At 37.2% G+C, this 72,089-nt stretch overlaps 1 protein-coding gene across 3 annotated transcripts; it reads right to left on the reverse strand.

Moving 5' to 3' along the window:
- Positions 1 to 8,251: 8,251 nt before the first annotated feature.
- Positions 8,252 to 24,315, reverse strand: LOC131036186 (la-related protein 1A). Of its 3 annotated transcripts, none has more exons than XM_057968022.2 (15): positions 23,961 to 24,315; positions 23,179 to 23,822; positions 21,394 to 21,970; positions 21,061 to 21,214; positions 20,833 to 20,923; positions 15,903 to 15,974; positions 15,085 to 15,785; positions 14,771 to 14,843; positions 11,325 to 11,429; positions 10,839 to 11,185; positions 10,518 to 10,685; positions 10,293 to 10,356; positions 9,396 to 9,541; positions 9,192 to 9,296; positions 8,252 to 9,086 (listed from the first exon to the last, which is right to left on the reverse strand). In XM_057968022.2, exons 2-15 carry the CDS (start codon positions 23,794 to 23,796, stop codon positions 8,885 to 8,887), a joined length of 3,423 nt encoding a protein of 1,140 aa, XP_057824005.2. In that variant the 5' UTR covers positions 23,797 to 23,822; positions 23,961 to 24,315; the 3' UTR covers positions 8,252 to 8,884. The 3 variants fall into 3 exon arrangements, with proteins under 3 accessions (XP_057824005.2, XP_057824012.2, XP_057823997.2); XM_057968029.2 differs by having other exon boundaries at positions 23,179 to 23,825; positions 23,961 to 24,314; XM_057968014.2 differs by having other exon boundaries at positions 23,179 to 24,314.
- Positions 24,316 to 72,089: the final 47,774 nt, after the last annotated feature.

Consider the following 72,089-nt stretch of genomic DNA (forward strand, 5'->3'; position numbering starts at 1 on the left):
ACTTTCAAGTCTACTCATAAACCCACTTAAACTTCATTACAAACTACTACCAATCTCCTTCTCACAACTATTGGCAACAACAATGCAGGAAAACTGAGAGGGGGGAGGGGGTGAATCAGTTTTCACCAAACTTAAACAAATTAACTTCAACTTAAGATCTAATCAAGAACATCAATAACAAAGAGAAACACCACATCAGCAACACACATAACATAGATTTTTGACGTGGAAAACACAGTTAAGGGAAAAACCATGGTGAAAACCTACCTACAATATGATAATACTCTGTAGTAGTATGTGAAATATTGCAATGGGAAATGTGCATGAATTCAAGCACACTACCTAGAGCTCACTACTCAAAAACAACAAAGGGCTACAACCCTAGGAAGGCACACTGCCTTACAAAGATCAGGCAACAATCCGAATTACATGAACTAAAAGAATAGCATCTTTGCTCTTCTTCACACTTCTGAAAGATCAATTCGCTTGTTCGCACATACAACACTCTCAAAGAATGTAGAAACACATCTTACATGATTATTACACTTATTTATACAAATCATCAACCTTAATTTCAAGGTCGGCTCAACTCACAAGACGTAATTACAAAATTACATCACACGATAGATAAATCAATATGCGGACCAATACAATGTCGGCAAGGACATAGCATGGACCTAAATCAAAACCTTGAACACGCAACACCACCGAATATCTCACCAAGATCATCCGCAACACGGAAGAATCATCGAGTCAGCTAGAAGGTCGTATAACACGAAGAATACCACCAGATCAATAAAATTTTCAATAACGCGCACAAAGATCAATGTGGACCACCAAAACGCATAGAACACAGTCGAAAAACATCAACAAGCAATGTGAATTCCAAAGCAATAACCACAACAACTTGGATTACTAGAATCATCATCATCTCCCTTTCGGAGCTCAAGAACACCAACATAACTTACTGACAAACTGAAAGATGCGCTTGTGAAGTTTCAAATCATGAACCACTCGAACTGAGGACACACATGAACGTCCCAAACACTCTCCAAAATCTGCTCAACATAATGAATCAATTATGGAGCAATACAAACCAGAAATTAAAACTTTGCAATACATAACCAACAGAAAAACCAATCATCACACTTGACCGCATAACTTGATCAAATCACCTTCTGGAACGTTGAAACTCATGCTGAAACAACTGAAGATACTAATCTCTGAATCCTTCCGCATCAACATATCTGCAATATACCAACCAAACCAACTCTCTGCAACATCGAAGCACAAGAATACAGGAATATGTTGACATCAATGACAACACATTCCAACGACTCTAATATCCAACAACTGTCCTTATTCTTCATCACAAATCTTCTATAATGCTTCATCAATCTATTGCATTCTTCATCTTTTATATATGCTCTAGATCTACTAAACATATACTTTTAAGTTTTTTGTTAAGTAACTTTTAGAAATATGCTTCTTTTCATTTTGGAAATTGTGTCTTCTTCTTCTCTTAAGTCTGCTCTAAATTGGAATTTTTTTGCATTCCGTTTCATTTAAAAAAATAAAAAAAAACTCCAAACCACTTCTATTTATATGAAATCATGTGTCTTTTCACAAACTAAGTTGTCCACTTCAAAAGGGGTCAACCATGTATGAATGGTTTATAGCTTACTTGGAATACACTTGTTGAGGAATATATATAGTTTATATCTTTCTTTAGTAACTCATTGCAAAATAGTAAAATAAAGTATTCTACCATTAAGAAACATGTCTATGTTCTTATCAATGCTATTAGAATTTTTTAACCTTATCTCATGGGAGAAAAGTTTATTGCATTTGTGTCACACATATACAAGAGACATCTTGATCCAGAAAGAGTTTTCAAGGAAAAGGTGTTGATGGATGAACATGATCCAAGAATATAGCATTAAAGTGCAAACAACAAAATCAGCTAGAGGCTAAGGCTTAGCCTAGCTCATGGCTAGGATAAATTTGAAGGCAAAAAAGATACATGATGAAAGTGGTGTGGGTGTTCCTACACCTATTTTAAGTGATGAACCTTGGTATAAAAGTATTATGTATTACTATAAAACTTGTAGCAAAAAAGTGTGTTATATTACAAGGTGAATTGTTGTGGAGAAACACATAAGGAGTATTGTTTTTTTATTAAAATAAGCAGCAAAACAAGGGTATTGGCTTGTATACAACATCCCATAGGTGACATAAAAGAAAGGAAACAAAACTAGGGTGTTGGCCCTATACAAGTTCAAGTCTAACAAGTCATTAACAAGTCAAAAGATCATTGTTAAAAGGCCTACAAAACCAACAATAGCACAATAGCAGAAAGCTATTAACCCAAATCAAGAGGGGAGAATCACCCATAACTCGACATGGAAGAGTTTGGGGGGAAGACTTATCTTTCCGCCTACGACAAACAACAGTCCATTCAATACTGTTGTTAGTAATGTCATTACAATAAGGAGTATTGTTGAAGTATATTAATCTTGAGAATTCACGAGGCAATGTCACAAGGGGTGTCAGGGGCGGGGAAGGGGGGGCATTTCGTGGCTAAGACTAAATGGTAGGTTATTGGTGGCACATGATGGTAAAAAATATGATGATTTTTGAAATCTTTAGGTGTTCTCTCCCTTCTATTTTAGTTCAACATCCTTTCTATTGGTGGGATATAGATTGCGGGTGAAAATATAGAGAAATCCAATAATGGTTACAAGTGAATATTTGTCATAACAAACAACTTGACCAATTAGGGTGAGGTTGTCCCGAACAAGAATGTAACGTCAAGGTAATTATTCAATTTTTGTTATCTCATGTTATTACCAAATTTAGGTAGCAAAACATATTATAGTTGATAATGCAATGTGTTTGAGTTTATAAATTTACTAATTCGTGCATTAGATATGCTATCACCTACAAGGAAATTAACTATTTAAGTCTAATAATAAGAATCTTATGATAATCATAAAGAGGACTCTTGAGTTGAATAAAAGAATATGGGATAATAAGATCAAATTGGCTGCTTGGGTAGATAGGATCACTTACAATGAGTCACTAGGTAGAAGCGCTTTTGACTTGGTCTATAGGACAACTTCTAACTTGTCAATCAATCTAGATTTGCTAGTGTTCAAGCTTCTAAAGGGAGTAAATAGTCATTAGGTGGTTGCTTTGTCACAAATAATTGATGAGATGACTTAGCTAGAAGAAGTAAGAAGAGTTGAACATGGCAAGGGCTTGCTACAACAAGATAAATGAAACAATTGTTTGACAAGAAGGCTATGCAAGATGTTTCTAGTTGGGAAATGGTCTTCTATGGAATACAAGAGCTAAAGATGAGGAAAAGGATGCCAAGTTTGAGGCCTTGTGGCTTGGATCTTATGTAATTCATTGTTATCTATATGTGTTCAAATTCTTGTGTAAACCTTGATGTGTGATGTAATTTGTAGATCATGTCCACTTGCTTAACTTATGTTATAGGGTTTGAAGTTTGGTTTTAGGGTAGCCTTGTGTGCATGTGCTCATGTTGTGAAGGTGTGTTGCGTTTTCTTTGATAAGTTCTTCTCAAATGTATGTCTTGTATATCTCTCAATGTTGGTTAAGTGGTCATATATAGGCCCTATTACTTTTCATGTTATTTCTTGTGAATGCAAATGTATATATTTTTTTGCTCTTTACAACGTATCTTGTTTTTTATCTTTATAATGTTCCTGTGTATCAATCTATACATATTATTATCTCTGAGCCAAGCTTAACAGCCTATGTATGAACACTCAAGCCTTAACTCTTATGCCTTATAATACATTTTTAAATGATAACACACATAGCATTACTTAGTGCATATGGTTAATTATCTACCACCTTGCCTTATTGCCCCTTAAAATCAACACATGCGCATTAACTTAGAAGCAAATTATCAAACCAATTGCTTTTAGATTCTCTATTGGCCCAATCTCAACTACATCTTTCTATCTATATGTGGTCCTTACACATGGTCCTATCTCTCTTTCTTACTACTTCCCTCTACCCATGCCAAGTATCACTATCCTCTACCCATGTCAAGTATCACTATCCCATTGGTACCACACAACCATAATGCAACGAAAAGTCCCCTTAGGTGTGCATCTCCCATTCCCTGTTGTGTGCTAGCCATGGGATTTCCCTTCCCTTTGTGTGTGATGTTCGATCATTTCTAACATGATTGATGTTGACTGATCTAACTCAAATATATGGTAGTTCTTGGACCAACCAGTATGTACAACATGTTTGAGGTAGTTACATCATTGATAGGCTTGACATTTTTCTTGTGATGTTTTATTACATGACATAGTTTACATGGCACTCAAAACGCAATGGGCCTTCACGCCTTGTGGCCTTTTTTTTTCGATGGACCCAACAATCTCAACGAAAGTTGTCTTGACTATTGGCTGACTGTTGGTTAATATGTGGCCTCACCTAAGTGGTGGTTTATAGCAACACATTTTTAGCATGTAAGTTCTTGTCATGGATCATGCACAGCACCCCCATTGGATCTTGACCCCACCAATGCTTTCTGTGTGATTTTTCTAAAGGTGCACTATGGTTAATCTCCTCTTGTCTGTCAGCTTAACTTACATGCATGGATGGCTTCTCTATGCATGATAGTTTATCGTTGGTGTTATGTCTCTTCTCTGGTGGGCATTTGTCCTACTTGGTTCCTTTTTCACTATTCAATGCATTCTCTCAATGCTGTTCCTAATTTTGTGGCATCGTACAAGCCATTAATCTTAAGGTTATATTCCAACAAATTATTGACCATGAATTCGAGTGCCAATTTCAAGATTGTTAACTTCAATGCCTGCACGAAGTATGTTTTATGGCCTATGCATTATTGTTTAGAATTTTTTCCGTTTGCTCGACGAGTGGGATCAAAAGATTTTGGCAGATAGTTTGTGTCTATGACAAAGCATTTAGAGCTTGAGGTGTTATGAATTCATGTACTTAGGTTGGGTAACGAAAGCTTCTGCCACTACAATCAAATATTGTGCCTGGGCTTCCTTGTCCTAAATGAAGGATTGCTTTGAGGCTAAGGGGATGCGTGCAAATGATTCTGGATGTAACAAAGAATGTTTTGTAAATTTTCCTATAGGGTATCTATTTTTCAATTTGCATTTGTTGAATAGTGTGTTATGAATGATTCGTTGACCATCCAAAGCTTGTAAAACCCCTATGAAGCTTTTATAGCGAATATTTTCAGTCTATTATAAGGGATATATTGGTTGGTTCTTGGATTTTTAAAATATGTTCTCTTGATGCCATAATATGTTCTATTATAAGGGGTATATTGGTTGGTTCTTGGATTTTTAAAATATGTTCTCTTGATGCTATAATATGTTCTTATTTTGTGTTGCATATTCATAGAGCCTAGCTTATTCATGTGAGAACAAATTTTAGTTATTCTTAATATCATCTTTATGCGAAACTCTTGGATTGCAGATACTCTTTCCTTGGATTTAAGATTTAATTTTGTAACACATTTAAAATTAAGGCACCAATATATAGGATATCTGTAATGGATTTGGTTTATCCATGATAAACAATAGAAGATACCAATGTATGTTCATATCGATATGTTGTTTTTTATATGTCATTATATATATGTTACCGTTTCTAGCATCATCCTAAATGAGATGCATTATTGTCCATTTGGCATCTATGCAAAAATTTGAAATTAGAGATTTATACTTTGGACTTGATAAGGATGCATCCTAAGTTTCTTGCATGGTTATCTTCGAGGCCTTGAGTCTTAATTTTCATCTCTATTGTTGTCTAGATTTGGAAACCTCGGGGAGTTCTGGCCTTGGTTATATGGAGGAGTTACCTATCATTGTGACTTGGTCCGTTGTTGTCTCTATCCAATCAACTATATGTTATGATAATCATAAATTGGCGTCCCTTGTGACTTGGATATAATTGATCTTCAAAAATTTGAGAGCTCACAACTTTCTTTGAGAGCCAGCAAAATGGAGATGAATTTCATACCACTTTGTACGCTTCTTTCATTTTGTTATCTATTCCTATGTTTGAAATGGTTCACATTGTTCCCTCAATCTTTTCTGGAGCATATGTGACAACTAGCAGATATGGTCATGGCAGCAGAAATTCAAACGTCTCATATTGTAAATATAAATATTTTTTGTTATGTTGATACAAGATGTTATATTATCTGCAACGCCCAAATTTACAATGTTCAAGAATGTGATAGACGCTAACATTTAAATGTCAACAATTCCAACGTTTAAATATTAGAAGTGTACATGACCCCCCTCTTCCCTTTCCGTGCTATAACATGTGAAATCTTTTTGAATGGTACAAACCTGCAGGTCTAAAGACGAAAGTTGAAAATAATAACAGTACCCAGTCATTGTGGCACCTAAACAAACTATAATGTACGTAAAGCTTTGTAAAATGATTGCTATTATAGCATGCGAAACTATTCCAAGCTTTAGAATCTTAATCCCTTCTAACAAAATCTACTCAACACAACAAGTATCAAATAAAAGCAAACAAATGCTGCTAGTTTTGTATTTCCCAAATGCATTTATCTAAACAAATGTCTCTGAGATATATTTATAGTATTGTAAATATATAATTATAAATTTATTTTTATAAATATTAGTTATTCCTATCTCCTCACTAAGAAATCCTTCAATTAGCCTCCCAAGAGCCGCAACAAAGACATCTAAAACACTAAATTATGGTTACTATAGGTTCATCAAATTCTCTCAACAAAATTTTATCCAACAGTAACTATCAGCTCTTCCATAATATGTAAATACTAATTTTTAATTATTAAATGATTTGATACTTAAATGGCCGTTGTGCACTTATGCAATTACAATCAGATCCCCGTGTGGCCACTGTATCCATTTAAATGCATCCAAGGCATAAATGCTGTAAAGTATGAATCACTTATAGCTACCACAAAGAGTTTGACAAACTAGAACATTAATCATTAAACAACCTACAACTTTAAAAAATGTAGACTATACTCACATTGGTATCTAGGACGTAAGTTTTGTATAATGTCTGCAAAACCCTCGGTATACAAATACATCAAACTAGTTACGATTAAGGTACCATTCATTAACTGCAATTAATAACGTACAATTCCTACTCTCAATTCTACTGACCATTGCAGATAATTGTTCAATCTCGTAAACAAGTAAAAAGCTTTTACAAGTTACCATTAGAAGCTCTAAAGATAACTGTAACATGCAAAAACCAGGATAATAATAAATCCGCTCCAAGAAATTACTCACATTTTAAAACCTGAATATCAAAAGAACCAACTTCAAAACTTGGATACCAAAGACCACATGACAAAAGAGCAAATGAATAGAGTTCAACCATAGCTTAAATGGAATTTAGCCCCTATAAATTGCAATCCACATTTATCACATATTTTTAGTTTTGAATAATTTTACTTCAAACTTAATAAGCTAATGCCCATATACTAGAATCCAGAAATGGTCATTTGATGCTTAAAAATTCTTACAAGCAACAAAAGAATCTAATCATAAGATGAGACAACAATGTACTACCAAGAATGCTGTAACTTCACTGTGCCAAATGTAGCAACATTCTCTAGTGACAAATACTTATCACATCCAGAGAGCAGAAAAGCGCTTGGTCAAATATGTAACTAGAACAAACAGAATTTTAGGGCAAAAAAAAAGGTGGCACCTACTGTGCTGAGGGGGAATACACAATGACTTCATGTGAACTGCATCTATGGCGACCATTGGCCCTGGGGGATAAGGAAACAATAATGCATGTTGGCAAAAAAGTGACCCAGACCACACATTATGAAAGCATCCTAGGACAGCAATTGAAAAAAAAAATCAAGGGAATTCATTATAAGGAAGTCTTATATTCCTTGACAAAATCCTCATCCCCCGTGAAACCATAAGATAAAATTTAGACTCTTTATAGACTCTACACTGAGCCGTCTACAGACACAAGATGTTCTTCCACTGCACACCAGCACAATACAGATTAACCAATCTGTTTCTATAAATGGCATTGTATAAATACAGAATAATTGTAGTATAATACTATTCTATTTATTGTTTAAAAAGAATATGTTGGTAATGTGTAATTAGAATTTGAGACTAATCAACAAAAATAAGTAGCAATTTAAGGGGTAAAAAATTGTGTATATAATGATTCCGTTTAGAATTGTAACTCATTTAAACATATGGTGATGGCAATTATTAATGAAAGTTAACAAACATATTATTTTCCATATGTACAAGATGGAACAAATGTATCCCTCCCGACTGCAGCCAAAAATAACTGCCAGAATACAATATGTCAAATCCTTCCTGCAAAAATATGTGATTGCTGCAGCAACGAGCAACAAATTGCAACACTTGTATGAAAATCTTGCAGCAACCTTAACAAGCTATAATCGCATCAGAAAGAAAATCCAATAAATTGCCATGACAATAGGGAATGTAATAGCTTCAGAGACCAGTTGGAGTAGATCCCAACTCACATAAACATTCTGTGGCACAACAGCCAATGTTGAGGGACTAACCAGTAACAAATTATTACCTCTGGTAGTAAGTACTAGGAATCCTTCAATAGCACCGAACCCAATGCAACTTCTCTCGATAAAGTACTAACCCTGGGAAAGCCTTCCAAAAAAATCAGGGCCATGCAAAAACATTAAATATAGGATTATGATGTGAAGCCTGCATAAACCTGTGTCTGCTCTTCAAGTAACAACTCTAAAATTGAGAAGTGAATTGAAAATCAGTCAGACCACCCCATTACATAGAGATATATGGGTGTGGATAAACATGAAGGTTCAACTTCACTCAGCAGATGCAGATATTGATATTCCTAGATTCATATCCTCCCCTGACAGTGAATCATTGTATGCTTTCTCTTTGACACTTTCTTTTGGTAACTTTGCACGGAAGTCATCCAATGTTCGAAACTCCTCTGTGAGCAACCTTTCAAGTTCAGGATGCTTCTTCAGAGACTTAGAGCACTTCCCATAATGATGAAATGCCCTGCAGCCATAATTCATGATTATAAGTGTTTGATAACTTTTTCCAATGTATCATATTTCCTGTGCACAAAGTAAACACAGAAAATTAAACATGAAGAAAATGTACCAGTATTTCTCAAGGCCATAAAGATTGCCCTTTTTGTAAAATTCAAGTGTAAGCTGCTCAAAATCTTCATACAGATTTTTCTTAAAATGGTTCTCCAATCCATAGCTGCAAGCTCCAAAGGGGACCATATTCTTAAATTCTGATAATCCTCGAGGAAGATAAAAGCATATTTAAATAACATATGAATACACCACAAACCATCACCTGTAAAACCTGAAAAGGCACTCCACACCATAATTATACTTCGCCGCTGCATCCTCCAGTGCTAATCTTCTGAACTCATCATACATAGAACGATTGAAATTTGTTCTGAGGAAATAAGACCAAAAACGATAGAGAGTATTCATTTCCTGCAAAAAAAAACAGGAGGAAGCTACCATCACACCAAATTTGGAATTTCAAGCACTTCACAAGTGGCACTTGCAGCATCAAATTTAGGCACAAAACCAAGTCAGTAATCTGCAACCAATAGAAAATGCCTACATAGAATGAACATGCATCCCATATTATGAGATCTTCAAAAAACTAAGTTAAACAAATCACTGCATATATTAAGTAAATAGCTATTTAAATAGTGCAAAAGTTTTCAAAAAGCAGAAATGAAAATAAATAGCTAATTTAAATAGTTTTGCTTACTATTTTATTCAGTTAAAGCTACTTTTATTTAGTATTTGTTTTCCTACTTTACTGCTAATGCCCTGTATTTTTCAATAATGCAGTAAATAAACTGTATTTGTAACTTTCGGTTGTAGTTTTCAAAAAGTTACTGTTAATTAGTAAAAAGTTTATTTGTGTGAAGAACTTCTGTGAACAAATTCATGCCATTGCACTCTTACTCTCACTGTAGATTTCACTTCTTGACATAATTATTTTTTGGTCAGTTAAGCAGCTCATAGGCTAATCCCAAACAATCCAAATGATGTAGTGTGCTGAAACACATTGACAATCTTTAACTAGCATTTCATTCTTAAACAGAGTACAGATGAATTAGAGATTCTAGAGCTAAGTTAACTGCCACTTGTAAGCCAAACTGTAAGTCCATGAGAATCGATAGTCAGTGTCTGTCCCCTAGATTGTGATACTGTACAAAGAAATCCTTACCTCTCTGCAACCAACACCAACTCTCTTGCGCTCTGCTAAGCAACGATTGTAAAATTTCAAATATCTAAAATCCAAAACAATCAGGTATGAGGGGAAGCATAGAAAAAATAGTGAATTACTAAATAGTTTACAAACATGCCTTTATTTGCCAAACTTATTAAAATAAGAAATACAAAATGCAGAATTCATTCATAACTGTACACCATGACTAAACATGCAACTCACTTCTGTTGTTTGAAGCCATTATCTTCCAATAGCTCATGACTTGGATGCTGGAAATCAGGAAATGATTTTGGCATGGAACCAACAGGTGGACTACAACTACCAGCAAAATTGCTACTTCCAACAAATGATCCATGAGGAGAAGACGCAAGTTTTGAAGATGTTATTGTTCTGCCATTCAAAAGAAAAAATAAGTAAGCAATTTAATGTTTCTATAAGGGAAATCTCAAGACAACAATTTATTTATATTTTTAATCTCAATTTGCATAGGAAAGAAAGGTCTGTCTGATAAGAAAAACAATAACACAAGATAGTCGAACCAACCCGTCCGGAGGAGTTGAACTGAAGAAAAAACCAACAGAATTACTAGGTGGACTTTCTGATATAGAAGGATGTCGATTGCGAGGTCCAATGCTTTGAATTCGAGTGTTGCTAGGAAACAAACGTTGTTTCTGTGAAGATTGTATTCGACCTCCACTACTTTTGTTTGATCTCCTCCTAGAATTGGAATTCAAAGGTCCCTCTGAACTGTTAATTCCAACACCATTAACACTTGACTTAGAGTTTGCACCACCACCACTTCCACTCGACCCAGCATCATTTCTATTATGCCTAATTTCCCAGCCTTGCTGACTCTTCTGACCATTCTCTGACCGCCCTTTGTGTAGTTCCTACAAATTGATAAGATGGCACCAAGAATTCCACAACGCTAAGAATGGATGATATCTTAAAGAAAAAATCTCTAAATTATACATGGCCAATTACCTATTTTACCTCTTGGATGGGCACAGATACAAAATAAATTCCTACCTGTTCATAAAAATAAAGACCATCATTTATAGCTGTTGCAACTTCATTTGAGATGGCAGCTTGCTCTCTTTCATCTCTCCTGTCACCCCTGTTTATCTTTCGATTCTGCAAAAACAACACATTTGACAATCCTACATCAATATGTGCATAATTATATACCATACAAACTTCATCTATTCATATATCCATACACACAAATTTCTAAATTTATATGAGAAATGAATCCACGGTAATTTAATAAACAATGGTCACTAACAGAAATCCCAAAATGCTCTAGCAAAGGTAAGATCTTTCTGTTAAGAAAACTTACAATTATCTATTAGAGTTACCCATTTGACACAAAACTAAGAAACAAAGGAAAGAAGGAAAAAAACTAAAACTAGTGAAGTGATACAGGGTAAGAATGATACTCGTGCAGCCAGACAAACAGAGGCAAACAGATACTACTATCTCATTTGCAAGCATTTTAATTAATTTTATGCAATAAACTGTCAAAAGAGAATTTACTTCATCTTGATTGGATAGATAAGGTATGTCAATACTTTATCTAAAAGGTGGCATAACAGTAAATCCCCCTGTGAAAAGTAGCAGAGGAATGTTTATCCTTTTGCTTTGCATATATTGCAACCACAGAGAAAATAACTTGAGAAGGACATCAATATAGACAAATGCACAGCACTGTTGCTTTTGCTGGGGTAAACACATAACTCATTACAAGACAATCAAGTACCTTCTCTATCCAAAATAATATGATTTAAACTGAAAATGCAAGCCTTAAACATCAATTCTGAATTCCTTGTGCTTGCACTACAAAAAACATATGTAAAATTCTAAAAATAGAGAACACAACAGCTTCACAAAAACAGCACAGCAGCTTCACAGACACATTAATACTAAGAGAAACACAAAATTTGAACACAGCAGCTTCAAAACACATAAACCCTAACAGTAACACAGTAAAACACCAGCAAATACAACAACAAAATACAGAGGACCAAAGCTAATACAAACTCACAGGGAATCTTGACAGAATACCTCACATCAAATATTCATGAAAAACAATTGAAGTCAAATTTTTTAAAATGCAAATGAAAAGAACTATTGGATGTCAATGTCTTATATTTTTATTATAAGTCAAAAGCCTCACAATTTAACCTAAAATTAATTTTGCCAAATATCAAATTTTTACAATACAATTGAATGAACTCTGTGACATGGATATTGGGCATTTTGTCTTTTGCCTTTGCCTTGTCATTTTATCATCTGCGCCATGTTTTAAAAAACCAAAAAAATACTGACCTGACTCACAAGTACTAGAAAGTCAACCAGACTTGTCAAGAACTGGTGGGTCAACCTTGCCACTGAGTTTTTTAAAGAGCACTAGCCTGAAATGCAAGTCCAAGTCAAAAACTTGGCAACCAACAAAATAGTAGAGTCCACCCCAAAAAAAGAATCAAAAACTTATCAACTGTATTTGACAGGTATGTTAACATTTTCCCATTTTTTTTGTGCCTTCAATCTATATTTCTAGTGCTCAGGTTTTAATTATTGGCATTTTATTTCTGATTTTGAGTTAGTTTGTAGTAGCTGCTAGGATTTTTTTTCTGATTTTTTGTTCTGCTAGGGTTTCATTCCATTTTTTCAAAAATGAAAATTACATGCACATGTAGGAGAGGTGGCAGGAAGCCTACGGTCCCTACTTGGAAACATGAAACGGTAAGTCAAAGAGCCAGTGATGATAATTTGTAATTATTGTGAGTTGCATATGAGAGGGAGGCATAAATAACCTCAAATATCACCTTGCACAGATCAGTTGCTGAAATGTTGTGGTATGTAATGTATAGTCTAGAGAGCTTGTGCAAGAGGTGAAAGATCTACTTGAAATTATCACAATCAAAATTAGAGGGTAATTTTCCTTTTATAGAGAAATAACATAGCCTTTGCACCACCTAAGTGTACAACCATTCATTTTGAGTTATGAAATATATATCTTTTGTTCACCACAGAATCCATACATGGCAAAGAAAGCTTCCAGCAGCCCCAGTCAGATGTCAAATGCTCTTTAATCAAAATGAACATTGTAAGGCTGTACACCAAATATTGCCTTAACATTAATATATGTCAAGTATTGCTTTAACCTTAAATAGGCAAACAAGAACTGCAAAGGTGTTAGTTTTGGTAACCTCAATCACAACAAACATGAAGGTAACCTCAATCAATTGTACAATATAATGTACCACTCAGTTATGGCTCTCCTTTTGACTTCAACTGCAGGTTTATCCGCTTTGGTTGACCAGGAATCTTCCTTTTTTGTTCCGCATTACAGCGTGCTCAGTGAACATCTATGAGTTCAGACTGAACATTCTCGCCAGTAAAATCAGTTTACCATCTAGAATGTTGCCCCCACAGTGTAAAAGCTAGGAAAAAGTGTAGTCAACTTCCAATATGTTATTGATATAGTGAAGGCTTGCCGTTATAAATCTCTGAAGAACTCAAACTTCCCTTTGGAGTATTAATAAAAAAGAAAATTAGCAGACTTTGATATTTACAAGGGCAAGATTTAGAGCAATCCCAAAAGGGGACATTACACTGATACAAATGCCCTTCTCAGGCAAAATATTGACATAGAAATACTTAGGATAAAGTGTTAATGCGGAGCAACAAACTCAAGGAGGAGTCCACCTGTTGCATGTTTTATTAAAGTGAAATTTCTGAGCAGATTATGATGCTAAGGGGGGAGATGGAATAATTTTAGCGAGCAAGACTGTTCAGAATTGAATCTAGCTCGCTGAGTTATGTCTTTTGAATTTTTCTCTGCTTATTGGCATCAGATTTTGCTTCTCTGTTAATTGGCTTACAAGATTGGTCACACATTGGTAGGTTTTCTAGTTCATGAATACACCTTATGGCTCTGATACCTGGGTTTCAAATTTCTGCTTAATTATAGATAAGGATAATTATGGACAATTTCGGAGTTTAGTCTGGTGGGATGTATTGAATGCCTGATGAGCACTTCAAAATTTTACATTCCATTTTACTCTATTAAAATATTTCTCCACCAGCTGTGGAATAGCCATAAAGACTGCAAGAGCAACAAGCTTGTGTTGGTTCGAATACATTTATTGGTTCATGCATATGACATCCAGCTTTGATGCCTGCCTACTAAAATTTTATTTTAAGAAAAATTATAATAGGGTAATGCTGGAATAATGGAATTAAAACAATTCATCTGGATTGTTGGCAAAGAAGATATATAGCAATCCTGATGAGCACTTTGAATTCTGAGCTTTCATGTCATAATGTTTCCTAGGTTGAGGCCATGGAATAGCATAAACAAGGGGAAAAATTAAGTTAATATATGTAAATCTATTGAGCATGTCCTTTCAGTGTAAATGTTCCCATTAAGCATTATTATACAATAGAAAGGGCAAGGAGCAAGACCATGCCTGTGTCACAATAATCAGTCGCTGTACATCCTGATCATTTACATCTGGGTCATCTTCTTCGTCTTCTGTTCGACTGAAAATCCAAAAATATCGATGACATAAAAGTTAGGGCAGGCCAAAGTATAGAGTAAACTATTCAGAACATGTGAAACCAAACAGATATGTTAGCTTAGAACCATTGCACTAGAATGCTGCTTTGATTTGGAACAATTCTAAACAAAGATTAGCTGAGAGGCATTTGCATGCATATTAGTGTAGTCTCATACATTTCGATAATGATAAATCTATTCAAACAATTGTAGTTGAACCACCACCTTTTCAAGGATTGTAGTTGATCTTTTTTTGTCGTCTGATCATTTTCTAACTCTTCATCCAGAAGAAATGTATCTTCCTCATTCCTGGAGATTGAAGCTTGAGCTGCAAAAGCTTTTGAAAGCCCACCACCTCTTAACCGTGGAACTGATTTCACATTGGAAGATAAAGATGTGTTGCTACCATCAGCATCACACCTATCTAAAAAACCAGTCTGTGAACTACTTTCTTTTTCATTTCCAAGGTTGGATTCTGACGTTGTGCTACTAATTATCCTAAATATATTAGAATTATCATGTATGTCCCTATCAGATGAAATGCTCTCACCAATCCCATTGTCTATAGTTCTGCTATCAGAACTTGCATCTAAGCTAGATTCCCTGTGGACAATACTCCCCCCCTCACTCATATCCTTCCGTGGTCCTCCACAACTAGTTAACAATTGCCCATTACAACCATCTAACGAGCTCCTTGTTGAGGTATTCATATCATCATTTTTTAATGACAGTACACTACTAGATTTTTTACTACTTGAAGAATCTATAGATACGTCACTTCTGTTTCTGTGATCAAATTCTGTACTTTTTACATTATTTGCAACTTTATCATCATTACTGCTTTGTTGAGGCTGGGCATTTGGCACAGAATTGTGATGAGATGGAAGCCACTTTAACCAGTCCGTTCTCTTCCTTAGCTTATCACCCTGGCAAAAAGAGCACCAGATATTAAACATAAGCATGCATACAAGTCAGAATCTACAAATTTATATTATAATACTTATTATTTATACAAGTATTTATCAATATTAAGTACTTCAAACCTGCACTTCAACAATATTTGAGCTCCGTAGTACATCAAGAATAAAATTGATATTAGTTGTCATGCTGTGAACCTGCAAAACAGACCGAATTAGCAATCCCTTTTTAGCCATGATCTTCCTAAACAATAACATGTAAATCACCATTGCATTAGAAGACTCAAGATTCTAACAGACAATTAAAGTATGTCACAACTTACATGTTTAAACTTAAAGACTACAGATTTTAGTAGCATTTAAATAAATATATTTAATAAACTTCAATAATGTTCCAGGGAGATATGATGACAGATGAAATATAATGATGGCAGGAACAATTAAAGGTATAGAAAACATTTTACTATTACAAGAATAAGAATGATTACATAACATTAATTAAATAGATTTACTATTACAAATTTGATTGCTAATTAAATAGTATGTGACTATAGATTACTATAAATTAAATAGAGATGAATATCAACAAAGTAGGTGTAATTGTCAACAAATCAGCATAAGTGCAAAAAATAACTTTTTTAACCAAAGATTGCAAACCAAGCAAAAGCATGCCAGTTTCAAATCAAGAATCAAATCATGTTACAAACTAAAATAAAAGAAATTCTTCCTCATCCTGATGATGTATCACTGAGTATGATCCAAAACGTTCATGAAAAATAATTTACATAGTTTATTCCAAACGTGTACCAAGAAAAAAAACTTGTAAAATGAATGCTATTAGTAGAAACTTTTCTGGTGCTTTCATTTATAAGGAATTAAAATTCATATACCACATCTTCAATGGTTTCAATGTATGTTTGATAAAAAAACTTTCCATACCAGTTTAATGGCTATCACTATATCAGATTTGGTTTAAGTATAGGTTATCATACAGAAAACAGAATTTGTCATGCTTCCAATTACTCATGCTTATCTGAGTACATTATTTGTTCGGTGGCTAAATTTCGTAGAGTGACAAGTCGAGGTGCTAGGCCTTGAACTGATCTATAAATTAACACAAAAGGGCAATGGAACCATCGTTCCAACACATTGGCCATAATGTACATTGATCACTCTATGCATATGATATGCACCAGGGATATGCAGGCAATAGTCCTTCCCATAATTTATAAACATAACTGAGTTGACACTGACAGACCAGACACAACTCTGCAGGAATAATAAAGTACAACAGGTTTCACATGTAACTATAGTTAACTCAAATTTAGAAAGTAGTTTTACAAGAACTGTATCCCCTTATATCTTAGGTTTTCCTTTATGCTTTGTCATCATTGATATAGCTACATATAAATAAGTACAAGTATTTCATTCATTTACCCAGCCGCACCCAGGTGGGGTCTGCAGGTTATCGCGCGGCCCGGAGGATTAGTCTCACCTCACAAGAGTCACGGGAACACCTCTGAGATACCAAAAAAAAAAGTATTTCATTTTTCAAAATATTTATAAAATGTTCTATGTTTATACATTATAATAATCTTGACTCTTGACAAGCTTCTACAACTGCCATATAAGACAAGCTTTAAGCATGAGTGAAAGGTTACGCATGATGGTTCAAAACTTCAAATGCTTGCTAAGGTGTAAAAATGGATGTTTGAACAAACTTACGCTAGAGATGCAATGTTGTTTTGCAGGATAGATTGAGCATAGAAGAAACCAATCAAATTGCCTGTTTTGCCTTGCATAACTGAATAAATTAATAATTGTTCATCGTCACTTCAGACCAGATTTTAACATACCCAAACATATTATCGCATTTGCAAAACAGGTTCATTAATGTCCCATGAACTTCACGAGGTTCAATAAAGACAATTCCTCAGTTTTATTATACCATATGTAGGCTAAGCATTTTCGAATTATAAGTACTTTTCAGATGTTAATAGTTCAATTCCTACCACAATAAAAATTAACAGTATGTTGACATCTGGTGCTCTTGCAACTGTCCTACCCCCAGATTCACTTCCTGAATCATTGGATCCCGTCTAAACAAGCAATAATGCATATTTTCTTTGGCTGTTGTAGCATGACACTACATGATCAAATATCAAAATGGGTTAATAGAACAACATTTTACCAATCATTCTGTGGTAACATGCATGTTTGTAACCTTCTACAATATTAAGGATGTGGTTCATTTATTGACCATAATATTATTATCATCAATGACATTATCATTAGAACTTTCAAGCATACAATTGCTTTCAACATTTAAAATGCTTACACCTCAAAGCATGAATAACAATAATGTTTCCTCTTGCCAATGATTAGAACACAAAGGTCTTCTGCTGAACAAAATAAAAGTCAGGTAGACGTTGTTTCTAAGAAATCTTCCACTAAATTTGTTTATTGACATGCTGTAAAATGTGATCCGATGACTAAGAATTTCCTATGACACTTGAAGACTTTGGTGCAGAATATGCTTATAGGTATTTTTCATTAGTATAAAGATAGAGAACCAGCCACATGAGTTGTATTTTAAATAATTTCAAGATGCTACCAATTTCCACCACAATAGGAACCTAGGAACAATGTATTGTCTGAAAACATAATATGTATCTATTTCATAATCATGATATTGTAGCTACTGATACCTCAGTAATTCATCTGTTCATCCCCTTTGCGAGCCTGAGTCTTTTCCCTTCATTTACTTCAAAATCCTTCTGCAGGTTATTCATAGTCTTGCTCACCTTTTCATTGTTTCCAAATCTTTTAGGGTTTGTAGAACTATTGTTTCTTCCTTCTTTTCCCTCTACTATAAAAATACAGACTGATTCTTAAACCGTGATTCTAGTTTTTAGATACTTTTCAGAACCTAATATTCAAATTAGCCTAGCGCAGTTCTATTGGAGCAGCCTGTACCATCAAGTCTCATTAATATTCTTCAGCAACTTGCTGACAATAACAACTTTAATTTTAAGAATTTAAGAATTTGATTCAATTCCCATTTCAATGCTATCTAGGTGCCTTATAGACTAGAAGCCGTCAGTTTCTCTTTTGTTGCTAGAGCTTTTAGAGTTTAAATGGCTGATAAACCTCCAACTTAGCCTTTCTAAAGCATGGTCTCTCCTACTAGAAATGTCATTGAATCATCCTATTGATGGTTCTTAACGTCTTACTACCAATGAGGCCAATTACACTTGATTTAAAGTTGTATTAAAAAAATTTACAACCTTCAAAATCTACAATTTAATGATGAAACTCTAATTGTAAACCCCCTCAAAATTACAGCTTTTAAGGCTGAAAATAAGCATTAAATTTTATGAACTGTGACTCAGCCTTCCTTGTACAAAATAAATAGAAAAGCATTAAATGAAATCTAAGACACTGGCTTTGAGCAGTATTTTTACTGACACAGTACCCAATGTTGCTTAAGGAATAATGCTCTAGATACAACATCAGTAAGACAAAATATACATAGTCAAAAGAGATAAATTTCTTCTATGTATTGGAATACAAATTTATGCTAACAGTGAATGATCCTAAGATGATAGTGTACTCAAGACTCTATTAAAATCAATAATGTGAATTTAAAAATATTAACCATGATATAACCTAGCTAATGGACTAGGTACAATGCTAAAAACTAGGTCAAATTAAATAACAGAATTGTTGGTCCATCTGTTAAATGAGTTGTACCTTTCTTACAAAATGACAACCAGGTAACAAATGTGATTCGCTTTGCTTATGCATTGATCATGATAATGAACACAAGTATACTAGGTCACATGCAATGAGAGATTTGTTGGTCCATTTTTTGAATGAGTTACACCTTTCTTAGAAAATGAGAACTAGGTAAAAAAACATGATTGCATTTTGCTTTTGTGTTCACCATAATGATGAACATAAGAATAAAACCTGTTCTCAAAAAAAAAGTAGAGTAATAAGCAAAACCAATGCTGGATATTTTTGAATCTTTTGACTGCATTTCATTTATGGTAAGACAGATATAAGATTAAGTATATGAATATATGATACTGCTTCATTCCAATGGATTGTCAAGTAGATGACTGTTGTAAGCAAAACCAATGCCGAATATGTTTGAATGTTTGACTGCATTTCATTTATGGTAAGAGAGATATAAGATTAAATATATGATTCTGCTTCACTCCAATGGATTGTCAAGTAGATGACTGTTGAGTTAATGGATGACGGTATGATCTATACACATTTTTCTTGCAGAAGTACAACTCATATTTGAGAAAATAATTATACTGATTAAATTAGAATTTTATGGAAGGATAACTTCAGCTTGCATACCTGCCTTCTGGAATACTATTACTACATTATCTCAATCAGTTTAAACTTAAAGGGCAGGCATACAAACCACATGCCATGTTAGTATAAAGACTTGCTCTTTGTAGGCAGCCTGCCCTCTGTTAGCACTGCAATATTTCCTGAGTACAACTCGTCAACTAGGATGCCTGATGCCTGCTATCAAAAGCTTCAAATTTTTTTCATAATTAATAGAACAATGGCTCAATATATGGGAAGCTGGCATATCTAAATCTAACCGTGCATGAGTCCTGTCATGAAACCAATCCATTTCAATATACAGTGAGTTGTCAAAACAAGGCACAGTTGCCTTCAGACCTTTCATTCACAAGCATAATCCGCATTTCTGGACTTGACAATTTGTCCATTGGTAGAACATATGGTGCACAAATCATATTCAAAATACTCATGAATTAAGACATATTGAATGTAAAGGAAACACATTTACTTAACTTAAATTTCCTTTTGTAGATCTATTTATGCACATACTCCCAGGATGATATCAAGTTTAAGCAAAGCATAATTGTTTTTGCCATAATAGTTTATATAGTTCCAAGATGAAAATAAGAAAAAAGCAAGAGATTCTAGCTGATTAACAAAACTATAATATCCAACAGTGTAAAACAATTGATAGAGCAAAGTAAAATATTATCCCCAAAGCCCTTACCCGATTGAAGTTTGCAATAATTGAGATCGGCACCCATCCTTGTGCATCCATTTGTGAGCGCAAATAAACATCTTTACATAAATTCTCAACACTGTAACAAAACAATGATCATTACAATTCAAAACTATAGTACAGAAGTTCCTTGAAAATACACAAAATAATAATTAAGCAAAGAACATTAAAATCACTCCTATAGATGTATCAATAACATAAGTTCAAATTAACCACCTGAAGTAGTAATCAATTTGTTTGATCACACGTAAAGCTAATGGGTCCGGCATAATAACACTAGGAGGAGGATGAGGAGGATGTGCAAAATAAGGTGCAGCTCTCATAGGCTCCGGAGGTGCAGCTGGGACATAGTACATCGGTGCAGCTGGACCTAGATTGATGATAAATTATAAGTTGCAAACTAGAATAAGTAAGAGATATTAAGTAATTATCACTATAAGAAACAAATTATTCTCTTTGAATTCAATGTAAATCATGTCTTAAAAAATTAACAGCTAAATAAAATTAAATGGATAAATAAATTGCAACAATTATTAACAACTGTTTTACCATGAAATCCTGGAGTGTTTATGTAACCTGGAGGGGCTGGACCAATAAAAGGAGACGGTGGTGGTGCCGGCCTTGGAAAATTTCTTGGTCCAACTCTAGATTGCATGCTAATATTATCTCTCGCATTATATGCTCGCTGAGAATGCCAGTGGTTATTGAATCTCCCTCCTGGCTCCCGCATATTGTTGCGTCTACTACCAAAATTGTTAGGAAATGGATTAACATCACCTCGTGGAAAAGAACCATCAACTCTCTGCTGCTGAAAATTTCTAGCATGATCTGTATTTCCAGGACCCGGCATTATCCCTTTAAATCCAGATTCCATGCCACCAGGACCCTTGAAAGGAGGATCAGGATAACCTTCTGGAATTAGATGATTTGGTCCACCAGGCAAGATGTAATCATGAACTGGTAGAGGAGGAGGTACACCTGCAACTGGATAGAATGATGGTGTAGAAACTGCTTGAGGCATGCCATTAGCTGTAGCAGCACGTCTGCCACCTGATTTCTGTCGATTTAAAGATGATGATGGATTTTGAATGGTGTTTCCACCTCCACTATTTAGTGTTGTGGACACCTGTATAAAACAACAAGAACCTTAAATTTCTTGAAATTTTGGATGTTATAAGAACCAGCAATCCAGCAGATAAATATATAGGTAAACAACTAAGAACACTGATAGATATTTCAAAATTATGATGTTAGTTGGCAAATCAAATACAGCATTGTCAAATTGTTTCAAAAATAAGGATAGCAAGCATGATGTGATCTCTTATGGACAGCTACATTTCTTGCATTGCAGTTTGCTTCCCAATACAATGAATCAAATACAATGAAGTAGGAAGGTTAATAATTGATACAAGTTTCTACATCAATAATTTAGAAATACATAATATTCTGATAGCTGTAAGTCACATTACCAAGATTATCATAAATAATATAGTAATTGCATCTCTACAAAGCTGCCTGTTTTAAATCATAATTCTACCCAAACTATACGTCCAAAATTATATAGATGCATTCATAAATATAAGAAATGGATCTGCAAACTCCATACTGTGCAATTTTGTGCATGCATTGCATGCATAGACAAGCACTCTAGAAGAGATGTAATGGTTCGGAAATAATAAAATAAAAAATTTAATATCAACGTTTAAAATTATTAATGTTTTACAACAATTATTGGAAAATGCATTCCAACCTAATGGACGTGATTCACATTAAAGAAACAAAACAAGATCATAATGCACAATATCATTTTCCCTGACTCCAATTCGTAGCATAGTGTTTCTAGAAGAGAGATGCAATGAATCTAAAACATGCAGTAGAGAAATTTCAAATTATAAATTGAAGGGAGTATTTTGCACCTAGCATGGCAGTCTTTTCAGAACAAACAGCCTATAATTTTACTCAATATTGCACAATAAAGAAACTGCAGGTCAATACAGATGCAATTACAGATATCTAAAAGGTATAAATCTTTGTAGACGAGATGCAAAAATCTGCCCAAACAAAATTATAAATAGGAACGATAATAGCTATAAATTTTGTAGTGCATGAAATGTTCCAAATAAATTGTTGATACATGTATATTCCAATCCAATAGCCTTGATTCTCATTAAAGATTGTACGATACAATACTAAAACAGAGGTGCATTCAATATAAAGCAAATGCAGTGGGGTTGCAAAACAATTAAATGGAGTACCTGGTATCATCTTTTACGAATTACATCATAGTCCGATATTAATAATTAAACAAAAATGGAATTATCAAAAACTGTGTACCTGTGTCACAGTTGTGCTCTCAGCAGTCTGCACATGCTTTGGAGGATCCACTGATTTTGAACCATTACGGGCCTCTGCAAGGGCTGGCCAGGCCTCAGCTCCCATAACTGTCGCTGTATTTCCAGCCTGGGTAGCCATTGCACTTGATCCATCGGAGGGCTTCTTCCATGCAGGCTTCGCCGCAGGTTTCCCACTCGCCTCCTGTCCACCACTATCACTCTGTTGCTGCTGCTCATTATCAGGCTTGCTGGAAGAGCTCAGTTCCTCGCCTTGTTTGATCTCAACTCTCTCCTTCTCATTCAACTCATGATTGTGAGCTCTGGGGTGGGGTTTGGAAACATCAGCCCCACCCCCACCACGGACAACCTGTGACCAGGCGCTCTTGTTACCGCCTTTCGAGCCCTTCCCAGAGCTCTTGCCGCCCTTGCTATTGTTACTAGTATTGTTATTGTGGCTATTGTTATTATTATTGCCGCCACCGCCGCCGCCACCGCTGCTGCTGCTGCTGCTGATATTGATATTGATATTGCTGTGATTGTTGCTTTCGGCAGCGAGAGGGTAATCCACGGTCGCCACAACCGGCACAGAGGAGCCGCCAGACTCCATGGCCATGGCCATGATCCGCAGCGCAGGGATATCAACCCCTTCTTATTCCAATTAATAAGATTATTCCCTCTCAGTAATCCCTACTATTATCACTACTACTATTACTACTACAAAAACCTTGAAAACTCGATCCAAGAAAAACGCATCATCTGCAAATTACAGTAGCAAAAATGTACCTCATTGGCAGCCTCGCAGACAATCGCTTCCTCCTCCTTCGTGCTCCTCCTCTTCCCCTCCCCCGCCAATTATTTCCTCTTCACAATCCCTTCGCCAAGGCCAGTTACCCCGGGGCTCGAACTCGCGATCTGGGGAATTCAAGGGGTTTTAACTTTCATTTATCAGGGTTTGGACTGAGGGAGGGTTTGAGGGTTTCAGAGCAGAGCAATAAATAGACAAGATATAAAACAATGCCAGTTGAGCAATAGCAGTACGCTGCACAGCGCTTCCCACAGCTCCCGCACTCAAAATCAACCCAAAACAACAAAGAGGCCCTTTCTTCTCTCCCGATTGATAGATATGAAAAACCAAAAAACAATAAATACATAAACAAATACAAATCTAATTATATTTATTTACATATCCATCCAATGCATGCGTTCCTCCTATTTATATATACACTATATATATTAATTTCGTTAAGTCACGACGGTCCCACTTCAATTTTTAGTTGTATTTTGTTTCAAAAGGATTTTTAGATTTGAGGTATCCATACATACATTACATGGTTTTAGCTTTGCTTTTATTTTTTGTTTGTTTAACTTTAGTTGACGCTTTGAATCTTTGTGGACGACGACTCCAGGGTTTTATGATGATTTCTAAGGATGCCTAATTAGGGTTGGGAACTTAAGTCTAGGTAATGTTTTTTTATTTTATTTTTATTTTTTTTTGGGGGGTGTATTGTTCAAATTCCATGCATGAAAAAAGAAAAGCGACGATTAAGGAATTTTTTTTTTTTTTAACTTTTCCAAAGTTTGTTGCCTTTTTCTCATGCAATTTGTGTGGGTCAAGCATGCTTTTTTTTTAATTGTGTGGGTCATGTGGGGGAATGTATTAATAGCTTTGCCAACTTTGGGAATGTGGTGGTTTATAATCAGTCTTTTTTGTTTGGTAATATTAATGTTGAATTATAAAAGAAAATAGGTAGTTATTAAAGTTGGTAGAAAACAAAAATATTGATTAGGATGATGAAAAAGAGAATTTGAGCGAGTTATTTTAATTATTAAGTAAATTTGATTATGATATTAGTGGTATATATAATTTTTTTATTTAGAATGTTTTGATTAATTTGAAGTTTGTCTAAAAAATTGTGTTGAAAGTGTTTTTACAAGTATGAAATTTTTATTTTTTTTTTTTTAAAGTATAAATTTATCATTTAGCTACAAGGTATTATATATTCTAAAAAAATTGTTAACTCATAAAAGAGATTACATGATAAAAATTCCAAAAGAATAAACATTCATTATTTTTCATTTTAATATTAAATTTTTAAAGTTGCTTGAGTGTTATGTGGATCCCCTTGCTTGTAGTTATTCTCACTATAAGGATACAAAGTCACTAATTTATTGATGTAGTGAATGATTAAACGATTAGGTATAATCAAATCTAAATAAAGAGGAGTTGAGATGTACACATATAAATGAAAAACAAATCAAGGATACAATGTACCTAACTAGTTCAAATGTGATTATTGACTTTTTCTTTAGATTAGTTGATATGTGGTGGTTGATGCCACATAACTCAAATTCAATACTAAAGAGATGCTTAGATATTATAAGGTCACTAATACAAACAAACAAAAAAACTATATAGGATGAATCTATGGTTATGGTAAAGTAAAGTCCTAGCATATTGTCCTCCTATAAAAAAAAACTTTTTTTTTCACTTGTCCTCTAGAAATTGTTGAGTTATATTTACACGTGTGTCTAAAACTTAGCAATGTTGAAAAGAACCTTTAAGAGCTTGTTATATAGAGAGGGGGAAATTCTTTTAGCTTCATTAATAGTTTCCAAGCCTCTATACTGATGTAAAAGTTTAAATAAACATTGAGCAAAGATGAAATATGCCTAGATAACAATTATACAAAAACATGCAAATTATAAGTAAATAAGAGATATAATATGAATAGTTCCTTAATACTAGTTAAATGACTATGTTGGTGTAAAAGTTCGTATGTGTGCCAAATAATGCATGGCAAAGCCAAAGAGTCCAATAAAATATTGTGAAACCAATCAAATCAACTCCAATACACAAACACGAAAGAAAAAATAAAATATCTCAATAGATGCATTTTATTCTCATGGGTGAATTCAATAAAACTTAGCTCAAAGGCCTATTACTTAACAAGAGAGTGAATATCAAAAATCCAAATGTAGACGTATAAAAATAACCATATTCCTAAATGAATATTTTATGTTCATTTCCCTATTTAATTAAATCCAATTTAATTAAATTATCCACATTCTTCTATTTTATTAAATAAATTATTCAATTTATTTAAATAAAATTCACTATACCATTTAATGAATAAATCATTTTATTCAATTAAATCCCCCTACCCACTTTTAATTAAATTCAAATTTAATTAAAAAGTTATCCTAAATTGAATAAATCAAATTTATTTAATTACAACCAAATTGAATGAAAATGAATCATCTTTCAATTAAATCCTATTATCCCCCATCCACTTGCAAAAACTCAAACCCCTTCCTAATCCCTTCTAGAATCTTCTAATCGATTCTAATTAACCTAACCCCCCTCTAAACTTTGTCACATCCCTAAACAAAGGGAGGTCACTTCTCAAATGGCCCAAAGTCTTGGATAACCATTGAAGGTTTTCAACCTTCAACCACCAAAACCCTTAAAGTCTTTGAAAACCATTGAAGGCTTCCAACCTTCAACCACTTAATCCCCAAAGTCTCCAATAACCATTAATGGTTATTTCAAACCCTCCCACATGGTTAAAACATTTGTTTTGACTCAACCTCTATCCAACCCAAGGGTCTCATCGGGCCATTAATGTTTTGACCATGATTATCTCTTAATCATTTGCACAAAGGTTTATTTTTGGATTAGATCCTAATTCATTTGGTAAACCTAACTTAGACTTGACCCTTAGCCTTTAGATAACCATGAGGTCTCCTCAGGCCTTTAATGCCTCCAACCTCTTCTTTCAACCCAATACTGTGTTGACATTTGTCACCATTTCATTGGTACAAATTGTGCACATGGATCCCCAACTTTCAAACCTGGCCCTTGATTAAACCTTTCAATCCTAGCCATCCATTGCCCTGTTTTTGCTATAAATAGAGCTCTCATTCCTCCATTCTTAACAATCATCTTTCAAATTTGAAGCATCACACTTATGCTCAAATTCTTTCAAGCTTTCATTTCATATATGCTCATTTAGCCTCTCTTTTAGATCATAAATTAGACTAATATGCATGCTTAGATTAATTTCTTTATCATTTTAGTTCAATCATAGACTAAATATAGTATGCTAGGATAGTATTCATACTAACCCTGTCATCTTATCATTTAGTTTATTGCATTTCTAGCATCATACCTAGCTTATAACACATCTCATACTAAAATCAGTTAAAAATCTCTCTCGTTCTCATATTTGCCATCCCTAAACCATTTTGCTCAGTAATCTGAGAGCAAAACGTTGGTTTGAGGGACATTGTGAGATAGAGAACCATGGGACCCTCCTTGGGAAGCTGAGTAACACATCGTTACTCCATAGCTTGCATCAAGAAGTCCTGTGTGTGTGTGTGGATTGGTATTTTTGGTAATTTTCACGTCTTAAATTTTATTCGCCCACTTTTCCCACATACACCAAATATTAAAACTCATAATATGTCAAAAGATAAAATGTATTGTTTAATACTAAGCAATGATCCAAATATAAGTTTGAGGATGTTTTATTATACTAACGAGAGGTTTTGCAAATCTATTATAATATCTAAGAGTTTAGAGATGATCTTATCAAATAGGTCCACCATTAAAATGATAATGTTTTCACTTAATGTTGATTAATAGGGGTGTAGATTCTAGAAAACATGTTAGAGGTCATTAGCAAGGTCAACCAAAATCCAAGGCTTGAGGTATGAAGTTACATTTCAATTCGAATTGGTGCAAGAAATGTTGTCATGTTCTAGAGAGAAATTGTGCATGAGGAGGTAGATGACAACAAATTCAAGTGGGAAACCAACAAAACAATGTCATAGATAGCTCAAGGAGGCAAAATGAGATACGATCAAAATATCGAGTAGTTTAAGGGACATACTTAGAATCTAGATAAAGATAAATTCATAGAAATTGTGAGAGATGGAGAGAGAGAGGGAGAGGGAAACATCACACAAAACAAATATGCAAGTAGAATACTTTAGGAAAACTGTAAGGACTCATATGATATGGGTGAACACATCAAACTAATTTGTCTATAATTATTATGTTATACATCCTCTTATCAATATGAAGACATGAATGAATACACATTTTAGTCAAATAAGAAGAGGAAGTTCCAATAGTTCATCCTAAATCATTGACCTTTGAGGTGCCCACTAGTTAGAGATTCTTTGTAAATGGCATTCAATTTTATGGTTGAATAAGTCCACGTGTATATGTAATAACCCTTGCTATTATCTTAAATTAAATTTGAATAATTATTTAATGCCTGCTTCAGATTTGCAAATATGAACAACTGAAATTTTGGGTATAGCAAAAAGTTCACCAAACTCAATGGATTTGAAATTTAATGCAATTTCAAAGTAGATTGTCTATTAATAGTATTGAGATGATTTTGACACCATATTTATTACTAAATACATCAAATGAACCATTAACATTTGTTACATATTACATCAAATAGAACCCCAAATCTAGAGCTCAAATACACAAGGAAACAACTAAAACTTAAATAAACTCTGTAAACTCCAAATAATTGTTCTTAACAATAATATATATATGAAATAACACTTCCAACAATAGCTTAAGGATAAAAGAAATATGCTACTAGCAACAAAAATACAAACTAAAACTAAACTACAAAAAACACAACCTCTAGATGATATTGCTCTTGGAGACCCTCTAGACCACTACCTTTGAGCATCAATATCCTTGTTTTATTGGTGTTAGATATTCTTCTTCATTGGTTTATCATCCTTTGAAGAATAACAACATTAGCTAGCTAGAATTGGTAAGATAGAATGAATCTCAAAATGTTGCCAGAAAATATTCCTTAAATTACAACAATAATTTGGGGGTAGAATGGATGCCAAGAATCCCATGCCCAAGTAGGAATATTCCCAACTTCATGCTTGGAAATTGCTAATTTGATCTTGCCCTTGGCCTCTACGGTTCTAATAGAAACTTGCCATTTGCCAACAATGTCAACTGGGAAATGAAATAAAAAGTTTTGCCAAAACAAGACTTTCCAAAAACCCATGCCATCATTTGAGTAGAAAATTTTAAATAGTATATTTGATGATAGATCGCTATATTTTATTTGATTAAATCACCCAAAAAAAGATATTATTTTTCAATCTTATCCAAAAGTCTTGATTTACTATTTTGGTAAAGTCGGGCTTATTATAATAGTAAGTGCTAATTTTAGAAAGGGAGCATGATATTATAGATCTACTAATATCTCCAAATGTATGCTTGAAGTTATGTGGAGCGATGCATGGTGGTAGGCAATAAAACAAAAACTTATGTGGGATCATACATGTTGGCACATAATAAACCATGTGAGGATTCATGTGTTGTAGCACATGATGATATACCATGCTTTATTCATAAGGCACATGTACTATGAAGGGGACCATAAAAGCTCCAAAGATAAATGAGAATATTGTCAGTGAGTGAATTGGTTATTTTCAATTCCTAGTATTATTAGATTAAAAAACCTTCCTAAAGAGAGTGAGGCTACCTTGTTGAGAATAAAAACCATATGTATATTATTGTACACTTTACAAGATTTGCATTTAAGCGGTTAATGAATTTTGGTACAATGTTTAGAAATGATTTCAAAACAAGAAAAATGAACTAGAGGTGTAAGATTAATGATATACACATCAAACTTTAATTGATTCTACATAAGAGAATAATTTGAAAATAAATAAATAAACTCGTAGACACCTAAAAATGTCTCATTAATCGTGTACTAATTATTCCTCTAATTAGTTAAATAATTATTTAATTATTTAATTTAATTAATTAATCTTATTCTTCTAAATTCATATTTCCTTGTTTTACTAATTATTCTATTTCTATTTCTAATCATTTAATCATCAACCTTTTTCTAAATATTAATTAAATATATAATATTTAATTAATTATGATTTTAATTCCTTTAATTTAAATAATCTTTATTATTTAATTAAATTCAATTTCTAAATAATTAAATAGTTTCTTTAAATTATTTAATTAGCTACCTAATTTCATTTAATTCATATTTCCTCTAATTTCATTTAATTCTTCTAATTTCATCTAATTTCGTTAATTCTCCAAATTCAAATTCAAATTTCTAATTCTTCTAATTTCTTCCAAATTTAAATACATGTGCATGATTTCAAAAATCAAATTGAATACCAAAGTCAAGTTCTAAATATATTCAAATAGGAAAATTTTATTTTAAATTAATTCAATATTTGAATTAAATCTCATGCAAAAATCAAATTGAAAATCAAAGTCAAAGTGCAAGCACATGCTAAATTAATTAATTCAATTAATTAATTAATTAATTAACTCATTATCTTTTCAATTCCTATTTTTATCTTCCACTTTGCTTTTTTATAAAATGTTTTCAATCAGTTAATTATTCCATCTATTTTAATTGATTATTTCAATTAATTGATTAATTGCATCATTTCTTTAATTCTCTCCAGTCATTATTTTTCTATTTTCTAGTTAGTTTTTTGTAAATAAATTTTTCTTCGTCATCAATTAATTATCCTCCAATCATTCTTTTTCATCTTTCAATCAGCTTTTTTCTCAATCAATTAACTCATTTATCTATTCAATCAATTGAGTTCCACCTCCAAATTAGTAGTTCAACTATCAATCAGCATGTGAGCTCACCTCAGTTCTACCTTTTGATCATTCTATTCCACCTCTTATTCAATCCTCTCCAATAATCTTTAAATTGAGTATTCAATCTCCATTTTCAACAATCACGATCAATCGAGAATAATCACGAACATTGAATCTTTGTGTCATTTGCAAGTTGCCAGTGTGATATCTGAGAGCCATCATACCACGAAGAGGAGAAGAACAATGGAAGCTACATGCAATCATGGAATAGGGAGATTTAATTGATTATTTTACATTCCTATTTGCTTGATTGTATCATTTCATTGGTTTTGTTTGAATTGCTTGAATAGTTAAGGGGTTCATGATTTCCCTTAGTTTCTAATTGAATTTAATGATGAATTTTAGCATACACATTTTGGTGAACCCGGCGTGAAGCAACAATTAATTAACCCTCTATGTTTTTTGTGTGATTTTTGCAGATCGTACAGATTTTTCAGATTTCTTGTAGGTTTTGTATGGATTTCAAAGGTGGATCTCATCATCACACAATCGCGCATATAGAATCATGCAATTGCATAGACATATTTACACATTTGTGTAGACACCAATACGCATATATAGTTTTTAGTTTCTGGTTTGAGTTTGTGTTTTTGTGGGATTTTTCATTATCTATCACGCAATCGCCCTCATATTTTTACACATTCGCGCTAAGTGTTACGCATCCACCCAGACATCATTACGCATTCACCCAGACATCATTAAGCATCCACCCACACATCATTATGCATTCACCCACACATCATAATGCATTCATAATTTTTAGTTTTGCAAGTTTCTGGTAAAGTTTATGCTTTTGATAGGGTTCATTAATTGTCTGTTTATCCGTCATGCATTCGCCTTGTCATTTTTACTCATTTGCTTTGTTAGTTTCACGCATTCACCCTCTCAAAATTGTGCAATCGCCCACACATAATCACGCAATCGCCAACACATAATCAACAATTCAGTCAGGTATAATTACGCATTTGTTCAATGAAGAGTTTGATTTGTTGTTTTTTGTGTGTTTTCTTGGGTTACTGATTCTCTATTTGCAGCATGTGGTGAAATCACAGAGAAGGTCGGATCATTACTGAATATTTTTAGAAATCACTAGCATGCATGCTTTCACACTTCAATTTGGGGCTTAAAACAAATTTGGTTAAGATGGACATGCATGCCTTCACACTTCAATTTGGGGCTTAAAATAAATCCGGTTAAAATTGACATGCATGCTTTCATACTTTAGTTTGGTGTTCTAAAATTGACATGCACATGTGTATCTAAGTTTGGGTTTTTTAAATGAACGTGAATCAGGCTTATCAATAGAATAACTCACACTTTGCTTTTTAAGGGAAAGAACTTTTTTATTGTGTTTGGGGTGGACCTATTGTTGCATAGCCTTTGAACCATCTAAGTGTACAACCATTCATTTTGAGTTATGAAATATAAAATAAATCTGGTTAAAATTGGCATGCATGCTTTCATACTTTAGTTTGGTATTCTAAAATTGACATGCACATGTGTATCTCACACCTAAGTTTGGGTTTTTAAAATGAACGTGAATCAGACTTATCAATAGAATAACTCACACTTTGTTTTTTAAGGGACAAATTTTTTTTATTGTGTTTGGGGTGGACCTATTGTTGCATTAACTACCTTTCCACCCGCCTTCGAGGTCTTGGGAGAAAGGGAAAGGTGATAACGACACCCACTTTTTCATGTTAGTAGTGAGGGGTATCTTTGACTAGGGATTTCATCACCCCATAGAGGTACTTCGAATTGGGATGCGTTGGGGATATCATCTCTCCCAGCGTACTCTCGAGCGGATTTTTCAAGCCGCTATATAAATATATTGGTCAGGCCGCTAGAGTGTTGAGTGAGTTTGACATATGTGGGGGCCTTCCCTGCACCGATACGCTTAACTAAAGTCTTAAGTGGCTTGCTCTGAGAATCCGTCGTTGGATTGAGAACCCTCGAAACTTACAATAAGAACCAACTTAGTAGCCCAAATCCCACATTCAATGATTCTGGGAGTGCAGATAATACCCCATAGATACCCTTCATGTACCTTGCATTATGAGACAAAAATCCCTTGGTGATAAGATCTTTGGATCTTCGAGGTAAGAGAGACTGGCATGCCTGAGAAGTGTGTGTCATGGAGTGGGGCCAGGGCTGTCAAACTCTTTATCTGTTCATCTTGTTTCGGTATTTTATTGTGAGGGCCTCATTGAATGGTTTCCACTTTCCAGCCTAAGATTGTCTTCTATACTTTTATGTGTATTGTTGTGCCGGACCAATATTGAGTCAATATTTGGGCTATTTCAGGCCTTATCCTTATGTATCTTTGAATGCTCAGAGTTGGTCAGAACATAATTCATCTAGCTATTCTTATCTTCAAACAACTGTTCTCAGATTTAAAAAATAACAGACTTGTCCTACAAACAAAATTACTTGAAACAGAGTCTACCTTAAAGCATCAGACAATCCTATGAACTCCAAAATTCTACATACTTCTGACCATAGGTGTCTTTGCATAGTCCTCATTTACGCCCTCATTATCGTCTTTAGAATAAGTCCTTGCATAGTGGTAGGGAGACTCTCTCAATAGAGTTGCAATTTGGTTTATAGATTAGAAAAAGGTGTTATTGTGGGCTTCCTTGTTTGTTTTATGCCCTACTCTCCTTGTGTGAGTCAATCCCAACACCCAAACTCCTCTAGAGAACTCTCCACTAGTTAAGTTGCTCCAATTACTCAAATCCAAGGTTAGAACTCACATGAGTAAGTTCAACCTCTAACATGCCTAATTCAATGCTCTTCACTTGCAGGGGATTAGGAAGGTTCTGAGATGATTTATCAACTCCCTCCATGAATTTTTTATGTTTGCTTCCTTTCACTTCCCTATCGTTTTTATAGTTTCCTATTATTAAGGCCTTGTAGCCCTATGAGCCCCTTTTAGCCCTCATTTTATAGTTTGTGCTCTTTAGCTCTAAAAACTACCAAAGGACCCCTCAGAAGCATTGCTAATATGAACACCCATTTGGACACCCTTCAATATTTTCAAGGCTAGATGGTCTGTTATGTTCGTACATGTACGGTCCCCAAAATGGCTCTTTTCAAGGGTTATAGTCTTGTGTGCTTTCATCAATGGGGTTTGTAGGTCTCCACACCTTTTCAAGCCTCCACACTCACTCTGAGGCTCTTCCCAACATACAACTTCAATACCAAACACTTGGCACTAATAGATTTGGTCACCCCTGCAAGAAATAAGGAAAAGAGCAGTCATGTTCCCTAGCTGGGCTATAGCAGAGCTCGCCTAGGGCATGATTTTACAATGATCAAAAGCAACTTCTAGGACACAAAATTGAGTATTTACACTATAATCAAACTCCATTACTTGATTCCTAAGGTTCATTGAGAAACTACAATGGGAATTTAGGATGGAGCCATTTTTAGGGCCTTAACCCCTTTGCTGAGACCGAAAGCACTACAAACAAGAAAGAATTTTAATACACCAATTAAACCTACACAATTAAAGGACACAAATACTTTTTAAGCACCACAAAAACACATGCTAAGCATCCATGAAGGTACAATACGTAAACTAATCCATCTGGTACGAATTGCAGTAAACAATTTGGCAAATTTTAGTGAAAAACTAAGAAACCACTTCAAGCTGCTAATGAAAAATTCAATCTTAGAGCTTCCAACTCTTCTAAAATGTTTTGAGTGACCTTATATATTCCCACTCAATCAAATCCAACCCCCAATCAAATGTCTAACTACCGATTTTAGCATTTTTCCAAAATTGCTCATATTTTGACAAAATATTGTCAAGCCACAATGACAACTTTTACTCTACAATGCATTTTGACAAATATTGCAAATCTTCACACTCTTGACCCCCTAGGATGATTTCCTAACATCAAATAAACATCTTCAAAAACCTAATGAGGCCTTACAATGAGTTTTACAAAATTTGCTATGTGATGCCATTTAAAGCTTACAAAGGCACCTAGGCCCAAAACAGAGTAAATAAGCTAAGTTTAATGACAAAGCAAACTACAAAACAAAATCAAAGCACAATATTGGACTCTTCAATAGTCCTTTATTCAACCATTGACCCAATGAGGATCAGTCACACCCAAAATTGCAAGTTTATAAAGAAACCTCGGGTGCTCCTGCACCACATAGTCGTCTTAAGCTTTGCATATAGTCCTTGCATCGTCCTCATTTGTTTCCTTACTTTGCATGAGTCTTTGCATCTTCCTCATTATCGTCCTCATTTGTGTCCTTACTTTGCATAATTCCTTGCATATTCCTCATTGTTGTCCTCATTATAGTCCCCATTTATGTCCTTACTTTGCATAGTCCTCATTATCATCCTCATCACAATCCTCATTTACATCCTCGGAATTTGCATAAAGTCCTTGCATAGTCCTTATAAATTATTTATTTACATCCCATTAGCATCCTCATAATATTTGCATAAGTCCTTGCATAGTCATCATAATCTTAGTTTTAGTCCTTGCATAGTCTTCATCCTCGTAAGGTATAGGGTCAAATCATTATCTCCATTTTGAATTATCTTCAAAATTAGGATGTTCCCTAATCTAAGTCCAAAGTTTCATTGCCATTCTTTAGGATTTCATCTTGTCATTCCTTAATCCAATTTGTCAAAAAAATTCAAAAACATAGGTTGCATCTGTCATCCTCAGTTGTATTTGTCCATTTTCAAAATTCTCAAAATCCAAAAAAAAATGTAGGGTTGCACTTTCATCCCTTAGGTGCATTGCATTTCATCCCTAAACTTCAAAAATCCAAAAAATGGTATATAGTGCGATAGTTGAAACAAGCTCTCAAACTTCTAGGAGACACCATTACCCTTATCAAACTTCCAACTTTCGTGGGACCGTGTCATTGCAACCAAACAATCAATTATATCAATCCAACATATACATGTCCCAAAACATGCATCAAACTTATCAGGAACAAACAAGTGTCATACCTATTTCTCCATCACTTGAAGAGAAACTAGCTCGAGAAATAGAGATCTTGGAAGAAAACGTTAAAAAATGTGAAGAGCATAGATCCCGGATGTTCAAATTATTTAAAAAACTTAGAGATCCCATTAAAAACTTAGAGCCAGTTGATGTACGAGCTCTTATTATGAAATCAGACATACCAGCTATTCTCACACAAATAAATATGAGAAACCAATATCAACAACAAACACATCCAACAATGCAAGTCCAACAACCAATACAACAAACAACATAACTCTCAACACCGCAAATGTGCAAACAAGTCAACCACTACCAAGGTCACACACAATTACACAATCAATTTTGTCTTCAGTCACATCACATGTTTGTGAATATCCTCCTATGTCTTCAAATACACCACCAAGGGTGTCCCAAATGAATGCAAGTGTATTTACAAACACGTCACCCTTTGGACATCAATCAAACATGGTCAATGTGTCACCTATCATGCAACAAGGTCATCGACCCATGTCTAGCAATGACTCTTCCCATCAAGACTTTGCATTTCAAGTAGCTTCCATGTCTTCCACCATTTCCTCAAACCCTGAAGTCACACAAGAGCAGTCCACACCATCTTTATCCAATAACGCAACCTCACAAGGGCTATCCATAATACAAATCCAATCTAATCCAAGCCATGAGGCTAGTCCTTTCCATGCTTCAGAAATTCAAGATCCAATCCCATCGTATATTCCATTTCCAAGAAAACCTGCTTCAAAGAGTCTCATTCAAAATCTTTTCTCATTAGGCCAAACTGTTGAAATCTTCCAAGAGTCTCCCATGCATATCCAAACTCCTTCCTCGTGTCAAGAGGATGATCCAAAATCAGAAGAAATGAGTCCTAAAACAAATAAAGATCAAGAACAAACACTTCCATCCTACCCAATTTTTTATTAAGATCCCACCGACCAAGAATCTTATGATGATCCCCTTGCTCTTTTCTATTCAATTCATAATGATACCCTTCCATCTCAAGAACAAAGTGTCCTTTCAAGTCCCATCCAACATCCACCTCCTAAGCAAGATCAGGACATTCCTTTCATCCTCCCTAACAATCCCTTTCCAAGTCAAGATCAAAGTATTCCTTCACCTTCATGTCCTAAGCAAGATCCCATTATTTTTCGAGATCTTGATCAAGATCCCTCCATCCCTTCATCTCCATGCCATAATCCTCCATGTTCCTCATAAGATTCCCTCTCAAATGAACTTACTGTAGACATATAAAAATGACCATATTCCTAAATGAATATTTTACGTTCATTCCTCTATTTAATTAAATCCAATTTGATTAAATCACTCGCATTCCTCTATTTAATTAAGTAAATTATTCAATTTATTTAGTTAAATTTACTAAAAATTATTTTATTCAATTAAAACCCTTATATCCACTTTTAATTAAATTCACATTTAATTAAATAGTTTATCCCTAATTGATTAAATCTAATTTATTCAATTTCCCAATTTGCAACCAAATTGAAATAAATTAATTTTATTTTAATTAAATTCTATTTTCCTCACCCACTTGCAAAATCCTACATCTCCCACTTGCATACTAAACCCTATTCCTAATTTATTCTAGAATTCATCTAATCCTAATAAATTACCCCTAAACCCATTCATTATCCCTTTCCCCTAAATTTGAGAGGGTCACTTCTCAAATTTGGAGTAAAGTCTCCAAAAGGCATTAAAGCCTTTATCCACTCAACAAGCCAACTTGTTGAAACCCCCCAAAGTTGGAAGGACTCTTACAAGTTTGTCCCCAAAAGTCTTTAAACCATTAATGGTTAAATAACCCTCAGTGGCATGGTTAGAGACTTTTTAACTAACTTAACCTCCATATAACCCAAGGGTCTCATGAAGCATTTATTGCTTTGACCATGGTTATTCCTTTATCCTTTGCACAAGAGTTTACCCCTTGGGTAAAAGCTTTATCCATTGGATAACCTTAACCTAACCTTAACCCTTACCCCCTAAGGTAACCATGAGGTCTTCTCAAGCATTTAAAGCTTCCCACCTCTCCTCTCAACCAACCTTATGTTGCCAATTGTCACCATTTCATTGGTGAAAATTATAAACATGGATTGATCAACTTTCAAACTTGACCCTTGATTAACTCTTTCAATCCTGGCCATCCATTGCCCTATTTTTGCTATAAATAGAGCTCTCATTCTTCCATTTTAAAAAGACACAAGCTTTTAGTATCACACTTATGCTCAATTTTAGCACATCTACTCTCTCTTTGTAATAGGAATTAATCTAATAAACATCTTAGAATACTTCCTTTATCATTAGCTTAAATCATATAACTAGTATAAGCATGTTAGGATAGTATTACTACCAATCTTGTCATCTTATAATCTAGTTTGTTGCATTTATATAATCATGCATAGATAAGATGCATTCTCATGTTAAAATCAATCAAAGCATCCCTCGTTCCTGCATTTGTCATCTCTAAACCACTTTGCTCAGTGATATGAGAGCAAAGGCATTGGTTTGAGGGACCTTGTGAGATAGAGAACCATGGAACCAACCTTGGGAAGTTGAGTCATCCTTCATGACTCCTTAGCTTGCACCAAGAGGTCCTGTGGGTGTGTGGACAAGTCTCTTTGAACTTCATTTTTCACATTTTAAGTTTCATTGACCCGCTTTTCCCGCATACATTTCTGGTGCCCACCATGGGGCTCAACCCCATTAATCAAATTAGTTTTAAAAAATATACACTTTTGCAGGTACGCGGGAAACAGGAATCAGCACGTGGAGAATATTATTTAGTGCATCTCGCTAACATTATAGCGCATAACGTACATTTTTTAGCGCATGAAGTCCTTATCTTAGCACATCATCTTTACTAACCTTTTCCTATAGGTCTCGGTGCAGAAGAAAAATAGAGTAGTGCATCCGAAAAATAGAGCCGCGCATCGGGTCTATCCGATAGCGCATCACAGTCATCATGTAGTGCGTACAGTCTGTTCTGTAGCGCATCACAGATAGAAAACAAAAACAAAAATTGTAATCGAACTTAAATTTAGACTTGTAAAAGTCCACCAAAACCCAGATTTTTCTAACTGTTTGATTGGAACTTTTGCAGGACTCTGACAATTTCTTGCAGGTAGAGCTAGATTTTATTTGTAGAATTACAAATAGTTTTAGATTTTTGCTAACTTAGTTAAGTTAGTTAAAATTTAGAGTCATTTTAATTATTGTTGGATAAAATTGAACTCACCTTACTTTGGGTTGTAAAATGAACCACAACAACAATCTTTTCTTGCTTTTCCAAGAGAAAAATTCTCAATTTGGGTTCTAAAAAGAACAAAACAATCTTTATTTTTGCAAGCAAGGGCTAAAAAGAATCTCACCATCCTTTGGTGCTTAAAATGATCAATTTTACATTTTGCAAGCAAAAGGAACCACACTTTAAATTTTTGTTTACAATCAAAGAGGGAAGTCCTTCCCCTTTTATCAATTTCTTTTGTTGACCACCAAGATCAAAATTCTGCTTTGTTGACCAAAGTTCTTTTCCTAGATTAGAAAATCATTGCTTTGAAGGAAATAAAAGGAACACCATGTTTTCGTGGAGCAACATCTCCATATAGATCCTAGAAAATCATTGACTTGAAAGGTAAAAAGAACCTTGTTTATCTTGTCTTGAAAGTAGAAGGTATATGCTCTCCCCTTAATTGGGTGATCAAAAAGTCAGGCTACTCTTACGCTTTCAATCATACAACATTTACATCCTTTAGCAGACCTGCCTTCCCGAGGGGTTGAAAAACTCTTAAAGCCATTTATGGTCGGTGTGAAGGGAACGACCTAAGTGGGAAACGACTTTGACGCCAAGTGTTCCAACCCACTATAATCAAATGTGGAAAGTGATGAAAGTCCTTTTCAATGGTTGCACGCAGCGATTAGCCTTCCCCCAGTATCCTTGAGATACGTAAAGCCTTTGTTCTAAAGGTTGGGAAGCCTCCTGAGGGAGTTTATCACTGACGACCAAATAGAAAGCCTAATTATGAACCTTAGCATTGGAAACCTTGAGCGAGTTAGTAACCAGACATTTGTAATATCATAGTGCAAGGGTGGGGAAGAATCCGCCCCCAAGGTCGCTCACCATATATCTCCCAATATAACTACTCAATTGTGAAGCAATTCACTTTGAGTTAATTTCTAGCAAAAGACAAAAAAATGGGTGCCCTCTAGGGGGTGACACGGTTGTTTGAGTTGATGGAGTATCGAGACTAGTGGGATATGGTATTACTTATGACCTTTGAATAAAGAGTCTTTTTCAAGTGTCTTCTTTGTATCCAAACCTGTTGAAACATTGGGGATTTGAACACATCCTCGCAGAACATACACTTATTGTTTAGATTAGGCAAAAATGGTTGTCTCTTTGGTGTTGTGTCTTCATATGTTACTTCAGAAAGTCATCTATCATTACTAAAAACTCAAAACAAAGTTCCAAAATTGCAAAAAACAATCAAGTCAGGGCAGTTTAGCGCATAAGAGCAACATCTTAGTGCGTAGCAATCATATTTTAGCGCATCAAACCTTACCTCTAGTGCATAAAGTATTAACAGTAGCGCATCGCCAAAATCTAAAAACAACAGTTGCAGTTAGCACGTTCTAAAAATAGTTTAGCACATGGAAGCATCAGCTTAGCACATGGAAGTTAACCTTTAGCGTGGGGAGTATAAACAATAGCGTGTCAGTGGCTCATATTAGCACATAATCACCTGAAACCAAAACTGAAACAAATTAACTATCAGTAACAGTTAGCGCGTAGGCCGGGGCAGCATAGCATGGGGTCTTTTTCTTAGCGCTTTGCGAAAATTTTGTAGCGCATAGAGTCTCTATTTTAGCGCGTGGTCAAAACCAGAAAAACAAGGGGCAAAACAGAGGTCAATTTGGAAAATTCCGACAACATTTTCAAAAACCTCCTTTCATCAGCTTGAACCTCATCAAATCAAAATATCAAGAACAAACCTAAAAAGCTATTTCTAAAGCAAATTTCTTATCAAACAAAAGTTGTCCAAACATCTAAAACTGGTCGCACGATAAACATATCTATCCTATAAAAATCAGGAAACATCATCACACGTAGAAAATAGGTCCTTTTTATCAAGCGGATTTTATCCCAAACACACTTGTTTTAAAACTCCAAGTTGTCAAATCAAGTTTCCATATCAGGAGACTTTTTCCATACCATTTGACGCACTTTGTCGTGAGGGGGCATCTAAACCTTCACTTGGATAAAGTAAAACTTGAGTTTCCAAAACAAGATAAACTGAATCCAAACCAACTCAAAAGGAACCATTGATCGCTTGTGCATGACTAATCCTCATATTCTGAGAAGAAAGAATATTTATCGTAACACTAAGTTAAAGAAACAACAACCAAGTTCTTCGAAATTTTCCAAAAGAAATAAATTTTTATACATCAATCGTCAACTCTTTAAATCTCATCGAACATTTCTTCGTCATGTACGACTCTATATTCAGAACAAATCAAATGAATTTGACAAGGAACCTTTGAAGACTAGAGCATTCTGCCAAAAATCCACATTCAATCAACAAATCAATCGTGGAGGAAAGATCAATCCTGCATTCTTTCTTGACGAGTGCATCACTTATAACTTCCCAGGGTTACCACCACCAACCCTCGAATATTTCTAAAATGCCTACTGTAACTCGCTCTCAACAAAACAAACAAAGCGAAGCAACACCAGAATCAAGCATGAATCAAAAGGTTATCTAATCCTTTTGAAGGTCCACATCTAGAGGAGCCTGAAATTACCTGACGAACTCCTTCGAGAATGTCAGGAAAGCCCTTCCTTTCAAAAGCTTGTGGAACAACTCATGGAAAATGACAAAGAAAAATATCTGCTCATGCTCACAAGTAAAGGAGTTAAACTTTCAGAAGATTTAGACACAAACATTTTGGGAATAGGATCGCGACATTACAAATATCAAGAACGACAAAGAGAAGAAGAGGCTCGTGACCCTGAACAAAACATACCTGAACAAAATATCCCAGAACTGAATATACCTGAGCAAAACATCCTGGAGCAAAACATCCTGGAGCAAAACATACCATTCAACACACCTTTTCAACTGAGAACCAATGCAAGGGAAGAATTCTTCCCTCGGCAAAATAATGCACCTTTGGTTGCTCTTACTCAGCAAATGCAAATGTTGCAAAAACAAATGCAAGACATGCAACAAGGGACAATAGTGCGGTATTCATTAAATGAAATTTGTCCTTATCTATTTGATAGACGATTGAACATGGTGCCTTTTCCTCCAAACTCGGACGTTCCCAAATTTGACAAATATGATGGGAAAAGTGATCCCCGTGATCATGTTCGAGAATTCTGCACAACGAGTCTTGAATTTGCTCATGATGACACCTATCTAATGAGGTTATTCCCAAGAAGCTTGGGAGGACAAACAATGGAATGGTTATCCAAAATCACACCTCTTGTCTGATCATTTGATGAACTAGTCAACAAATTCATAACGCAATATTCCTATAACATTGAACATGCCATCACCATGCTGGATGTCTGTAACACCAAACAGAAAAACAATGAAACATTCATGGTATTCCTTCAACGTTGGCAACGTGTGGTTTCACGATATCCTTGCGATATCCCTAAAAAGGAAAAAATGGAAATTTTCATTGACAACTTGAATGGTGAGATGAGTTACATGCTCAAACTCCAATGCATACCATCTTTCGCTAAATTAATTGAGAATGGCATTCAAGTAGAAGAAGCATGTGTCAAGAAGGGATCGCTAAAATTCTTCAAAGAAGGAACAAGTTCATCAAACTACAACAATCAGAACAACAACAACTTAGACAAATCTAGATTCTGGACCACAAACAAAAACAATGGAAACAAAGGAGGCAATGAATCACATGATCCAAAATCCAAGCAACCCGTGCTCACATTATCAGAAAATCCTCAAGCTACAAAGAATCCCAAAGGTGCTAACCCAAACACTAACACTTGCACACCGAATACCAATCAAGGTCAACCCAACACCAATAACGCAAGCAACACCAACAATGCTCAGAACAATAACACAAATCAAGAGCCTAATAACAATTCACAAGGTAACACCAACAATTTTAAAAAACGCATCTACACACCATTAGGACAATCATTGGAGTTAGCATTCAGATAATTCCTAGCAAACAAAATTATCTCTTTACCAGCAATCACCAACTACGAACCATAAATCAAACCACCTTGGTGGAATGACTCGCATTTTTGTGATTTTCATCGCAACAAAGGTCATCAAACAAACGATTGCATGAGGCTCAAAAACATTGTTCAGGACATGATTGATAGAGGTGATTTAACAGTTGATGGTCTCAAGACAAATGGCGACCATGGAGCTTTAACCTCTACCAAACTACAACACAGATGGAGCTTCAACCTCAAATGATACACATGGAGCTCGTATCAATAACATCTACAATAACACCATCAATCATGTATCAACGGTAGACAATCAAGTAAACGTCATCACAATCCGAGATAAGCTTAATCATGAATTTGTCAACGTAACAACCAGAGCTCAAAAATGTGTCTTGAAGGGACATATGTCAACAACAAACACCGTACCCAAAATTCAATATGATCTTGTCAATTAACTACGCAAAACTCCTGCTCAAATATCCATACTAGAGTTGCTAAAACTTTCACCAAAACACAAAGACATTGGAACAAGCTTTATTGGAAACAAATGTACTTCAAGATCTGGATGCTGACAAATTCCAAGCCATGATCGCTCATATGACAGGACCTCATAATCTCACCTTTTTCTGAGCATGATAATATCTCATTGAGCCATCTGCATAATACTCCTCTCCATATTGAAGTCATAGTCTATAAACACCGAGTTAAACGAGCATTAATAGATGGAGGAGCTGGACTTAATATTTGTACCTTAAAACTTATCTGTGCATTAAGCTTCTCTAAGGAGTCTATTGATCCACACAAAAAGATTACTATAAAGGCATACGTTGATGAAGAAAGATCATCTAAAGGAACCGTGATGTTGTCAATTTAGGTCGGACCAATGCAAAAAGATACTATGTGCCAGGTATCAGACATAGACCTCACATATAATATTTTATTAGGTCGACCCTGGATACATGAAATGCAAGCAGTGCCTTCTACATATCACCAGTGTGTAAAATTTCCCTATAATGGGAAGGAAATTTCTATATCAGCTGATCACAATCCATTTCAACATTGTAACGCAATGGGGGCAACACAAGACAGCCTGGTTCCACATAATAGAGAAAAACAAAATTCTTTAGCACCAGATCTTCAGCAGGAAAAGTCTACCTCACTGTCTAGAGATTTCAAGCAAAAACTGAAAATCAAAGAGCACAGCATGGGAGAATACTCTTTAGAGCCCATGTGTTTGGCCAACTTACCAACATCACCTAAATCCCATGTATTACCTACAACATCAACACATCAAGCAACTCAGCCCATCACCAAGTTTGATGGCACATTCATCCAGCTCAACACTCTAGAACATGAATCAGAGGAAAAAGACATCCTTAGTTGGTTATACAAGGATGAAGAGGAAAATAACAGAGTACCTGCTATGGAAGTGGTTATACCAACACACTTGTATGGAAAAGGCTACTTAATCATGCAACAAATGGGATATAATGGCAAAGGACCTATCAGAAAACGTAAAGAAGGCGTCACCGAACCAATAGATCCTCATTCATAGTTCAGTAAAGACAAAATAGGATTGGGTTTTGAACTCACTCTGCTACCAAGAAGGACACCATGCAAATATCAAAAACCTCAGTGGAAAGCAAAGAAGAAGTACAAAGAAGAATCCTTCCAGGAGGCACTATTTGAGTCAGTGAAGAAAATACGTCAGGAACGTGAACACCAAGAAAGGAAACAAACTCAAACAAAGCCTATCATTCAAAAGAGGATGACATCTATATAAGTACATCATGTTCAAAAGCCAATATCCAACAAAGTAGAATCACCTCCTGATAGCATCATTCCTCCTCAAGAAGGGACGGTATATGAACAAATACAAAGAGTGGAAGCAGGATCTGACATAGAATCCGAGAAAACTATAAAACTTGTATCAGTCATCAAGGACCTGTTCTCACCCTACAACATACTGGTTCATAGCTCTGATAGAATCTGGGATACTACCTATGAAACTGATTCCAATGAATATGAATGGGGCATTGTTCTAATGCTACTGAAGATATTTGTGCAAACGACAGTCATACACCCATTTCTCAAGAAGTACGCAACACAGACTATAAACCACTTGAATTTGGTCCACAAAATATCTATGACGCCAAGGAAAATGAGCAGTGTCATTATGAACAAGTCTATACGGAAGATGATACCATCGAAGACCTCGACAAAATCCTTAACTTCTTCAACACCCAATCCAATCACGAAAATACCTCCATCATGACACTTACAACAACAGAACTTGATCCGCCAAAAGATTCCTTACCACTTGTCTTTCCTGACCTCATAAATTGGGACGAGCCTGAAATATGTGATATACCCATTTTCCCAAATGATGAATCCATTATCCATTACTTGTGTACCGTTGACCCAAAAACAAAGTCTACCAGTGAATAAAGTAACAACGTCTACAATCCTGGGAGTGCCAAGTCTCTCAGTCGCAAAAATGAATCAAATAACAGATCTATTGCTGAAAACCAGTGAATGGCAGCAATGGATCACAAAAAAGTAAAAATAAAGGACGCATCTGAGGGTGAAAACCTTTTTAAGGCACCTAAAGATGGGAGACTTGACACTCTTCCAGAGCATTATCATGAGCGATCACCTATATTGATTGAGCCCACTCAATCAATCAACATTGGTACTATAGAAGCAGCCAAAAACATACACCTGGCAGAATCCCTAATAGAGGAAGAAAGATCATAATTTATAAAAAAATTTAAAGAAAGGCAAATCAACTTTGCTTGGTCATACGCAGATATGCTCAGGATTGATCCACAATTAATCATGCATCACTTATCCATTACTCCAGGAGCTAAGCCAGCTAAGCAAAACCTGCGAAAGATGAATCCCCATGTGGCACTCATGGTTAAAGTTGAACTAAAGAAACTATTAGATGTCAGATTCATTTGACCTAGCGACTATGTAGAATGGATTTCCAACATCGTTCCAGTATCAAAACCAGATGGTAGTATCAGAACATGCACTGATTTCAGAGATGTCAACAAAGCCTGTCCAAAGGATGACTTTCCTTTGCCTAGTATCGACATAATTGTAGAGCTCACAACAGGCCATGCAATGTTATCACTAATGGATGGTTTTTCAGGCTATAATCAAATCAAGATAGCCCCAGAAGATCAAGATAGAACAACGTTTACTTGTCCCTGGGGAACGTACTATTGGAATGTTATGCCTTTTGTCTTAAAGAATGCAGACGCAACTTATCAACGAGCAATGACGACAATCTTTCATGACATGATGCATACCTTCATGGAAGACTATGTGGATGATTTACTAGCTAAATCCTTCACCAGAGCAGAGCATCTCAGCATCTTAGAAAAGATTTTTGACAGATTAGAGAAATTCCAAGTCAGACTCAACTCTAAGAAGTGTGTCTTTGGGGTTACATCAGGCAAGTTACTAGGTTACATAGTTTCAACTAAGGGTATTGAAGTGGATCCAGCAAAGGTGCAAGCCATTATGGAGATGCCACCACCAAAGAACATCAGCCAGCTCAGGTCTCTACAAGGATGACTCTAATCAATTAGGTGATTCATCGCTCAACTAGCAGATAAAAGTCTCCCATTTAACCATTTGCTACATAAAAATGTACCATTCAGATGGGAAGCCAAATGCGCATAATCTTTCTATCAAATCAAACAATATCTGATGAACCCACTCGTTCTAGTACCACCAATAGCAGGAAAGCCACTCATTCTCTACATTTCAACAACAGATATATCATTGGGGGCATTGTTAGCACAAGAAGATCAACAAGGCAAGGAACAAGCTATATACTACATCAGCAGGACTTTGAACGGATATGAATTAAACTATACATTCATTGAGAAAGCTTGTCTGACGGTAGTATTCGCCTCTCAGAAATTCTGACATTACATGCTAGCACACACAATTAAGCTAGTTGCAAAAATTGATCCTCTCAAATATCTACTCAACAAGGCAGCTCTTACAGGCAGATTGGCTAAACGGGTCATGATTCTCAATGAATTTGATATCCACTACACAAAACGAAGAGCTATCAAAGGACAAGTAATTGTAGATCAACTGGCTGAAGCACCACTACCAGAAAAATAAACTATAGAGGTCGAATTTCCAGACAGGGACGTTCTTGCTATTTCTACCAAACAATGGACCTTGTACTTTGATGGATCCTACACACAACATGGCTCAGGTGCTGACATTCTATTCATCACTCCTGAATGACACACTATACCAAGATCATATAGGCTTATGTTTCCATGCACAAATAATGTAGCTGAATATGAAGCGTTGGTTATAGGCATCAAAATGGTCGTAGAATGGAGAATCATAGAGTTAAAAGTCTACGGAGACTCACAACTAGTTGTCAATCAAATCAACAACGGCTATCAGACAAAGGACGACAAGCTGCTACCCTACAAGCGAATGGTGGATGACTTCAAGCAATATTTCGTACACATCACCTTCAAACAAATACCAAGGTTAAACAACAAAGCAGCTGACGCAATGGCTACTATCGCCTCACTACTGCAAATTCCAGAACAACAGAGTCGTTATGAGTTTTTGGTAGAGCAACTGTTCTCCCCAGCCTATGACCACTTTGACTCCCATGTTATCTATACCTTGACCAGTTCAGATTCTCCATTATATGGATCGATATACGACTACCTTAAGAATGACATCCTACCCATGGACCTATCCCGAAACCAAAAATGTAACTTTATCCGGCAAGCCGCCCGTTATACCCTCACTGCTGATACTTTATACCGTCGAGGTCTAGATGGTACTCTTCTTCGTTGTCTTGATCGTAATGAATCTGACTTCGCTTTACACAAGCTTCACGAAGGTATCTGTGGCACACATTCAAGTGGTACTACTCTTGCTAAAAAGCTTCTAAGAATGGGATATTACTGGCCGATAATGGAAAAGGACTCTTATCACTTTGCAAATAAGTATCCTAAATGCTAGATCCATGGCAATCTGATACATGCACCAGCACATGAACTGCAACCATTCACGACATCTTGGCCCTTTTGTCAGTAGGGACTAAACTTGGTTGGCAAAATTCATCCCTCATCTTCAAATGGACACAAGTTCATTATAACTACAACAAAATACTTTACCAAGTGGATAGAAGCAGTCCCCATGACCACAGTGACTAGGAAACAAATTGCCTCTTTTATCCTTAATTATCTGATCTGCAGATATGGTATTCTGAGTTCCATCATCACAGATAATGGATGACCTTTCAAGAACCAAGATGTACAAGAACTATGCGAAAAATTCAAAATCCAACATCATTTTTCTACACCTTACTACCCACAGGGGAATGGTCAAGCAGAAGCATCCAACAAAACAATATTGAAAATCCTAAAGAAAACAGTGAATGATGCAGGCAAAGATTGGCATGTACAACTCAATCCAGCACTTTGGGCATACAGAACTAGCATTCGCACACCTACAGGAGCTACACCATATTCATTGGTATATGGATCAGAAGCTATTTTACCCCTGGAAGTAGAAATTCCATCTCTCAGAGTCTCTCTGAAAGGCTTAATCCTAGATGAAGAGTATCGAGTTAACCGACTGCAAGAACTTGAACTGTTAGATGAAAGACGCTAGCGTGCCTACACTCATCTCAAAGCATATGAGCAACGCATGTGCAAAAGCTACAACCACAAGGTCATTCCTCAAATTTTTAAGGTTGGTGACCTGGTACTCAAAGAAAATCCTAAAAATCATCAAGATAGGGAAAAGAAAGGGAAATTTGAACCTAACTAGTTAGGTCCCTATGTCATCATATTAGCCTATGGATCAGGCGCTTATTAGCTGACAACTTCAGAAGGAGATGTGCTCGACGAACCAACTAACAACATCCATCTAAAGAAATACTACACTTGAGGAGTCTAATGAACGAAAAATCCTAAAAATCAACAAAATAAAAATAAAAAATAAAAAATTAAAAAAATTAAAAAAATCAAGAAAAGGCAAATAAAAGGGTACACTAAAAGCAACTGGTGAAAATCTGGCAACAGGCGCTATTATGAGAGGACAGCTCCTCTATTTATATCCACACCATTCTATCCATATCATTAAAACACTATCGGCCATCGCCCAACATTTTTATCACAATATCCATCTAGGACATACTTAGCGTAGTCACTATCATGGTTTATCCGCATATTACTTCACCGCATCTCACCATGGCTTGGTAATCACTGTACATATCCACATCGAAAGGCACACTTAGCTAGGGGCAATATTCATCAAAACTTGCAGCACGTTCAAGACCGTCAAAACTAAAAGCAAACTTAGAACATCATATCCAGCAAGCAAAACTCACACAATCACAAAGCAAAACATGGATTGCTCAAACAGAAGTCACAAAATATGATATATGATTTTCTGAAGTATCAAATGTTGTATCTTGCATAAAGTTTTGACTATTTTTGCACTTGAACTTTTTGAATTATTGGATCTTCTGAAATTTTCTCCACAATGCTTCAAAGCTAGAGAACATCAGGAGACTCCAATATTTTCTTAGTTTTTTGTCTGTGAGGCGATCATTTGTACTGTGTAAATACTTGTCTCGAGATGTGATTCACAACATATCACTGAAGACATGAATCCACTTTATGCATACAAATAGTTTGATCTTGTCTGTTCATACACAATCCGCACTCGGGTCATCCTGGTTCAATTATACCTTGACGCTTGTGTTATCTTGCAAAATCAAAAACCATGTAAATTTTTCTCAGGTCATTATGGTTCAATTATACCATTATGCTTGTATAAATTTTCAACATATCCCAAAACAAATCAATGCTCAATGATGATACATATATCGAAAGCAAACAAAATGTGACTATACAAGGATGACAAATACAGAATGCGGATGATCAAAAATAATTAGTTGCATATCATTTTACAATTAGATGCATATCATACATCTCATTTTCAAGATACATCTCACAGCATATCATATCATACATCTCATTTTCAAGATACATCTCACAACATATCATATCATACATCTCATTTTCAAGATACATCTCATAGCATATCATATCATACATCTCATTTTCAAAATACGTCTCACAGCATATCATATCATACATCTCATTTTCAAGAAACATCTCGCAACATCATGTATTTTAAATCACATCACATGCATCTATCTAAGTATTGCATCATCATAGAATAAACCAAAGCATATAGAAAGCATAATCCATAACACATCACATGAGGATCAAAGAAAATGGTGTCATCTATATATCTCAACCAATGATCAATATACAAAATATATCATGTCTATGCCAATACATACAATACAATGATCAAAATACAATAGAGACAACGTCTCTCAAGTATGACTATCTCCTAAGGGAGACGGTCTCCTTGCCGATGTCCCAACACCTGGATCTCTAGGTGGATCTTGTCTCGAAGGCCCTATCATGCCTCTGCTCTCTGTCCTTGACCCCGTCTCTCGGGATCAACTGGATCTCGATTGCGTAAAAATCTGCACTCGATGCTCCCTGGGCACAGCCTCCTCATAGTGTCTCCTATAGTACTCTGCCTCCCTGACTCTCAAAGACAACTCTCTCAAGGTGTCTCTCATTGGGCCACCTGCTACCGCCCTCTCCAAAACCTCTGCTCGAGCCTCGGCTTGACCCAGCCGCTCTATCTCCGTATCCCTCTTTGTAGTCAGCTGAGCAATCTGATGTTGTTGCGCCAACATCTGTGTCTGCAAATGCTCTACATGCATAGGAATCCACATCTGAAGGGGTACCCCTGTCCCTCTACCTGTCCTCGGTGCTGGTGGAGGTAACACATCTGACCTCCTCCTCTGGGTCGGTCGCTGCACATCCTCATACCCTCCCACCGCCGCTATCACCTCCTCAACCTGCTCCTCCTCTCCAGCTCTGATCACTAAACCCCCTCTCCCTCTATCCACTGCCACCCGCCGCATAACTCTCTCTGCCCGTATCACCCTCCCACCACCGTCTCCATCCCTATCTCCTCTCCTCCTCAACTCCAATCTCCCTCTAACTCCTCACTGACCTCTACCACCACCTCTACCATCTCCACCATCCCCTCCTCCCTCATCTACCTCCCCATCATCATCAAAAGTTGGAATCATCTCAGCTGGATCCGATATCCTGGCCACTGCCTGTGCTATGAAGAGTGCTGCAAACTCGTCAGTCATCCCTGCATCCACGATCTCAGGGGCATAATCCCAAATCTGGCCGGCTAGGTGAAAGAACTCCTCTACTACCGCTGCGCTGTCAATCGTAGGCCCCTAATCTGGGATGTCCTGTCTCCGTCGAGCATAAAAACATGCTCCTTGTGGAATACCCTGTTGTCGACCATACTGTCGTAGCACCTGGCCATGCAAAAACCTCTCTATGACAAAGGGCGTCTGCCCTATCAGATACCTGGACATGAATACATGAGGCATCTCCATCCTATCCTCAACCCATACCTCACACCCTGTATATGGTCACCAGATGACCGTATCAATGTCATCCAACACTCTCTGCCAATGCTCTAGTTTGCCCAGCTTACGCTGGATAACTATCCCTCTGTACCCATACGCATACGCGCATCCAATAGGCCTATCTCTATCTACCAGTGGCCTAGTTGCGGGGATATGCTCCCACACCCATACCTGAAGTAGTGTCATGCCAGCTGATAAACTATCGTAACCCAAGTACGCTACCTCGTGCAAATCCCTGTATAAATGGGCCAGCATCGCTAATCCCCATGCAAATCGACGGCCCTGCATCACCATATCCTCCAATACCAATCCCCATCCCACTAACAGTCCCTTCAACCTACGGTCGGGACATAGAAACCCACCTATAAAGCCTGCTAGAACTGATGGCAGAGGAGCATAATCCAAATCCAAAAACTCCTGCTGGGGATCTCATACCCGCAAATAGTGTCATCTTGAAACATTCGGTGAAGTGCCTCGATACCACCCTCCTCAGTCTACTCGTAGGGTAGCAATGCACCTACTACGGGAATCCGCAAAATCCGATAACAATCCTTAGGCGTCACTGTAATCTCGCATGTCGCCAAGTGAAAGGTGTTCGTATCACTGTGCCACCTCTCTGCCAATGCTGTCAATAGACCTCAGTTTACAATAAACTGAGGCATCTCTAACAAAGAGGTCAGACCACATCTATCAATAATGTCTCTATCTCCCTATGTCAATCGTGGTATCAATGACTACAGTCTCGAAAATCGCTCACACGACTGCACTACTCCAAGACGCTCCTGTCAATAACAACACAAGTCTAATATCACTTCCCTCATCAATACATGGATATCAAATCAAATTCAAATTCAAATTCAAAACTTGAAAAATTTGAACAAATCTATATCAAGTTTCACATCATATCAATCCATCAAATCATATCAACTTGTAACACAATTCAAGTTTCACAATCATATCAACTTGTAAAACAACTCAAGTTCCATATCAACTTGTAAAACAACTCAAGTTCCATATCAGCTTGTAACACAACTCAAGCTCCACAATTCATATCAAACACATTCATATCCAAAACTTGAAAACTTTGAACAAATTTAAATCAAGTTCCACATCATATCAAAATCATATCCAATCTATATCAACTTGAAACATCACTGTAGACACCTAAAATTGTCCAGTCTAATTAAATAAATATTTTATTTATTTAATTACCTAAGCCTAATTCTTCTATTAATTAAATAAATCTTTATTTATTTAATTAATTCATTTATCCTCTTCTAGCCTTATTTCTCATTTAAATAAATACATTTATTTATTTAAATTATCCTCTTCCTAAATTAAATAAATATTTTATTTATTTAATTGTCCTACTTCTTCTATTAATTAAATAAATCTTTATTTATTTAATTAATTCATTATCCTTTTCTACACATGACACATGTCATTCATCTCTTAATTCATACACTACCTACCCCTTTCATTATTTTACTATTTCTTCTACCTACCCTCTAATCCTAGCCGACCTCTCTTTCTACACCTCTCAATCTTAACCCTCCATTTCCTATTGTGTCTTCTATTTAAGGAGATGCTTTCTTCATTGTCAAACCCTAATGACTAATCACTCAGCCTAATCGACAATTTGGAGGACTCGACTACACTACGATCCTACTTGCAACCACATTCCGTTCTTTGTTGAGCTCTTGTGCATATAAAAATCTGAGAGCAAATATATCAAGCAAGATCAATGGAGATAGGAAGAATGGAGATCAAAACCCTATTGGACATGTGATGGTATAATCTTTGTGATTTTGAGTTATTTGCATTGTCTTAGGTAATCTTCATATGTTATGGTGGATCTTTGTTGTTGTTAGGCTAGGGTTTGGTGGTTGAATTCATTTAGCCTTTCAATATTGTTGTTATTTGTTATCCATTTTCACCATATACATTTTGGCACGCTCGGTGGGACTCTTGTCCCTTTGCATTTAACATTTTTATTGCAGATTTGACATTTTTGAAGTTGCAGATCGGACAATTTTCGACGACATTTTAGGTTTTTTTCCGCGTCTGCGAGCGTTCGGATCGCGTTTTTGTGTTTCAGAAGCGTCTGCAATATCGTGAATCGCGTCTGTGTTTTTGCCAATTTTTGTTTTGCAGGTTTCCGAAAGGTGCGTCTGTGATTCCAAACCGCGTCTGCACTGCATCAGATCGCGTCTACGTCATTTAACAGCGTCAGTGACCTCTGATCGCGTCTGTGAATCACAGAACAACGTCTGTGTCATACAGACGCGTCTGTGTCTGGTATAGCAGCGTCTGTGCTTTCTGTTTAGCAATTTTAATTTTTCTTTGATTCGGGTTTTCGGATTTTGTACTTAGGGTTTCAGATCTGGATTATTTTCGGCTAACCCTTGCAAATCGAGCTAACCAAGTTTGTGCAGCTTGCTTTGAAGGCAAAATACGTTTTTGTTGAAGGCCCCTTTTCACAAAGTCTTTTTGGGTTTTCTAAAATTTACCTAACTTGTGTGCTTGCAGGAAGGGGTGATCATTTGAAACAACCCAAACTACTAACAATTTTGTTGCAGGGCCTTAGCTAGGGTTTTGTAGTTTTGTTGTGTGCCTTGTTTTCATAGATTAGCAAACACTTCAATTGGTGCACTAAAATTGAATCATTGTCTTTTGTGTCTTGAGCAATAGGCTCTTTTTGTTCAATCTTTAGAGGGTCTGTCTTCCCGTGTGGTCATTAGGACTACTAGTGAGAAGAGAACGACCCAAGTGGTAGCGAGGAAAACCCACCTCTTCCGAACCACTATAATCAAATGTATTCATGGTGAAAACTATGAATAACGTGTGCTGATTAGTTCATACCGACACTATGTCTCCCCATAAACCCGTTTGATCAAATTTATTTGATCATTTGTAGGGCGTAACCCCTACCGGCTGGGAGCCTTCTGTATTTACAGAGCTGAAAGTGCCGCATGTATGGCCACACGAGCGGATGCCATTACTAGCACCTTTTTGTTTTAGAAGCCCAAATCCTTCTAGTTGTTGAGGCAGGAGGTCGGACCTCTAGTAGCGGCCCACACACATACAGTTCTTAGTAGAGATACAAAGTTTGCCATGGGGAGTTTTCATGGGGACTGATGCTTGGCTGACCCGAGAAGTGAGTGCTGAGGGTGGAGCCAGTGAGGTCAAGCATCTAAGTATCCACTCTGAATAGCGTAGCCTCGGGGGTAAAACCCTATGTGGGATCAACAACTATTGTCTTGGCCAGCCCTAAGATTTGTGCTTGTCTTATGCTAAACACTCAAACATTCAAGACAAAACAACAAAACATTGTGTCTTTTGTGTCTTCAAGTGTATGCAAAACTTTTTACATCAAACAACACACTTTTGGAGTCTAAACAGTTTGCAAACATTGGGTCATCAACATTGTGTCCTCTTGTCACGAAAAACAGTCAAACAGTCGGATTTGGTCACAACAAAACAACTTCACACATTGGAAAAATTGTACTAAGGTTACAGAAACGCGTCTGTGTCTGTTTGAACCGCGTCTGAGTCATATAAGTGCGTCTGTGAAGGGCAGAATAGCGTCTGTGTCAAATAGAGAGGCGTCTGTGTCTGGGAATCACGTCTGTGAAGTATACAGAGGCGTCTGTGTCAGGAATTGAAAACTTTAACAGTCCAGCAAACAAAAGAAAATCAGTTTCGGTATACTTGAGCTTCCTAGGTTGTCTCTTCAGGTTTCATCTAGCGTTCAACTTGTTCTAAGGTTTCATACAGTCCATCATTGCTTTACATCTCATTTTACATTCATACTTGTCAGAACTTGAGTCAAAAGGTCACTTGCTTGTCCTCATCATACTTTGTCAACACACTACATACTACTACACTTTGCTAAGTGGTCCCTCATCAAGGTTTCTTACCTTTGGGTCTCATTTGGTCTTACTTAGAGTCAAGGTCAGCTTACCTCATCAAGAGAAACTATCCTCTCTTTGGAAGTCACACCTAATCTACTACTTACATACTTGGTCTTACACTTTGGACTTTGCAAGTACACCTCAAGATTCATTTACACTCCATACAACTCTTGGTCTTCCATACTCTTGTCATTTTTCATCTAGTCTCTCACATATTGGTCAAACACCTAGTTCATGGTTGAAACCCGCCTTCAAAAATCTAGGAGAATAGCTAAAGAAGCTCAAGAATCCGTAAACATGAGTTCTTATGAGTATGACAATGATTTATTCTACAATCCTGAGCACACTACATTACCAGACATGAATGCTTATAGACATAATCCAAATGTGGAAAGCACAAACACTATAAACAACAATGCTACGCACAATGACAATGTTGACAATTCTTCAATACTATCAGCAGACATAGAAGAATCCATAATGAATCCTCAATTCAATAGATTGGTTGAAGAGATAATGAGGAGAGATCGTCAATACTTTTTACACATGATGGCACAAAGTGGAGCTAAAATACCGCATGATTTTGACTTATCTCAACTTATAGAAAGTCGACCCTCACAACAAATTCAACCCAACATGGATCAAAGGAGACCAAATAGTGGAGGAAATAGAGGACCGAATAATATGATGCCTGAGTCACCATCAGTTTTGCTTCAAAAACTAGCAATCCCACATACACAAGCTCAAACATATGATACTTACACTCAAAGACCATCATGGAGGCCTTATGCTCAAACACATGCTCAAGGTGTGGATCAATCAAAACAAGTGGATACTCAAGGACATCCTCAAAATTTTGACACAAGGAGACCTCATGTCAAAATTGGGGGCAACACAATGGAAAATGAAAGGCCTATTGAATATGGTTTATATACACAAAACAGATATGGAGTCCCTCAACATGAAGTTATGCCAAGTGCTCCATATATGTCGCAACAATATAGACCTCCATATGGACATGTCTACGATCAGTATCATCCATACATGCAACAAGCTCCTCCTCAAATGGGCATTTCAAACATGGGGTATGCTACAAGAAATCAATCCCCTCCCAAGAATAATTTGGAGCAACAAATTAGGGATCTACAAAAGAAAATGGAGGACATGAGTACATCAAAACCTACATACACTATGAGAGATATATGTCCTTATCCATTTGACAAGAGCATTCCAATGCCTCCATTTCCTCCACACTTTGTAATGCCAAAATTTGACAAATACAGAGGGAGAGGAGACCCCAAGGCACACATACGACAATTCTTCACAGCTTGCATTGAGGTAGCGGCAGAAGAAACATACTTGATGAGGTTGTTCCCACAGAGCTTAGGAGATCAAGCTATGGAATGGTTTTCTCAATTACCTCCTGGTATTAAGTCATGGGGCGACTTGGCAGAGGCATTCATTCAGCATTTCTCTTACAACATTGAAACAGATGTCTCAGTTACTACTTTGTGCAATACGAAACAAAAGGAAGGAGAATCTTTCGCAACATTTTTACAGAGATGGAGAAACTTAGCTAGCAGATGCTCTTGCGAAATCCCGCAAAAACAAATGGTAGAAATGTTCACACAAAATGTTAACAAGGCTATTGGATATGATCTCAGGAAAGCTTGTTTGTCTACATTCAAGGATGTTATTGAAAAGGGCCTAGCAACAGAAAAGGTCTTAATTGAACAAGGAGTTATCAAGCTATTCAAAGAAAACAAAGAGGACTTTAAGGGAAAGGACAAACCAAAATTTTGGAACAAGAACAAGAACACAGTTAATGATGGCGTTGTTGATGCCAATACAGTGAGACCAAAGTTCATCTTTTCTGGATCAAGTTCTACCAACAATCAGGTGAACAATCAAACAACTGCTAAACCGCGAAGGAAGTACACCCCATTGGGAGAACCACTTGAATCAGTATTCAAAAAGCTTGTGGCAAACAAAGTGATCACAGTTCCAGATTTTCCTCCATATGAACCAAAGGTCAAACCAAATTGGTGGAATGATGATGAATTTTGTGAGTTTCATAAGAGCAAGGGTCATAAGACAAGTAATTGCCATCGATTGAAAAACATTGTGCAAGATCTCATTGATAGAGGCGACATTGAGATTGAGGGACATTCATCTAATCAAGAGCATGAGATGTTTAAGGAACCATTCCCAAAACATGACAAAGGAAAAGGCAAAGTCACAGATGATCAAGCCAATTACACTAGAGCACCTTACAATTATGATTCTACTATCAATCACATCTAGATGGACAATCATATTTCTACTATCACTATCAAAAACAAAAATCCTGAGAATCCTTCTCAGAGACCCAAGATTGTCCTAAAAGGTGTGGGATCTTCCTCCGAATCTACCTCTGAATGTCATGTTACAACCCGTCGAGGTAAGATTACATTGCCAGGTACCTCCACTAAGAATACCAATCCTTTATCAATCAAGCCTGAGTACGACCTTGTAGAACAATTAGGGAAGACACCCGCGCTCATCTCCATTCTAGAGCTTCTACGTATATCCCCTGCACATAAAGCTATCCTTGACAAAATCTTGAGAGACACTGCTGTCCCTACGGATCTGAACGTGGATCAGTTTCAAGCCATGGTGGGATACCTATCCATTCCACATTCCCTTACGTTCACAGAAGCCGATGACGCCTCCATAAGTCAGCCACATAATGCACCTTTACACGTTGAAGCTTTTATACATAGACATAGAATCAAATGAGTCCTGATAGATGGAGGAGCAGGTCTAAACATTTGTACCTTGAGTACCATAAGACAATTAGGATATTCTGACAAGGCTGTGAATTCTACAAACCAAATCACCATTAAGGCTTATGATGATGAAGAGCGTTCGTCCAAGGGCACAATCACCTTACCGCTAAGAATAGGACCGGTCATAAAGGATGTGGTTTGTCAAGTCCTAGATCTAGATCTCACGTATAACATATTGCTAGGACGTCCATGGATTCATGAAATGAGGGCAGTCCCATCAACATATCATCAATGCCTTAAGTTTCCTCATAATGGAGTCGAGGTAACAGTCAACGGTGATCCAAATCCGTTCATATATTGCAATAACTTGAGATCACATACTGAGACTATCATTCCCAGTAATCGTGAGGCTACTCCTTCTTCAGTATACATTGATCCTGAGTCATTAAAACCCTCAACATCCAAACAAGGTGAACTTAGAGGCAAGTTTCAAGACAAAGGCATGGGAGAATACACTTTGAATCAAACAATGTTTTTACGACAAGTCATGAGCTCTCCAAAAGAATATGGGAGGCCACATCCTAACAAGCAAATCTCCATCATGATACTCAAATGGGATCCTACCATCTTTGAAAGATGGGGCAAACTAGAAGAGGAAAATTTATACAAAATGCTTTATAAAGATAGTGAAGAGGACACACATGATCAGACTATTATACCCTGTGAGAACTATGGCAAAGGCTTTAAAATTATACAAAAATTCGGGTATGATGGAAAAAGCCCTCTCGGGTTACGCAAAGAAGGTGTTATGGAGCCCTTACAACCTGAGCTAACTACAAGAAGAGAACGCTCCAAGGGACTTGGTTTTCTGAATTCCAAGATTCACAATAAAAGAACAAAAGAGGCATGGCGAATCAAAGTTGCCGAAGTTCAACAAGAGGATTATCCTTCCACAGATTCTAATGAGTGGGAATGGGGTTCAGACAAATCCTCCAGTGACTATGAGCTCACCGAGACATTCAGAGAGCCAGATGAACCTACAGAGGAGGAGGAATTTTACAAAAAGTTCAGAGTTGGTCAAGAACCAACCCATAAGGATCCCGCACAGTCTTCGTTTCAAGGTCCTAGGTTGAAATCGCATAGGATGAGGACACCTGTCCCAAAAGGCGCTACTAGTGATGACAATTTGGATTCGCTCACGATCGAAACTGATGAGGAGAGTGCCATCGATGACCTCGACGATTGCCTTGACATACCTGAATATAACCACATCTTCACTATTAGTCCAGCAAACTCTGAAAACACTAATGACCTTCCCCTTGTTCACCCCCAACTCATTGACTGGGATCATGAAGGACCAGCACAATTTGATACATTTCAAAATGACGAAGCTATTGTCGACTATCTTGGCATTCGAGATGACCTTCCCCCTGGAGACCACAAAGCAGGATACACCATAGAACTCAACAACATGGCATAATTCGGTGAGGGTGTCGGGCCTTCTAGTCGCAAAAATGTGAAAATAAGAACAAAACAAGGGTCTTATGGCGAAAACCACACTGTGGCACTATCTGACCCCAAAAAAGTAAAAAGAAAGGACGTATCTGAGGGCGAAAACCTCTCTGAGGCACCCGAAGATGGAAGGCTCGACATTCTCCCAGCATCATATGAGGAAAAATCATCCATGTTGGTAGAGGAGACTATAAAGACAAATATTGGTACAGAAGAGGTTCCACACAACATATTCTTGGCGCAATCTTTGACAGAGGCCGAAAGGACAAAATTCATAAGCTTCTTCAAGGAACGACAAGTCAACTTTGCATGGTCATACGCTGATATGCCTGGACTGGATCCGGATTTGGTTATGCATTATTTGACAGTCAAACCGAGGGCAAAACCAGTAAAACAGAAATTGAGGAAAATGCATCCACAAGTGGCATTACTCGTCAAGGCAGAACTGGAGAAATTATTGGATGTCGGATTCATACGACCAATTGATTATCCCGAATGGATCTCCAATTTGGTACCTGTCAGCAAACCAGATCGCAGTATCCGAATATGTACAGACTTCAGAGATATCAACAAGGCTTGCCCAAAGGACGATTTCCCATTACCAAACATAGACTTGATCGTTGATCTCACAGCAGGTCATGAAATGTTATCCTTAATGGACGGATTTTCCGGATATAATCAAATCAGGATTGCACCTGAAGATCAACATAAAACATCATTCACTTGTCCATGGGGAACCTTCTGTTGGAACGTCATGCCCTTTGGGCTGAAAAATGCAGGCGCCACTTATCAACGAGTGATGACTACTATCTTTCATGATCTCATGCACATAACCGTGGAAGATTATGTTGACGATCTTTTAGGAAAGTCAATAGACAGAGATACACACTTAGACATACTTGCAGTTGTCTTTGATCGGCTGGAAAAGTACAAGGTAAGACTAAATCCAAAGAAATGCGTCTTTGGAGTAACCTCCGGGAAGCTCCTAGGATTCATTGTGTCTAAAAGAGGAATCGAGGTCGATCTAGCGAAAATAAAGGCTATCTTGGACATGCCGCCACCCAAGAATATCAGTCAACTTCGATCTTTACAAGGGAGACTCCAGTCCATACGAAGATTCATCGCACAACTTGCAGATAAGTGTAATCCTTTCCAGCACCTGCTACATAAAAATATCAAGTTCAAATGGGATGAGAACTGTCAACAGGCTTTTCAGACGCTCAAATACTATCTTTTGAACCCACCAGTCTTAATGCCACCCATTCCAGATCAACTGTTGCTACTTTACATATCAGCTACTCCAACGGCACTGGGGGCACTCCTAGCACAACAAATACCTGACAGCAAGGAAAAAGCAGTCTACTATATCAGTCGCACATTGGTGGGATATGAGCTAAACTACACTCCAATCGAACGTGCATGTCTCGCTGTGGTCTTTGCTTCACAGAAGTTACGACATTATATGCTCACTCACAAGACTAAGTTGATTGCCAGAATTGATCCACTAAAATATCTTCTCAACAAAGCTACACTTACTGGGTGGCTGGTCAAGTGGGTAATGATTATGAGTGAATTTGACATCGAATACGTGGACAGGAAAGCAATCAAATGACAAGCCATTGCAGATCAATTGGCAGATGCTCCCATGATAGATGATGTTCCTCTACAGTCAGAATTTCCAGATGAGTCCATTCTAACAATATCACCTGCAAAGCCATGGCAATTATATTTTGATGGCTCATATACACAGCATGGGGCAGGAGCGGGTATACTCTTTATAACTCCTCAAGGCGATTCTATACCAAAATCATACCGCTTATCATTTCCTTGCACCAACAATATAGCGGAATATGAGGCATTAACAATTGGATTAAGAATTGCAGTTCAGTGGAAGATCCAAGAGCTTCGTGTTTTGGGGGATTCTCAACTGGTCATACGGCAAGCAACTGATGATTACCAAACAAAAGATGAAAAACTAATGCCCTACAAACAACTGGTAGATGATCTGAAACAACACTTCGCAAAGATAGAGTTTGAGCAGATACCAAGAGAACAGAATCGTGCTGCAGATGCCATGGCTACAATTGCTTCGCTCATTGATCTGCCGCAAAATGATACCTGCTATGAGTTCCTGGTAGACAACTTGCTGATTCCATCATATGAGATCACTCCTACGGAAATGATATGTGTTGTTGGTCATGAATCCCAGTTATATGGTTCCATATTCACATACCTTCGCGACAATATCTTACCTCCCGATCTATCAAACAATCAACGCCGCACTTTCATTCGCCAATCCTCTCGATACGTCATTTTAGCTGATATCCTATACCGACAAGGTCTAGATGGCACCCTTCTTAGATGTTTAGAGAATGACAAAGCTCAGATTGCGTTACGAGAAGTGCATGAAGGGATATGTGGCCCGCATACTAGTGGTCCTACCTTGGCCAAGAAACTTATCAGGATTGGATACTACTGGCCTACTATGGAAAAAGATGCATATCAGTTTGTCAAGAAGTGTAAGCAGTGTCAAATTCATGGAGACCTCATACATGCACCAGTGCAGGAACTACAACCACTTGCATCTCCTTGGCCCTTTTGTCAGTGGGGACTCGATCTCATAGGCAAGATTCACCCTCCTTCTTCCAATGGACATAAATTCATTATCACAGCCACAGAGTATTTCACAAAGTGGATTGAAGCCGTGCCTCTCACACAAGTTACTGGGAAACAAATCACTACCTTCATTTTGAACTACATCATTTGCCGATATGGTATTCCTAAGTCCATTATTACTGATAACGGGCGTCCCTTCAAAAATCAGGATGTTCGTGAACTCTGTGACCGCTTCCATATCTCTCACCGTTTCTCCACACCATATTACCCCCAAGGTAATGTCCAAGCTGAGGCGTCTAATAAAACAATTCTCAAAATCCTTAAAAAGATAGTCGATGACGCTGGTCGTAACTGGCATATCCAACTCAATCCTGCACTTTGGGCCTACCGCACAAGTGTCCGCACACCTACAGGAGCTACACCTTACTCACTTGTCTACGGCGCTGAAGCCATCTTGCCTATTGAGGTGGAGTTACCTTCTTTACGGGTCTCTTTGAGAAACATAATCAACGATGAAGATTACAGGGTCTCTCGCTTACAAGAACTAGAACTGCTGGAGGAACGAAGACACTGCTTTTAATCATCTCAAGGCTTACCAACAAAGAATGAGTCGCAGTTACAATCACAAAGTCAAGCCTCGCACATTTGAAGCAGGTGACTTAGTCCTCAGAGAGAACCCCAAGAATCAACAAGACAGAGATAAGAAGGGCAAGTTCGAACCAAACTAGCTTGGTCCTTACATTATTATAGCAGTGTATGGCTCTGGGGCATATCAGCTCTCAACTACAGAAGGTGAACCTTTGGAGGATCCTATCAACAGCATGCACCTTCGCAGGTTTTACACATAGCTCTTCAGAGTATCCTAATTCAAAAATACAAAAAAATAAAAATAAAAATCAAAAATACAAAAAAATTATTATAAAACAAAAAAATCGTCACTTGGTGAAAACCTGGCAAACAGGCGCCTTGTGACACAACAAAAAAATTGAAAAATCGAAAAAAGTAAAGAGAAATAATTTCGTCCAACAGTGAAAACCACTTCGGTGGCGCCCTGGGCAAGTACCATGGTGAAAACTGGGTCACCAGCGCCATGCGTAGAGACATTGCTCCTCCCTCCTTCAGGATTCTCTTTCATCCTTTCACTTCGCACACACTCACAACCTATTCATCCACAATAAACTTACCCATTCCCATCATAGCTTGTTATTGATCTACCTAAGATTGGTTAGCCATCCATAAACCTCCCTTTTCACATCCCTTTCCATCCATAATAAATCAGATCCTATCTGTGACTACGGCCAATTCCTACATCTAGTGATGGGTGTGGAACTGAGAACATCACATGTTTCGAGGAGTACAGTTTCTTCCAGCTTCCTTCAGTCTATCCGCGCACAATCCGCAATAAAGCAACATCAGCATCACAGATCCGCAATAAAATTTCATCTTCTCCACAATAAAGTATCAGTTTCATGGATTCAATCAGTTTCAAATGAGACACAGCAGCAACAATAAGCTTCAACAAATCAAATCTTTCAACAGACTCAGACGACATATGGTTCAGTGCTATCTATCCTTTTTGTGAAAGTAAACATTGTGACCATAATCAAATAAGACTTATATAAGTGACAAGAGACACTAAACTTGAGGACTACAGTGGATGTTGGTGTCGAGTCTTGGTTTTCTTTTGATTTTATCTTTTGGTGACATGTCTTTTAGCTTTTCCAGGATGTCTTTGACTAGAGATTCTATCTCCAGGATGTCTTTGACTAGAAAGGCGAGGATGGGGTATCGTCACCTATTTGCATTTGCTGTCTGTGGATTGTCTCTTAGTAATGCTATGACTTGTCCAAGGATATGAGGACACTGTGAGTCTAGTATGAACTGGGGCATTCCTTGTTTGTGACTGTCTTATCTCCATGCAAATAGGTACAATGACTTTCTGGGTCATAACCTATTTTGCCATAATAAAGCTCAATGATGATAACGCACAAGAAGCTCTTTCACGTTCATATCTTATGTCTTTCATCCCCCCTTTCTTGATTGACTTCCATTGTCCTTCTCGAGTCCGCGTAGCCTGCTATCACATGACTGAGTATAATGACACACCAAAAATATTTGCATTTCATGTAGCTGCACCTACATCACCACATATAAGTATTTCATACATACATATAGATATCACAATTGCATCACATCCTGCATACAACACATGTTAGCACATCTCACATTTTCATTATGTAAATAATCATTTGCATTATCATATTCATTTGCATTACATACATTCACATTTGCATCATGCATCGCATATACAACATAAAAGAACAAAATATTGCATTGCATCATATAAGCATCCATATCATAAAACATGTATCACATAAGAACATTTCATCACATAAGGTACACATGCATATAGCTGCCGCAAAAATGGATCATCTCTCATATATAATCAAAAATGTGTTATGATACAATGATGTCAAAAGAATCATATGGCTACAAAATCACCCGCAGGTGTCTACAATACAAAAATGGTACATATACTGATACAAGGGGAGCCCTCTATGGCTATGATGAACTCCCTCCCTCGGAGCCGCCTGGCCTCGACGAACGCTGAGCTATAGATGGACCTGCTCCAGGATCCCCCTGCCTGTCTGGTGGTGGTGGAGGACCCATGACCCCACCGCTAGATGCCTGCCTCCTACGACTCCCTCCCGTAGCCGTCGCTGTGCGCGACGATCTATGGAAGCTCCTCGCCCGCTGATCCGCTGGCACGACACCATAGTACAGGTCCCTCCAATACCCAATCTCCTCTCCGACTTGCAGCACATATGCGTAGCCTGCCCCTGCATCCTCTGCTGCCTGCCTCCCTGCCCTCAGAGCTGCCTCGGCCTCAGTATATCACTGGATGGCCTGGTCTCTCTCTCGCTCTGTGTCCCTGAGCCTGATCCTGAGGCGATCCCTCTCCCGCTCCAAATCCGCAATCTCGTCTGCCTGGCCCTGGCAGATCTCTCTCAGCTCTAGCAGCTCATTCTCCTCAGGATCACCACCCTTAGCCTCTGCCTGTGGCTCCTCCTCTGCAGGTGCCTGCACCTGTGCCTCCCCCTGTACCTGTCTAGGTGCCTGAATAGGTACCTGTCTCTGACCTTGCCTGGGAGCCTGCACCTGTCTCTGCACCTGTCCCTGCACCTGTCTAGGTCCCTGTGCTCTAGGACCCTGTGCTGCTGGTACATGTAGGGGCAATCCACCTCGCCCCCTCACCACCTGGGCTGCTCCCTCCTGTCCTCCCTCCCTCCGAGGTGCCACTCGCCTCTCCCCCACTACTCCTCTCCGCCTCCGTCGGCCCCTGCCTCCATCCCCTCCACCATCATCATCATCATCCCCTCCAACCTCTCCCTCCAACAGCTCTCCCGGATCTGTCAACCTCGGAAATGGATGCTCTGCCCAATACGCAGCATACTCTGCGTCCATCCCTGCATCCTCCACCTCTGGCCACATATCCCAAGGTAGTGGCAGCATCTCTGTCATCTGTGTCACGGCCTGATCATATGATAACAGTGGTCCGAACTGAGCCTGATCCTTGACTGTGCGGGCATACATGCCCGAGCCTCGCGGCATCCTCTGGATCCTGCCGAACTGTCTCCCAACCCTGTCAACCAGCTGCCTCTCCAGTATGTAGGGCGTACGCCCAATCAGATACCTGCTCCTGAATGTATAGGGCAGCTCCACGACATCGTCCTCCCACTCCTCGCACCCCAGGTACGGCCTCCAGATGACCATGTCAATGTCATCTATAACCCGCCTCTAGTGCTCCAGCTGGCCAATCCGAGACTGTGACGTAATCATATCATACAAATGTACAAAACTTCATCCATGTCCTCTGCCCCTGAAATGAATAGGCCGTGTGATAGGAAGGTGCTCATATGCCCACACCTGTAACAGAGTCACTCCGCAGCCCAGTCCTACTGATCCGTGATAGACAAACTGATGTAGCTCATAATATAAGTGTGCCAGGACACATGGCCCCCATGCATATCTGGTGTGCTCAGTCACCAGTATCTCCAGTGCTCCTCCCCAACCCACTGCCAATCCCCGTGTAGCCCTATCTGGACACAAGAAACCACTGATGGCTCCTCCAATAACAGCTGGCAGCGCTAACCCTGTCGCGGTCATGGTATCCCATGCCACGTGCCCTGCTCTCATCTCCAAACCGGGATCCTAGAATACCCGTCTAAGCGCCTCCCTGTCTCCATCTCGATCATATGGAATCAGCTCTCCATCGATCGATATATGCAGTATCCTGTACACATCCTCGAGGGTCACTGTCATCTCTCCCATAGGCAAGTGAAACGTGCAAGTCTTGGAGTGCCATCTCTCCGCCAGTGCAGTCAGCAAACCCATGTTTGCCCGAAACTCAGGCACATATAGCACATGTCTGAGGCCCATCTCCTCAATAGCAATCCTGTCCTGAATCGACAACTCTGGTCACAATCTCTGAGTCGACGGGAATCTCTCCCGTGACTTCAGCATAGGCAGATACTCCTGCAGTCAAGCAACTCAATCATGTCAGTTATAGTGGCATTCACTGTTTCTCACAAAATGCTACTCGCTATCTAAATGCATATGGCTATCTACCCTAGTGACACTCACTGTTCATCACAAAGTGTTGCTGATTATCCTAGTGGTACTCCCTATTCATCACAAAGTACTACGTGTGTGACATTCCCTGTTCATCACAAAGTGTTACTCACATTCGCACTCCCTGTTCATCACAAAGTGCTGCCTATCTTGGTGCTCCCTGTTCATCACAAAGTGCCTTGATCTATCCTAGTCTTCCTAGAGGACCTGCTTGAGTGTATCCTCTCAACAGCTTATCCAATCGACAGCGTATGTTCATCACAGAACTGCCGATTTGACCTAGACGACTCAAACTATGCATTTTTGACACACAAACGCGCTTTAAACTCATAAACGCGCTTATAGACTGCACAAACGCGCTTCTGCAACACAGATGCGCTTTCTGAACACATACGTGCCTAAATCTTTCATAAACGTGGCCAGGGAACACAGACGCCCCTAAAGAGCACAAACGCGTCTGGAATTCACAAACGCGCTCGCATTACTCACAAACACGGTCCCAGGCATAGACGCGCCTGGACCCGACACAGATGCGCCTGTTGGACACAGACGCGCCTGGCACTGACACAGACGCGGTTGCACGTTTTTGCATTTTTTAACTACCCTATTCCTAGCGCATTTATTGCTACCTATTGAGCATTAATGACAAAAATTGAAATGCGTGAAAGTACGAGGAGGTTTTCTGGTACTTACCGGCTCTCCTGCCTCTGCTGGCCTCTGGAATCGGCGAACGCGATCGAATCTATGAACGAAGGCCATCGCTGCTGACTGCTGCTGCTCTTTTCTCGCTCTGCACTATGATCTCGTAAGGGTGTGGATGACAATGAGGATGTCTTTTGCCCGTGGTCTATCTTATAGCCTACCCTAGCCCTCGCCTTCATTTTCCCGAGTCAGTATTCTTCATCCCGTGACTCTGTCACTTTATCCGGTCAGTCCATTCTTTCTTATCGAGAGATTGTCTGCAATCTTTTCAGACATTTTCATCCAATCTCTCGAGGGGGCATATCATTCCCATTCTGGGGCAACTCTGTATCAGTTCATCTTATCTTCTTTGAAACAACGCGACAAGCCGCATTGTCTCAAAGAGGGGCAAAATGTAGACACCTAAAATTGTCCAGTCTAATTAAATAAATATTTTATTTATTTAATTACCTAAGCCTAATTCTTCTATTAATTAAATAAATCTTTATTTATTTAATTAATTCATTTATCCTCTTCTAGCCTTATTTCTCATTTAAATAAATACATTTATTTATTTAAATTATCCTCTTCCTAAATTAAATAAATATTTTATTTATTTAATTGTCCTACTTCTTCTATTAATTAAATAAATCTTTATTTATTTAATTAATTCATTATCCTTTTCTACACATGACACATGTCATTCATCTCTTAATTCATACACTACCTACCCCTTTCATTATTTTACTATTTCTTCTACCTACCCTCTAATCCTAGCCGACCTCTCTTTCTACACCTCTCAATCTTAACCCTCCATTTCCTATTGTGTCTTCTATTTAAGGAGATGCTTTCTTCATTGTCAAACCCTAATGACTAATCACTCAGCCTAATCGACAATTTGGAGGACTCGACTACACTACGATCCTACTTGCAACCACATTCCGTTCTTTATTGAGCTCTTGTGCATATAAAAATCTGAGAGCAAATATATCAAACAAGATCAATGGAGATAGGAAGAATGGAGATCAAAACCCTATTGGACATGTGATGGTATAATCTTTGTGATTTTGAGTTATTTGCATTGTCTTAGGTAATCTTCATATGTTATGGTGGATCTTTGTTGTTGTTAGGCTAGGGTTTGGTGGTTGAATTCATTTAGCCTTTCAATATTGTTGTTATTTGTTATCCATTTTCACCATATACAATCACAATTCAAATCAAGTTATCTTAGAAACTCATATTGGACACACTTATCACATCAATGACAACAGACACGAAGACTGACACTTATCCCAACAGACCTGACATCAACCTAAACACTTTTCTTATTCACAAATTCCCCTTTCCAAATTTTTTTTCCTATATGCGCTAACTCATCTTGTCTATGCGCTAATCTGTTCTCATGCGCTAGCCTGTTTACTCAACGCGCTCTCCAATTCACCCTATGCGCTAACCTAACCCCACACGCTATCCTTTTCTCCGAATGCATCCTCTAAACTACCCTATGCACTACAAAAATCCTATGCGCTATTCTATCCACCACACACGCTACACACCCAACCCTATGCGCTAGGTCACACCTACGTGCTATCTAGACCTGCTTATGTGACCCCCTAGAAATCCTATGCACTAGGTTTACTCTATGCGCTACCCGTTTAACCCTTTGCGCTGCCTTGTGCACCCGGTGCGCTAACAAAATCCGACGTGCTACCCTAACCTAACGATGTGGTAGCCTAAATTTTTGGACGCTACCCCTTTTTGATAAATGCTACGTGCTATGAAATTTTTTCATATGCGCTAACCTTTCAACCCAACACACTAAAATGTAAAATCCGCATGGAAAATTCAAAAAAATTTACCAAAAATGACAAAATCAAAAATAAAAAAAGGGTCAAAAAGGTTGACTTACTGGTGGTCCATATGCAGTGGGCCTCCGATACCTTCGCATGCGCTCGAATCAATGAGTAGAATACATATTTGACATGTTGACTTCTCTCCAAATGTCACTATCTCCAAAGTCAACAAGCACAAATGAGACAAAAGGAATTACTTTTTCCCTTTTATAGGGTAAATCGAAATTAGGGTTCCGTGGAGGAATGCGAAAATTGCTCGTGCTGTCTCATACCAACCTAACCAACATCATTATCGGGAGATGAATCAATTCAATGCATTCAACATAGACCAAAATTTAAAATGCTATCAAAATTATCCAAATCAAATCAATTTTTCAAAATTATTGATTCATCTCCCGAGGGGGCATTATCAACATCATTTTATCAAATCTGGGGCATGACATATCTCAAAACGACATTAAAATTGATCATAACTAAAAGCATGACGACACATCATTTTCTTTGAATCAACATGTGCACACACGTCACTTCAAAGAGGGACAAAATGTAGACGTATAAAAATGACCATATTCTTAAATGAATATTTTATGTTCATTCCTCTATTTAATTAAATCCAATTTGATTAAATCACTCGCATTCCTGTATTTAATTAAGTAAATTATTCAATTTATTTAGTTAAATTTACTAAAATCATTTTATTCAATTAAAACCCTTCTATCCACTTTTAATTAAATTCACATTTAATTAAATAGTTTATCCCAAATTGATTAAATCTAATTTATTCAATTTCCCAATTTGCAACCAAATTGAAATAAATTAATTTTATTTTAATTAAATTCTATTTTCCCCACCCACTTGCAAAATCCTACATCTCCCACTTGCATACTAAACCCTTTTCCTAATTTATTCTTGAATTCATCTAATCCTATTCAATTAGCCCTAAACCTATTCATTATCCCTTTCCCCTAAATTTGAGAGGGTCACTTCTCAAATTTGGAGTAAAGTCTCCAAAAGGCATTAAAGCCTTTATCCATTCAACAAGCCAACTTGTTGAACCCCCCCAAAGTTGGAAGGACTCTTACAAGTTTGTCCCCAAAAGTCTTTAAACCATTAATGGTTAAATAACCCTTAGTGGTATGGTTAGAGACTTTTTGACTAACTTAACCTCCATATAACCCAAGGGTCTCATGAAGCATTTATTGCTTTGACCATGGTTATTCCTTTATCCTTTGCACAAGAGTTTACCCCTTGAGTAAAAGCTTTATCCATTGGATAACCCTAAGCTAACCTTAACCCTTACCTCCTAAGGTAACCATGAGGTCTTCTCAAGCATTTAATGCTTCCTACCTCTCCTCTCAACCAACCTTATGTTTCCAATTGTCACCATTTCATTGGTGAACATTATAAACATGGATTGATCAACTTTCAAACTTGACCCTTGATTAACTCTTTCAATCCTGACCATCCATTGCCCTATTTTTGCTATAAATAGAGCTCCCATTCTTCCATTTTAAAAAGACACAAGCTTTTAGTATCACACTTATGCTCAATTTTAGCACATCTACTCTCTCTTTGCAATAGGAATTAATCTAATAAACATCTTAGAATACTTCCTTTATCATTAGCTTAAATCATATAACTAGTATAAGCATGTTAGGATAGTATTACTACTAATCTTGTCATCTTATAATCTGATTTGTTGCATTTATAGAATCATGCATAGATAGGATACATTCTCATGTTAAAATTAATCAAAGCATCCCTCGTTCCTGCATTTGTCATCCCTAAACCACTTTGCTCAGTGATCTGAGAGCAAAGGCATTGGTTTGAGGGACCTTATGAGATAGAGAACCATGGAACCAACCTTGGGAAGTTGAGTCATCCTTCATGACTCCATAGCTTGCACCAAGAAGTCTTGTGGGTGTGTGGACAAGTCTCTTTGAACTTCATTTTTCACATTTTAAGTTTCATTGACCCGCTTTTCCTGCATACACTTACCATTTCTCCTAGTCATCCTCATGATCCCAATCCCTCTACACAAGTTTTTCATGAACTCCTTATGAATGAAGTCACCAATCTTGATCATACTACAGAGAACAATTTATCAATGATTATGTATGTGCCATTTTCACATGACAATGTGGTGACAAAAACAAACATAACACTACCTAATGAGATCAACGCCTGGTTGGCTTCATCATCCTCTTCAAGTGCATCAATAGAAACAAGCATAACACCCACTCATGTCACAACTTCGAAACCATAATCTATTTGCCTCATACACCCACACTTGATAGAATGGGGGCAATAGAGCCTACCACAGTTGGATTTCCTTGAAAATGATAAGGCTATAGTAGAATTCATGGGTTCGAGAGCTAGATTTCCCTCCAATGATCTACAAAATCCAAAAACTAATAAAATCAACATTGGAGATGTTGAACAGGTACACTTAGCTGAGTCTTTATATCCT

This window comes from Cryptomeria japonica, chromosome 10, assembly GCF_030272615.1.
Source record: "Cryptomeria japonica chromosome 10, Sugi_1.0, whole genome shotgun sequence".
Taxonomy (NCBI): Eukaryota; Viridiplantae; Streptophyta; class Pinopsida; order Cupressales; family Cupressaceae; genus Cryptomeria; species Cryptomeria japonica.

Coding starts and splice junctions, on each gene's coding strand:
- LOC131036186 (XM_057968022.2), bottom strand. CDS start 23,796: ATGGCCATGGCCATGGAGTCTGGCGGCTCCTCTGTGCCGGTTGTGGCG. Junction 15,975..20,832: donor TTATTGCAAACTTCAATCGG/GTAAGGGCTTTG, acceptor TCTGTTTTGCAG/GTTCACAGCATGACAACTAA. Junction 11,430..14,770: donor GACTGATTATTGTGACACAG/GCATGGTCTTGC, acceptor TTGTTTTTGCAG/AATCGAAAGATAAACAGGGG.